General features: G+C 40.0%; 1 protein-coding gene and 1 long non-coding RNA gene across 3 annotated transcripts; one reads left to right on the top strand and one right to left on the bottom strand.

The window, feature by feature from the left end:
* The first annotated feature begins 1,942 nt into the window (after nt 1-1,942).
* Nucleotides 1,943-60,643, top strand: LOC133553612 (uncharacterized). 2 transcript variants are annotated; one of them, XR_009806960.1, is made up of 6 exons: nt 1,943-2,115; nt 5,689-5,794; nt 30,820-31,085; nt 33,280-33,410; nt 59,983-60,055; nt 60,131-60,643. It is a non-coding gene; the product is annotated as an uncharacterized LOC133553612 (long non-coding RNA). The 2 variants fall into 2 exon arrangements; XR_009806961.1 differs by lacking the exon at nt 33,280-33,410 and having other exon boundaries at nt 1,947-2,115.
* Nucleotides 8,953-51,526, bottom strand: LOC133553610 (proteolipid protein DM alpha-like). The gene is made up of 7 exons (XM_061901996.1): nt 51,269-51,526; nt 30,791-30,977; nt 26,794-26,950; nt 26,339-26,507; nt 19,759-19,832; nt 15,610-15,675; nt 8,953-9,345 (listed from the first exon to the last, which is right to left on the bottom strand). The coding sequence occupies exons 1-7, from the start codon at nt 51,270-51,272 to the stop codon at nt 9,193-9,195; spliced, it is 810 nt and encodes a 269-aa protein (XP_061757980.1). The 5' UTR covers nt 51,273-51,526; the 3' UTR covers nt 8,953-9,192.
* Nucleotides 60,644-60,941: the final 298 nt, after the last annotated feature.

The following is a 60,941-nucleotide window of genomic DNA, read 5'->3' as shown; positions in this document are numbered from 1 at the left end:
CATAAACAATGCAGTGGGAAAAGAATCGAATGTACTAAGTGAGAAACGGTGTTGCCAGACATACAATTATCGTATTTGTAGGATTATTTCACTCTGACATACAATCAATACTTCCAATAAACCCTTAATGAGGGATATTGGATCCCTTCAATACATGCCTATTAGCAGCAAACACATGTGCCTCTTTACAGCCAGGAGGGGGCGCTGTTCTGCTAGCTGCGGTTTTTTTCAAAAGGAGCTCTTAGTTTAGGTCAGACTGTATGTAACATAAAATCAACTGTTTTTAACTTTTTCCACCCCGAGGCCCAACTTTTTCACTACAAGGGCCCCGGCTCCCACCCAAATATTAACACTGAATTTATGGAAGTAGAAATGTCTCTCATCATCATCATATATATATATATATATATATATATATATTCCATCCATCCATTTCCTACCGCTTGTCCCTTTTGAGGTCGTGGGTGGTGCTTGAGCCTATCTCAGCCTCATTCGAGAGGAAGGCGGTGTACACCCTGGACAAGCTAACACATATAGACAGACAATATTCACAGTCACATTCACGGACGAGGGCCGATTTAGTGTTGCCAATCAACCTATGCATATATTAATAAAAATACAAATACAAATGTGATATACAAATAAAAAAAGAAATAATTTGTACAAACAAATGCATATTTGCTCATATATTTTTGAGATTTGAAAATATACACTAAATTTTTAAAATATGAAAATGTGACATACAAATAAATCAAGAATTTTTATAAATAAACATGTATTTGTAAATATATATTTTTGAGATATTAATATAAATATGATGGATTTTGTATTTGTATTGAATTTGCATATGTGGATCGCTTTTTTGCTTTTATTAATATTATATTGATATACAGTATATAAGTTGATGTGAGACAATCCCCACTTCCATATGAATTAGTCAACTAGATTTGTATATAAATGTAAATTACTTACAGCACACAACCTTGTATGAAACCATGTGTTAATTCCAAATTTTATGTATTTAATATTTACTTAAAAATAAAATGACCAAATATTGTGCATAATAAGGGACTCAATTTCTCAAATAACTGACATGAAATAAATCTACGTAAAATTATGTTGTGCTAAAAAAAAAATAAACCAAATTATTAATGAATATGTCTCCAAGTAAATTTTCCATAAATTTAAAGTATAAATAAAAATACAGCTTTGCCACTTTAGTCATATTTTTTTGCGCTAAAGCAACTCCTTTGATTTTAAGCTTCAGACTTCTTCTGTTTGTTTGAGATTGTCATTACTTCCACAAGTGGTGGAAATGTGTATTACAACTGAATACCGTTGCGGCCTATATAGACCACAAATGAGAAAATGTTTTATGCAGTCTTCTAGGGGGCGCTCACGGCCCAACTATGGCCCTATTGTTGAGAAATACTGGTATAAGGTATGCTATAAACATTTTGTTCTGTAATGTTTTTCTGTAATGTGTGGTACCATTGGAATTTATTTACATGGAACCCGACTTAAACAAGTTGAAAAATGTATTCGGGTGTTACCATTTAGTGGTCAATTGTACGGAATATGTAATGTACTGTGCAATCTACTAATAAAAGTTTCAATCAATCATTAAAAAGTCTTTAGAAACCACACAGTTACGTACAATACTTGTTCTTCATGCGATACTTTCCATGAACATATATATATATATATATATATATATATATATATATATATATATATATATATATATATATATGCATGCAGCTCTTTAGCGCTGTCCTAGTGGCTCTCTGGAGCTTTTTCAAAAATGTCTGAAAAATGGAGAAAGATGAAAGGAAAAATATATTTTTTTGTTTTAATATGGTTTCTGTAGGAGGACAAACATGACACAAACCTCCCTAATTGTTATAAAACACACTGTTTGCATTAAACATGCTTCACTGATTCCAGTATTTGGCGAGCGCCGTTTTGTCCTACTAATTTTGGTGGTCTTTGAACTCACCGTGGTTTGTTTACATGTACAACTTTCTCCGACTTTCTAGGGCGTGTTTTATGCCACTTCTTTTTCTGTCTCGTTCTGTCAACCAAACTTTTAATGTTGTACGTGAATGCACAAAGGTGAGTTTTGTTGACGTTATTGACTTGTGTGGAATGCTAATCGGGCACATTTGGTCCCTGCATGACTGCAAGCTAATCGATGCTAACATGCTATTCAGGCTAGCTATATGTACACATTGCATCATTATGCCTCATTTGTTGCTATATTTCAGCTCATTTAGTTCCCTTTAAGTCCTCTTCATTCAATTTAAATCTCATGACATACTATCTGTATGTAATATGGCTTTTGAATGTGTTTTGCGGCTCCGGACAGATTTGTTTTTGTATTTTTGGGCCAATATGGCTCTTTCAACATTTTGGGTTGCCGACCCCTGCTATACGACAACACTGATTTAAAAAATATTTCTGAAAATTTAAAAACAGTAACTACTGTGTTGACCCAAATATAAGACAACTGGCCTTTTTTTTTTTAAAGGAATTTTAGTAAACAACCAGTATATTGCAACAAAAAGGTTGTTTCTTGACTGTGGCATCATACTCTTCTGTTCGTGTGTGTGTGTGTGTGTGTGTGTGTGTGTGTGTGTGTGTGTGTGTGTGTGTGTGTGTGAGACAGGACCAGAGGTGGGTAGAGTAGCCAGAAATTGTACTCAAGAGTACTGTTACTTTAGAGATTCATTACTCAAGTAAAAGTAAGGAGTAGTCATCCAAATATTTACTTGAGTAAAAGTAAAAAGTATGTTGTGAAAAAGCTACTCAAGTACTGAGTAACTGATTAGTAACCTGTTTGTTTAATGATTACGGCAACAAATAATGCACAAAAACGTGAAAATAGCAATGAGCAAATTCATAGCCAGAAATATCTCTTAAGCAATTAAAACAATAATATATATTAAGGCAATTGAGCCACAATAACTTAACAGCACCATAGCCTCAGTAGGCATTCGTCGATTGAATGATTGATTGAAACTTTTATTAGTAGATTGCACAGTACAGTACATATTCCGTACAATTGACCACTAAATGGTAACACCCCAATAAGTTTTTCAACGTTAATCAATTACTTAATAAATGACCAAGTCGAGGTGATCTACATCATATATACATACACACATATCATTTATATATATATATATATATATATATATATATATATATATATATATATATATATATATGTATGTAACTGTTGCTACTAGTAATTATTATAATTTGTTTTATTTCTCTAAAAACAGAATAAGTCAAGTTCATAAAAGGGAATTTAAATCAAAATGTATAAAAGTTCATAAGAAAGCTTTATTTAAGTTACTACGGTTAAAAATGTAATTTCATGCCTTTTTGTTGGGTTTGTGGGCATGCGTTTGTTTTGTTGTGTCTCAATTGGTCTGTGAACGGATATAGGGAAGCTACTTCCGGGTATGAGTGAACATCTGTTTGATGCAATGAGAAGGGATAAAGAGAGCGACTGATGGTAACAAGGACTAAAAAGTGTCACAAGGACTTTCAGCGTTTGGGCTATGACAGCCAGAAGATCACAATTTCCTCCTAAAGGAAGCATGCAGGCCAACGAGGTATTTGTAATTTTGTAACGTGCTTTATTTTATTAACAGTTTTCATGGTGAATTGAAGGGAAAGAAAGCCTTCAATAAATCAGTCAAAGAAAGCCATTGTGTCAGTGCTATGTGGAGGGAGTTACAATATATATATATATCTGTGTGTGTGTATATATATATATATATATATATATAGTATATAATTTTGTTATTTATTTTGCCGTTTTTGTTGACATGTTAAAGGTGTTTTAATGAATATACATGCATGTTTAACATATAGATTCCTATCTTTCATGAAGACAAGAATATAAGTTGGTGTATTACCTGATTCTGATGACTTGCATTGATTGGAATCAGACGTCCACATTTTCAAATGGAGGAGAAAAAAAGTTCCTCTTTTCTGTCTAATACCACATGAAAGTCGTTGGTTTTTGGCATCTTATTCGTCCAGCTTCCATATTTGTTTTTATACACTTTACAAGAAATACATTGGCGGCAAACTCCGTAGCTTGCTAGTTTGTTTGCTAGGGCTTTCGGAGACTCTTATTTTGTTAGCGCAGGCGCGATGGAGCGGCACTTTTATTGTGAAGACAGGAACTGTGCGATCAGTCTTTAGGCTTTTGACGGGAAGTACGGTTGAAATAAAAAGTGTCTTTTTTGCTTTACACTTTTGATTGAAACTTGTATTAGTAGATTGCACAGTACAGTACATATTCCGTACAATCGACCACTAAATGTTGACACCCCAATAAGTTTTTCAACTTTTTGAGGTTGGATTCGACGTGTGACGGTCACGTGACCGCCTGGTTTTGTTTGATTGGTCCAACGTCACCAGTGACTGCATGTGATTGGTGAAAAGCAGGCATGCGTAGATTCTACTTTGAATGCGTGTCTGACAAAATCAAAACAAACAAAGCGTGCATTAACAGATCGATAAAAAAAAGTAGCGAGTAACGAGCTGATTGTAGATAAATGGAGCGGAGTAAAAGTAGCGTTTCTTCTCTATAAATATACTCAAGTAAAAGTAAAAGTATGTTGCATAAAAACTACTCTTAGAAGTACAATATCCCAAAAGTTACTCAAGTAGATGTAACGGAGTAAATGTAGCGCGTTACTACCCACCTCTGGACAGGACAAAAAGCTCTGATTTGCCTGTGGAGAAGTAGTTTGGCGCCATCGGTTGGTTTGCATGCATACACCTCGAGATGACCGATACAAGACCGAGGGTCTCTTATTCGAAGGGAAAAAGACTATATCTGGGCCAGTACATTTTTAGCAAATAATTTAATGTGACGGGATCATCTCTTTGCATGTGCTGGATTCCTGTTTTGATGTTGGTGTTGTATTGAACAGAATATTCGTGCCCAGATGTAGTCCAATATGTGTGATGTCATGTTAGGCAAGTTTTATGTTCTTGTTCGATAACAATCAATTGAACACAACGGGCATCCTCCTTCATTAGCACTTTCATACATTTTGTACACAAAGGATATTAAAACCAAGGCGATGTAGGTCAATATATGCTAATATCCGCACAAAACATCAGTATTTTAGCTTTGTGTAAGAGCTAACAAAGCAAATTAGATTACATTTATTCAACTTCTAGTGATTTTTTTCATCTGGAACGCACTTTATATTAAATTGCCTTATATAACCCTCTTGTGATATTAAATGTATTATTATTCTTGGCTATTACAATAATTCTACCAACTAAAACTTTTTGAGGGCTTTAGCAAACTTCAAAACTTACCATAGCTCATATTATATGTTCATCATGACAGGATGCACGGAAATCATCAAAGACCAGTAGTTTTCAGGTCCCAGTTTGGGGGAGAACTTGGGGACTCCTGTATTGGACTCTTTACCTTATCTTGGTTGTTCTTTTTTGTACTTTGTAAACACTTTCAGTTTGAAGAGTTTCTTGAAGTGGATCATACTAGTACATTGTTTAATTGCTTTGCTTAATCCATTCCATGATTTAATTCCACATACTGATATACTGAAGGTCTTAAGTGTTGTACGTGCATACAAATGTTTTGAATTAGATTTTTCTCTAAGATTATATTTCTCCTCTTTTGTTGAGAAAAATTGTATGTATAGTACCTGAAAGTCGGAGGGGTGTGGTGACCACCAGTGTCTGAGGGAAGCCACGCAGCTGCAGAAGGACGCAAGCTCCGCTGATGTCTACGGTAAGAGCCGACTTATTACCACAATTTTCTCACCTAAACCTGCCGGTTGACATGTTGTCAGGAACCATGTTCGCTTGACCACTCTGTTCCATAGTAAAGTTTCACCTTCGGGAATTTTAAACAAGGAAACACTGGCTGTGTTTGTGATGCTGAAGGCAGCTGCAATACAGCGCTTCCCACCTCCATCTTTCTACTTTGAGTTCTCCATTATTAATTGAACAATTTGCAAAAGATTCCGTAACACAGATGTCCAGAATACTGTGTAATTATGCGATTGAACAGACTACTTCTAGCTTGGATCGGGCTTGAAAAAAATGTCCGCTACAACCCGAGACGTCACGCGCACGCAACATCATACGCGTCATCATTCCACGACGTTTTCAACAGGATACTTCGCGGGAAATTTAAAATTGCAATTTAGTAAACCAAACCCGCCGTATCGGCATGTGTTGCAATGTTAATATTTCATGATTGATATACAGAGGTGGGTAGTAACGCGCTACATTTACTCCGCTACATCTACTTGAGTAACTTTTGGGATAAATTGTACTTCTAAGAGTAGTTTTTATGCAACGTACTTTTACTTGAGTATATTTATAGGGAAGAAACGCTACTTTTACTCCGCTCCATTTATCTACAATCAGCTCGTTACTCGCTACTTTTTTTTTATCGATTTGTTAATGCACATTTTGTTTGTTTTGATTTTGACAGACACGCATTCTAAGTAGGATCCACGCATGCCTGCGTTTCACCAATCACATGCAGTCACTGGTGACGTTGGACCAATCAAACAAAACCAGGCGGTCACGTGACCGTCACACGTCGAATCCGACCTAAAAAGTTGAAAAACTTATTGGGGTGTTACCATTTAGTGGTCAATTATGCAGAATATGTACTGTACTGTGCAATCTACTAATAAAAGTTTCAATCAATCAATCAAAAGTGTAAAGGAAAAAAGACACTTTTTATTTCAACCGTACTTCCCGTCAAATGCCTAAAGACTGCTCGCACAGTTCCTGTCTTCACAATAAAAGCGCCGCTCCATCGTGCCTGTGTTAACAAAATAAGAGTCTCCGAAAGCCAGAGCAAACAAGCCAGCAAGCTACGGAGTTTGCCGCCAATGTATTTCTTGTAAAGTGTATAAAAACAAATATGGAAGCTGGACGAATAAGATGCCAAAAACCAACGACTTTCATGTGGTATTAGACAGAAAAGAGGAACTTTTTTTCTCCTCCATTTGAAAATGTGGACATCATGTTAGACCCGCTCGACATCCATTGCTTTCGGTCCCCTAGGGGGGGGGGGTTGCCCACATCTGAGGTCCTCTCCAAGGTTTCTCATAGTCAGCATTGTCACTGGCGTCCCACTGAATGTGAATTCTCCCTGCCCACTGGGTGTGAGTTTTCCTTGCCCTTTTGTGGGTTCTTCCGAGGATGTTGTAGTCGTAATGATTTGTGCAGTCCTTTGAGACATTTGTGATTTGGGGCTATATAAATAAACATTGATTGATTGATTGACATTATCAGCACTATACTGTCTGATTCCAATCAATGCAAGTCATCAGAATCAGGTAATACACCAACTTATATTCTTGTCTTCATGAAAGATAGGAATCTATATGTTAAACATGCATGTATATTCATTAAAACACCTTTAACATGTCAACAAAAACGGCAAAATAAAAAACTATAAATAATATACTGTATATATATATATGATATGTGTGTGTATGTATATATGAGGTAGATCACCTCGACTTGGTCATTTATTAAGTAATTGATTAACGTTGAAAAACGTAGTGGGGTGTTACCATTTAGTGGTCAATTGTATGGAATATGTACTGTACTGTGCAATCTACTAATACAAGTTTCAATCAATCAATCAATCAATCAATCAATGCCTACTGAGCCTATGGTGCTGTTAAGTTATTGTGGCTCAATTTGCCTTAATTTTTTTATTTTAATGTACTATTATTTAATATATATTATTGTTTTAGTTGCTTAAGAGAAATTCCTGGCTCTGAATTTGCTCATTGCTATTTTAATGTTTTCGTGCATTATCTGTTGCCGTAATCATTAAACAAACAGGTTACTCATCAGTTACTCAGTACTTGAGTAGTTTTTTCACAACATACTTTTTACTTTTACTCAAGTAAATATTTGGATGACTACTCCTTACTTTTACTTGAGTAATAAATCTCTAAAATAACAGTACTCTTACTTGAGTACAATTTCTGGCTACTCTACCCACCTCTGTTGATATATAAACTATCAGACTGCGTGGTCGGTAGTAGTGGGTTTCAGTAGGCCTTTAAATCTACTGTCTATAGCCTGCCCCGCCGTTGAGGTCTTCAACGATCGCGGATACAAGCGGCCAAAATGAGTTTCCTCAGAAGGACAGGCTGGCATCTCCCTTAAGATATAGGAAGACATAGGGTGATAAGTTCAGTCACCCGAGAGAAACTCGGAGTAGAAATGTGAAAAAAAGACATCTCTCCAAAAGGTTTTAAATTATGCATGATGAGTTGAGCATATGGCAGCATGTGGCCCCACTTTCAACTCTTTTCTTCAAACGCTTATTTACAGTAAGTCATTCATTTGACTTTGTCATAATTGTGTCTTAGTAAGTCAATATTTACTAAGTCAAAATAATGACATTTGTATCTCTTTGGAAGGAGCCAGCTTAGGTGGTTCGGGCATCTCGTGCGGATGCCTAGGGACTGGAAGGAGACCCCGCGGCAGGCCACGGACCAGATGGGGGGGATTACATCTCCTCTCTGGCTTGGGAACGCTTCGGGATCCCCCAGGGGGAAGTTGCTAATGTTGCTCTGGAGAGGGAAGTCTGGGGGTTTCTGCAAGAGCTGTTGTCCCGATCATGGATATGCGGTTAAAGATGGATGGTTTGGCTTCTCCAAATCAGGAGTCCGTCATTTTGGACCTGACCTCCTCCAGGAACTGCAGTCCTGTTTTAACGATGCTAGCTCGTCATAAAGCAACTTTTTGTTTAGCAAAGCCTCGCCGACGTCTCTTTTGATCCGGCCGCGCTGCCGTGGTCACACTTCTGTCCGGACGAGGATGACGAGACCAGAAATACACATCAGTAGCATCCCTCGTGTTAGGCCATAGAAAGGTGTCCAATATTGACACAATACAGGGCTGTTTTGCTTGCTATGTAATTGCAAATGTATTCTCCCTTTATTACAAAGCATATCACAAATACAACAAACCCACTCTTATATGCATATGTGAGGGATCAACTAAATATGGATAAGAAATCGGCACTACATACTCTTACAGGAAAAAAAACTACAAAATGAGCGGGATCCTTCTGCAAACACAAAATTGCCAACTTCTTCCCGACAACGTAACAGTTATGAAGGCGGTCTCAATTGTAACAAATTAAGAGCTGTCGGATATAATTGCAGGGTAGGGAGAACACACCACCCCGCCTCTATCCCGCAGCAGCTGGCCATATAGGTCATAGCCTCCCTTGTTGTTCCTGCACCTCCTCAGGTTCTCCTGGTTTACTGCCAACTGCACGGAGGAGTGCACCTGCAAACAAAATAGGAGAGAATACAAAACGCCTGGGGGAAAAAAAAAAAAAAAAAAAGATACCCCGCGTACCCCCTCCCTCCTCCAATGTGTCAGGAGAATTTTAAGCAGTACAATTACATTTTTCAGGGCCTCTGCACAGAAACAATAATATTGGTTTTTATTATCAAATATCACCAAAAAGGGGAATGAAATATAAAAGAAGCGCATTACTCACAGCCATACAACGCTTTCAACAAACAGATGAACTATGTTGTTTGTTAAAAAAAAAAAAAAAGGCTAAAAACAACTCATCTACAGTATATGTTAGGTCTGTAAGTCAAAAATGTTATACAATAACTACAACACAATTCCTTAAGAATGACAGACAAAAAGCCCCGCCTGTTAAAGAACCTCACTCATGCAATTGAGAAAAACTTGTAACATTTACGCCCCTTTACTAAGCCCAAAAGCAGAGAAGTTGGCACTTTTTGTAAACCGTAAATAAAAAACAGAATACAATGATATGCAAATCCTTTTCAACCTATATTTAATGTAATAGACTGCAAAGACAAGATACTTAACCTTCAAACTGGAAAACTTTGTTTTGTTTTTTGCAAGCAATAGCTCATTTGGAATTGGATGCCTGCAAAGTGTTTCAAAAAAGCTGGCACAAGTGGCAAAAAAAGACATATAAAGTTGAGAAATGCTCATCAATCACTTATTTGGAACATCCCATGGGTGAACAGGCTAATTGGGAACAGGTGGGTGCCATGATTGGGTATCAAAGGAGCTTCCATGAAATGCTTAGTCATCCACAAACAAGGATGGGGCAAGGGTCACCACTTTGTGAACAAATGCGTGAGCAAATTGTCCAGCAGTTTAAGAACAATATTTCTCAACAAGCTATTGCAAGGAATTTAGGGATTTCACAATTTACGGTTCGTAATATCATCAAAAGGTTTAGAGAATATGGAGAAATCACTGCACGTAAGCAATATCACGGACCTTGGGTCCCTCAGACGGTACAGCATCAAAAAGCGACATCAGTGTGTAAAAAATATCACCACATGGGCTTAGGAACACTTCAAAGAACCACTGTCAGTACCTACAGTTTGTCGCTACATCTGTAAGTGCAAGTTAAAACTCTACTAAGCAAAGCCAAAACCATTTATCAACAACACCCAGAAATGCTAATGGCTTCGCTGGGCTCGAGCTCATCTAAGATGGACTGACGCAAAGTGTTAAAGTGTTCTGTGGTCTGATGAGTACACATTTCGAATTGTTTTAGGAAACTGTAGACGTCACGTCCTCCGGAACAAAGATAAAGAACCATCTGGACTGTTTTAGGCGCAAAGTTCAAAAGCCAGCATCTGTGATTGTATGGGGGCGTATTAGTGCCCAAAGCATGGGTAACTTCTGCGATGAGGTAGCGACTTGTCCAGGGTGTACACACCTTCCGCCCGATTGCAGCTGAGATACGCACCAGCGCCCCCTGGGACCCCAAAAAAAGGGGATAAGCGGTAGGAAATGGATGGATGGGCAACTTACACATCTGTGAAGGCACCATTATTGCTAAAAGGTTCATACAGGTTTTCGAGCAACATATGTTGCCATCATGGACGCCCCTGCTTATTTCAGCAAGACAATGCCAAGCCCTATGTTACAACAGCGTGGCTTCATAGTAAAAGAGTGCGGGTACTAGACTAGCCTGCCTGTAGTCCAGACTTGTCTCCCATTTAAAATGTGTGGCACATTATGAAGCCTAAAATACCACAACGGAGACCCCGGACTGTTGAACAACTTAAGCTGTACAACAAGCAAGAATGGGAAATAATTCCATCTGAAAAGCTTCAAAAATTGGTCTCCTCAGTTCCCAAACGTTAACTGAGTGTTGTTAAAAGGAAAGGCCATGTAACACAGTGGTAAAAAGGCCCATGTGCAGACTTTTTTGCAATGTGTTGCTGCCATTAAATTCTAAGTTAATAATTATTTGCATAAAAAAAAAAGTTTTTCAGTTCGAATATTAAATATCTTGTCTTTGCAGTCTATTCAATTGAATATAAGTTGAAAAGGATTTGCAAATCATTGTATTCTGTATTTTACGAGTTACACATTGTGCCAACTACACTGGTTTTGGGTTTTGTACATCCATTACATAGGTTACATTATATTGCAATAACTTAGCAATAATAGCAATTAAAAATACGTCGCGAAGGCTTATAAATACCGCTCTTGCCTCAGATTTCATTAGAATATTAAAGAGTATCCTTTAAAGTGGCCGCTAAGTGAAAATTCTCTCCCTTTGCTTTAAAGCAGTGGTCCCCAACCACCGGGCCGCGGTACCGGGCCGTGGCCCGATTGGTACCGGGCCGCAGAATAATTTATTCATTTAAAAAATAAATAAAAAAATAAAAATAAAAATGTTTTTTTTTTTTTTTTTATTAAATCCACGTAAATAACACAATATAAACTTACAATTAGTGCAACAACCACAAAAACCTCCCTTTTTTATGACAAAAACGTCCCTTTTTCTTGACAAAGGAAAAAAAAAAAAAAGGACCCCCCCAACACCCCCCACCCGGGCCACGGGACAAAATTATTTAGCGTTGACCGGTCCGCGGATACAAAAAGGTTGGGGACCACTATTTTAAAGACCTACTGAAATGAGATTTTCTTATTTAAACGGGGATAGCAGGTCCATTCTATGTGTCATACTTGATCATTTCGCGATATTGCCATATTTTTGCTGAAAGGATTTAGTAGAGAACATCCACGATAAAGTTTGCAACTTTCGGCGCTAAGAGAAAAGCCCTGCCTCTACCGGAAGTCGCAGACGATGTCGTCACCCGTGTGATGGCTCCTCACATATTCACATTGTTTTTAATGGGAGCCTCCAACAAAAACCGCTATTTGGACCGAGAAAACGACAATTTCCCCATTAATTTGAGCGAGGATGAAAGATTCGTGTTTGAGGATATTGATAGCGATGGACTAGAAGAAAAAAAAAACGCTATTGCATTAGGACGGATTCCGATGTTTTTAGACACATTTACTAGGTTAATTCTGGGAAATCCCTTATCTTTCTATTGTGTTGCTAGTGTTTCAGTGAGTTAAATAGTACCTGATAGTCGGAGGGGTGTGTCCACGGGTGTCTTGACGCCAGTGTCTCAGGGGAGTCGACGGCAGCTATGGACGGCACAAGCTCAGCTTTTCTCCGGTAAGAACTGACTTTTTAACCGCAATTTTCTCACCGAAACCTGCTGGTTGACATTCCGTCTTGATTCATGCTTGCTTGACCGCGCTCTGATCCATAGGAAAGTTTCACCTCCAGGAATTTTAAACGAGGAATCACCGTGTGTTTGTGTGGCTAAAGGCTAAAGCTTCCCAACTCCATCTTTCTACTGTGACTTCTCCAATATTAATTGAAGGAATTGCAAAATATTCAGCAACACAGATGTCCAAAATACTGTGTAATTATGCCGTTAAAGCAGACGACTTTTAGCTGTGTGTGTGTGCAGCGCTCATATTTCCTAAAAACCCGTGACGTCTTGCGTACACGTCATCATTACACGACGTTTCCAAGACGAAACTCCCGGGAAATTTAAAATTGTAATTTAGTAAACTAAAAAGGCCGTATTGGCATGTGTTGCAATGTTAATATTTCATCATTGATATATAAACTATCAGACTGCATGGTGGGTAGTAGTGGCTTTCAGTAGGCCTTTAAGAGCTAAGCATAGGCGACTTGATAAGCAAGCACCTTTGTCATCTCACAAGCATGACAAACAATTCCAGACCGTACTCGATCCAACTTAAGGAGGGGAAAAAAAAGTCCCTTTTTAGCTAAAAAGAAACAATAATCAAATCTAAAATTCCTTGAGCCCTCCCTTTTGCTCACAATCCATCATTTCCACTATTCAGGAGGCAGGGTTGTGGTCCCAGAAGAGCACCATTGATCCTTTAAAGAGGTCGTATTTGTCTTTGTCTGCCGGGCCCTTTCCCTTGACATGTCACATGACCCCCGGCCGAGCGGTCTCGTGCGGGTACCCCTCCCCCCAAGACACGGGAAAAAAAAGCACGGCACAATTGTTGCCCGTGAGAAAAGTCCAGGGGTCAGCTATGAGGCTGCAAATGCGTGCTTGTCTGCCACCATGGCAACCAGATGTGATGAACGGTAGCCGTGGTTACCTATAATCCCTATTGTGAGTTGCGCATGTGGTTATTAGTTCATGTTAATTACTGCTTTTCGAGCAATGTGGGAAGTGAAAATACATTTTTAAATACTGACCTCCAGCACTGGAATGAAAGGTGATTGAAAAAAAATAAACATTTGTTACTACCCCTACATACAGTGGGGCAAAAAAGTATTTAGTCCGCCACCGATTGTGCAAGTTCTCCCACTTAAAATGATGAAAGAGGTTTGTAGTTTTCATCATAGGTACACTTCAACTGTGAGAGACAGAATGTGAAAAAAAAAATCCAGGAATTTATATTGTAGGAATTTTAAATAATTTATTTGTAAATTATGGTGGAAAATGGGTATTTGGTAAAGCTCTCACTGATGGAAGGAGGTTTTGGCTCAAAATCTCACGATACATGGCCCCATTCATTCTTTCCTTAACACGGATCAATCGTCCTGTCCCCTTAGCAGAAAAACAGCCCCAAAGCATGATGTTTCCACCCCCATGCTTCACAGTAGGTGTGGTGTTCTTGGGATGCAACTCAGTATTCTTCTTCCTCCAAACACGACGAGTTGAGTTTATACCAAAAATTTCTATTTTGGTTTCATCTGACCACATGACATTCTCCCAATCCTCTGCTGTATCATCCATGTATCCATTTTGGTATAAACTCAACTCGTCGTGTTTGGAGGAAGAAGAATAGTCAATCAATCAATCAATGTTTACTTATATAGCCCTAAATCACTAGTGTCTCAAAGGGCTGCACAAACCACTACGACATCCTCGGTAGGCCCACATAAGGGCAAGGAAAACTCACACCCAGTGGGACATCGGTGACAATGATGACTATGAGAACCTTGGAGAGGAGGAAAGCAATGGATGTCGAGCGGGTCTAACATGATACTGTGAGAGTTCAATCCATAATGGATCCAACACAGTCACGAGAGTCCAGTCCAAAGCGGATCCAACACAGCAGCGAGAGTCCCGTTCACAGCGGAGCCAGCAGGAAACCATCCCAAACGGAGGCGGATCAGCAGCGCAGAGATGTCCCCAGCCGATACACAGGCAAGCAGTACATGGCCACTGGATCGGACCGGACCCCCTCCACAAGGGAGAGTGGGACATAGGAGAAAAAGAAAAGAAACGGCAGATCAACTGGTCTAAAAAGTGAGTTGCATCCCAAGAACACCACACCTACTGTGAAGCATAGGGGTGGAAACATCATGCTTTGGGGCTGTTTTTCTGCTAAGGGGCCATGTATCGTGAGATTTTGAGCCAAAACCTCCTTCCATCAGTGAGAGCTTTGAATGGTTGACCAAATACTTATTTTCCAATATAATTTACAAATAAATTCTTTAAAATTCCTACAATGTGAATTCCTGGATTTTTTTTCCACATTCTGTCTCTCACAGTTGAAGTGTACCTATGATGAAAATTACAGACCTCTGTCATTATTTTAAATTGGAGAACTTGCCCAATCAGTGGCTGACTAAATACTTTTTTCCCCACTGTTTATATATATATATATGTATGTATGTTAAAAAAAAAAAAAGTAAACCAACAATAAATTTTCCAACAAAAGAAAAAAGGAAGAGGAGAGTCCGTGTCAGGCACCAGTGATGAAAAGGAAGAAAAAAACGTCTGCCGTCCCTTTAAATCTCAGGAAGCAGGCCAGCCTAACACCGTGCACCTATGCCCTTCCTCCCCAGATTGCGCAGGACGGCAAAGTTATAGGTGGTCGACGCGGTATAGGTCAGCTGGAAGAAGAGAACAGCAGACACAGGAGTCATTAGACGGCAAAACAAAAAGACACGATGATTAACTGCCGGGGACGTTAATTGGATCCCGCCCGTGTAATAGCCTATGTAATGGGGCATGGGAGGATAATGGCCGCGCCATCTGCCTGGCCGGGGGACGGCGGCGGCAGACATTACAGCGACTGCCATGATGTTTGTGTCAGCTGAGAATAAGGAACAGAGAGTGACAGTCTAAAAAGTCATCAGTCATGCGGGCCTGAGATGCCTCGGCCGCCTCCGCTCGGAGCGTCACATGAGCCATAAATGCTTTCAAAATGACCCCGATGGAGGGTGTAATCACTCACCAGAGCCATGAGGGTGATGCCCGCGCCGACGAAGGCAGCGATGTAGAGGTTGTAGGTCATTCGGTACTGATAGGAGAGGATTTGAATGAGTGGCTGTAAACCATGTCCCTTTATGCCAGGGGTGTCCAAAGTGCAGCCCGGGGGCCATTTGAGTCATGTAGCCCTTTGAGACACTCGTGATTTGGGGCTATATAAATAAACTTTGATTGTTTTGGGGCCAGCAGCTAATTGTTTACCGACCCGGAAGTTCTATTGCAAAAATAAAAAAATAAAAAAAACATTAAAAAAAAGTGGAATGAGGTGAAATCTAACTCGAAATAGTTGCAATGTTGACACAAAGCTGTCATGCAGGCTGGTTTTTTTTTTCTCTCTCTTTTGTCTATCTTTATTTTTCTTTTTTTGCCATTGCTCAAAAAAAATAAAATAAAAAGAATTCCATGTTAGAATGAATTATTGACCTATGAAAGGCTACAATTATTTAAAAAATTTCACTTTAAAATGTTTTATGTGGAACATACCGTATTTCCTTGAATTGCCGCCGGGGCGCTAATTATTTTAAAACCTCTTTTCACTCCGGCGCTTACCAAAAGGCATGCGGTAAATTTAGGCCTGCGCTTATAAATTTGAGTGTGATGTAAGGATACCATCCTGAAAAGCACATTTAATAAAAAAAAAAACATTATTATAGTCTTACCTTTACTTATAAATGAAGTCCATGCCAGCTCCTTCTGATCAAAAGCATCGATAACTTGTTTATATAAGTCTTCCTTATCTTTCTTCAGTTTTAAAAGTCTCTGTTGTCTTGATGGAGATCTTCCTATATTACCTCCTGCTTCGATTGAAAGTCCAGTTTCGAAAACTGTTTTAATTTAGATATGTAATCCTCCATGTTAAAAGTGCAAGCGAGAGGAAAAAACAAACGATCGTGCTTGTTGTCACTTCTTTTGAAGCCGAGTAGTCGCAAGAAGGATCACTAGCGCCCTCTACCACCAGGAGGCGGGAGTCATTTAATGACTCATATTTGACACACGCAGCTACGGTATATTAATAAAACATAGCTGCTTACTGTTCTTTTTAGCATATTCAATGGCTTGGCCCTTAAATCCTACTGAATAGCTCTTCATCTTCTTCCCTTAATGCGATTTATCCTCCTTTATTTTAAAAATTATGACAGATGAAGTGTCACTCGTGACGTGACGAGTTTGACCCGGCGGAAATTTTAGGCATATGCTAATTATTTTGCGAAACGAGTTTGACCCGGCGGAAATTCTAGACATGCGCTAATATAAAAAATATTTTGCGAATGAGTTTGACCCGGCGTTACTCCTGAGCCAGCGGTAATACTAAGCATGCGCTAATTATTTTGCAAAACGAGATTGACCCTGCAGTAATTCTAGGCAGGCGCATACTATATACCCGCCGGCAATTCAAGGAAATACAGTATTCAAGGCCGCCTTAACAACAGAGCCACCGCCTAAACTACAGTCTTTTAAAAAAAAATATATATATATATATACATATATATATATATATATATATATATGAAAATATATATATATGTATATATATATATTTTTCCGTCCTGTCTGGCTTCTCAGCAGTAAAAAAAGGACATCATGTTAAATGAATTTTTTCAGCTACAGTTACATTAATCTTTAGTAATGTAGCAGCCTAGTTTTGAATGGCAGGGTCCCTGCTATCACTTGTTGATAAAAATATAAATTTTACATAATAAAATTAACTACAGGTTTCTAAAATGCTGTTTTAAATAAAGCATTATAAGTTGAGCATAATTCAGCATGTGGACCCACTTTCAACAATTTTTTTGAAACGCTTATTTACAGTAAGTCATTCATTTGACTTAGTCATAACTTTGTCTTAGTAAATCAATATTTACTAAGTCAAAACAATGACATACTTAGTATATCAGGTAGCTAGGACTGTTTTGTGTTTTGTTTTAACTTTACAGAAAAAATATCGAGATATATATATTTTATATTGCCATTCAGCATACTGAGCGGAAAACACAACCAAAAATTGAAAAATTGTAGGCTACTTCACGCAACAAAGCCGTCCTATTTCACCACGATCTGTAGTCTATTGCCCCCCCGGCAGCGATGAGATGGAGACCTGAGGGTGGTGACAGGCCAAATTACACTAATCCTGAGTGGCACCATTTTAACTAATAAATATTCTGGGGGAAACACTGATATTTCATATATTGTATGGTTGCCATACAAAAACAGTTTTCTTTGACCAAAGAGCATAAAACACACCAAATAATAGTTCAAAAAGTACAATCGACGGACATATTTGAAGTTGATCTCATAACTTAAGTGTTGAAAGTAAAGAAAAACTAATACAATTTTATCACTTTATGAGTGGGGCTCCTTTTGGATCGCAAATACACTGCAAAACTGAAATCTAAGTAAGATGAAATATCTCAAATAAGGGTGATATTTGCTTATTTTCTGTCTGATAAGATAATTCTTCTCACTAAGCAGATTTATGTTAGAGTTGTACTTGTTTTAAGTGTTTTCGTCCTAAAATATCTTAGTAAGATATTACAGCTTGTTGCTGAGATTTGATGACCTATATTGAGTAAAACATGCTTGAAACTAGAATATCAAGTGTTGCAAAGCTGTGTCATCAACAGTCAAGTATAAAACTACTTTTTTTTTCTCAAAGTAATCATTTCTTACTTCAAGCTTGTGAAAAAAAATCATGATTGAATTGATGACATGAATTGATTAACATGGACCCCGACTTAAACAAGTTGAAAAACTTATTGGGGTGTTACCATTTAGTGGTCAATTGTACGGAATATGTACTGTACTGTGCAATCTACTAATAAAAGTATCTATCAATCAATCAATCAATCAATGCCGAGCGCATATCATTATGTCGAGATAATAGCACTAGCATTTACTTAAATTAAGAATATTTTTCAACAATTTGAGCAAAAATGTCAATTTTTTTTTCTACACGTTATTAGCGAGAATATACTTATTTTAAGATATTTTTGGGTTCATTGAGGTTAGCTAATTTTACTTGTTTTGGAAAGTCTTGACTAGCCAAATTTTCTTGTTCTATTGGCAGATAATTTTGCTTAGTTCAAATAAAATACCCCTCATTTTTGTCTTTTTTTTCCGTTCTTGTTTTTGAACATTGACTTTTTGCAGTGTATATTTAGCGGGATTGTATTGATCTTTTTTCCCTGTGATTACTCAAAAATAATAATTAATTAAAATCAATGGTGTCCTAGATTATTGATCTTTTTAAGGCTCTAATTACTTCACTTTCTGAATGTTTTGAGCAGTTGGGGAAAATACTGCATTTTTCAGTTTTATTATAAAAAACAAAGTTGTCTTTGACAGAAAAGGCAGAAAACCTTTTTTTTTTTTTTTTTAACTTTATATCAACTAAAAGTTGATATATTGTAGAGATTTACTGTAAGCGTTAAATAATAAAAAACTATAATAATTGGACATGTTTTTATGGTCCCTGGGAGCCCTAAAGGTAAAAAAACCCCAAATTCATATACCGTATTTCCTTGAATTGCTGCCGGGGCGCTAATTAATTTAAAACCTGTTCTCACTCCTGCGCTTACCAAAGACATGCGGTAAAAGTAAGCATGGGCTAAATATTTTAAAACCTCTTCTCACTCCTGCGCTTACCAAAGACATGCGGTAAAAGTAAACGTGCGCTAATTATTTTAAAACCTCTTCTCACTCCGGCACTTACCAAAGGCATGCAGTAAAAATTTGAGTGTGATGTAAGCTTGGACCTTAAATCCTACTGATTAGCTCTTAATCTTCTTCCCTTTATGCGATTTCAAATTACCGGTATTGAAATCAGTCTCCTCCATTTTGAAAATGATGACAGGGGAAGTGTCACTCGTGACTTCACTAGTTTGACCAAGCGGTAATACTAAGCATGCGCTAATTATTTTGCGAAGAGAGTTTGACCCGGCAGTAATTCAAGGCAGGCGCATACTATTTCCCCTGCGGCAATTCAAAGAAATATGGTATGTTATGGTTTGAAAATGAAAAATATCAAATGGGCCCCCGCATGCTTTAATTTTTCCGTGTGCGGCCCTCGGTGGAGAAAGTTTGGACACCCCTGCTTTATGCGGACGCTTCTTCTCACCTCTGGAGTCTTGCAGATGGAGGACAAAGTTATCCCGCAAGCTTTTCCTGGCACCGCGTTCCACGGCAGCAGCCCTGTTGACGTCAAGTCGGATCTAATCAATCGGATGCATTCATCACAGATCAAATTGAAGAGTCCCAATCCTGTTATCACACCGCAGACTCCATAAATTACCCGCCCGGAACAGCACCCTGGCCTCGGACCAAAGTCTAATGATGTGTGTGTGTGTGTGTGTGTGGAAGAAAACAACACCAGGATTGGGATTTTTACATTTTTTTTGCTTCCTGTTCATTAGATAGCAAAGGTAGGCTGGGAAAAGTCACCAGAGCAGGGCTCACCAACCTTTTTGAAACCAAGAGCTACTTCTTGGGTACTGATTAATGCGAAGGGCTACCAGTTGGATACACACTTAAATAAATTGCCAGAAATAACCAATTTGCTCAATTTACCTTTAATAAGTAAATCTATATATATATAAAAAATGGGCATTTCTGTCTTTCATTCCGTCGTACATTTTTTTTCCTTTTACGGTTTTTTGTAGCGAATAAATGATGAAAAAACACTTAATTGAACGGTTTAAAAGAGGAGAAAACATGAAAAAAATTAAAATTTTATTTTGAAACATAGTTTATCTTCAATTTCGACTCTTTAAAATTCCAAATTCAACGGAAAAAAAAATAAAGAGAAAAACTAGCTAATTCGAATCTTTTTGAAAAAAATAAAACAATTATTTATGGAACATCATTAGTCATTTGTCCTGATTAAGACTAATTTTAGAATTTTGATGACATGTTTTAAATAGGTTAAAATACAATCTGCACTTTGTTAGAATATATAACAAATTGGACCAAGCTATATTTGTAACAAAAACAAATCATTTTTTCTTCTAGATTTTCAAGAACAAAAATTTTAAAAGAAATTCAAAAGACTTTGAAATAAGATTTACATTTGATTCTACAGATTTTCTAGATTTTCCAGAATAATTTTTGGGAATTTTAATCATAATAAGTTTGAATAAATATTTCACAAATATTCTTCGTCGAAAAAACAGAAGCTAAAATGAAGAATTAAATTAATGTATTTATTATTCTTTACAATAAAAAAAAAAAAACAATTACTTGAACATTGATTTAAATTGTCAGGAAAGAAGAGTAAGGAATTTAAAAGGTAAAAAGGTATATGTGTTTAAAAATCCTAAAATCATTTTTAAGGTTGTATTTTTTTCTCTAGAATCGTCTTTCTAAAAGTTATAAGAAGCAAAGTAAAAAAATAAATGAATTTATTTAAACAAGTGAAGACCAAGTCTTTAAAATATTTTCTTGGATTATCAAATTCTATTTGAGTTTTGTCTCTCTTAGAATTAAAAATGTCGAGCAAAGCGAGACCAGCTTGCTAGTAAATAAATAAATCTGGAGAAATAGAGGCAGCTCACTGGTAAGTGCTGCTATATGAGCTATTTTTAGAACAGGCCAGCGGGCGACTCATCTGGTCCTCACGGGCTACCTGGTGCCCGCGGGCACCGCGTTGGTGACCCCTGCACTAGAGTGAAAAGGTAGAATTCAATGTAGTGTTTTTTCCAACTTTTCTCCTCCAAAATAAACGAGTGAAAAACAAAGTTAGATCGTAATATCATGCATATCCACAATTTCGTCTGGAACCGAGAGAAAAAAGTTTATTGAAACACTAATTTCAATCAAATCTAATGAGATTTTTTTTAAGAGCAAACTTTGTTATTGTTTGCAAATATTAGCTAATTTTTCGCCTGCAGCATGTTCCAAAAAAGCTGGCACAGGTGTCAAAAAAGACTGAGAAAGTTGAGGGATGCTCATCAAACACTTATTTGGAACATCCCTCAGGTGAACAGGCTCATTGGCAACAAGTGGGTGTCGTGATTGGGTATAAAAGCAGCTTCCATGAAATGCTGAGTCATTTACAAACAAGGATAGGGCGAGGGTCACCATTTTGCGTGACCAAATTTTCCCAAATTTTAAGTACAACAATCCTCAACAAGCTTTTACAAGGCATTTAGGGATTTTCCCATCAAAAGGTCCGTAATATCATCAAAAGGTTCACAGAGTCTGGAGAAATCACTGCATGTAAGCGATGATATTACGGACCTTCGATTCCTTTAGGCGGTACTGCATCAAAAAGTGACTTCTGTATGTGAAGGATATCACCATATGGGCTCAGGAACACTTTGGAAAACCACCGTCAGTAACTACAGTTGGTCGCTACATCTGTAAGTGCAAGTTAAAACTCTGCTATGCAAAGTGAAAGCCATTTATCAACAACACCCAGAAACGCCGCCGGCTTTGCTGGGCCCGAGCTTATCTAAAATAGACCGATGCAAAGTGGAAAAGTGTTCTGTGGTCTCACGAGTCCACACTACTTCCATGTTGTGGTTTTTGAAGCTTTTCTCCTCCAAAATCAATGAGTGAAAAACAAAGTTAGGTCATAATTTCACGGAAATCCACAATTTTGTCTGGATCCGAGAGAATAAAGAACACTAATTTCTGATGAGATTTGACAGAGTTACAGGTGACTAAAAATGTTAAAGGGGAAATGCATTTTTTTTTAATTATTGACAATAATTCACAAGCCTTATGCGAGATAAGAAAATATTTTTTCTTATATTAATGCATTCTAAATAATAAATAAATGCAATCAAAAATTCGCTTTCAATGGAGCTACTCTATTCTGTCAAACACCTCCATTAAGGTTTTATATACATGCTGTAAGTATAAGTGTGTAAATATGTGTTTAGTTGCTAAAGTTCAATTGTCTAATGATCAAAAATGTACATCAATGAAGGAGATAAATAAAAATAAATAAAATGTAATATTTACGTATTTTTCTCATTTCAAGCAAATTATTTTCAAAATTGCACCACGATGTTTGCTTTATTTTTGCATCCACATCACTGATTTCTACTCACTGCAGACTTCATGAGAGCCAACAAACATAATAAAACATCACTTACTGTACAATGTCTGTTGTCATTAGGACGACGACTGATAGGATTTTTTTATATTCCCGTTTAGACGAAAAATGACTCATAGTACTAGCAAAGAAAAGGGAGGTGGAGCAAAGTGTTACTGTGTCGTTCTCGCCATTTCCGGGTTTGAATTGGCTGTCAAAGTGTACCAACTTGTCAGAATACATCCTCATCCTTCTACTATCCAGGTGAGAGGCATTTTTTATGATCTACAATAAACTTCCATGGGTAGGGAAGCAAGGAAATAGCTGACTAGTTGATACAGACAACATTGGCGCACACAGTACTGATCACGATGCCGTCATAAATAGTTTGTCTGCGTTAGCGCTTATAATAACAATATCACTAATACTTGGTTAATACTTAAGTCACAAAATGTAAATGGAGTATTGTTGGCGTTTTTTTATTTAGTTTTATGGGCGGAATAGAGGACCTCCTACTGACTTTGTTGTAAGCAGACTTTTATTTACGTTAATTTTACGAGTTTAAAAAAACTCACCTGTCGCCATGTCTTTCATAATGATTGTGAATGATGGACAAAATGTATTAAAAAAAGTGCAGTTACCCTTTAAACTAATAAATTGAAACAAACACACTCCAGCATATAAAATGTTTCTTTTAACTTAATTTCTCTTAAATTTTTCGGATGGAAAAAATATACAAAAACTTAAAAACTATAATATAAAAGATATCTTAGTTGAAATAGTCGTTCCTTGCCACGTCACGGTTCAAATATTGCGCCTTCACCACATCGTATATTTTTTTTCCAGATATAATCACATTTAAATATATATATTTTTTTTGTTACAATTTTTTGGTCTTAAATTAAGCATTTTTAAGCATATATATGGCTAAATCAATTTAAAATAACAATACTACAATATTTATCGGCCATTAGAGGAGACTACACCAATCAAAACATGCTGTTCAGTATCGTGGCCACTGATTGGCTCAGCCTCAGAAAGCATTATTATATTGGATTAAAAGTGTGTAAAAGTGAGTAAAGTGTTTTATTTCTTGTCTAGAGGACTCTCATAAGGCTAGACATTTTTTTTTATTGTCTAGGTATGAAAATATTTCCTAATGTAAAGTGTGAGAAAGCATTATTCAAGGTATAATTATTTCATTCATAATTAATATCAGAGAAAGAAAGAAATGTAATTGCTTTTTGTAATTCCTTCTAGTAGGTTCCTTATCATCAAAAGGGTGCTTCTCTACCAAATATTTAGGTATCATTCTTTTTCCGGAATAAATTGTCAACTCAACCAATCCTTTCCATGCTGGTTTTCCTTCAAATAAAATAGGAGTTATTTTCTCCACTGTCAACATAAACAATTTTTCTAAATAAACAAATATTCATTAGTTTTTCCAATTGTACCAATCTTAAAGACTTGAACAGGTGAATTACGGAATTAAAGGTGTTTACATATGCATATTGGGGAAATAAGGGCGTGTTTATATGCAAATTATGATACGCGCTAACCATTTGGCATTCAGCAACTTAAAGGCCTACTGAAATGAGATGTTCTTATTTAAACGGGGATAGCAGGTCCATTCTATGTGTCATACTTGATCATTTCGCGATATTGCCATATTTTTGCTGAAAGGATTTAGTAGAGAACATCCACGATAAAATTAGCAAAATTTGGTCGCTAATAAAAAAGCCTTGCCTGTACCGGAAGTAGCAGACGCTGTGTGCGTGACGTCACGGGTTGTAGGGCTCCTCCCATCTGAACATTGTTTACAATCATGGCCACCAGCAGCGAGAGCGATTCGGACCGAGAAAGCAACAATTTCCCCATTAATTTGAGCGAGGATGCAAGGATGAGGAAAGTGAGAGTGAAAGACTAGGAAAAAAAAACTAGACGGCAGAGCGATTCAGATGTTATTATAAATGATAAATTGGTTGTACTTGTAAATGATAAATTGGTTGTACTTGTGGGCTTCACGGTGGCAGAGGGGTTAGTGCGTCTGCCTCACAATACGAAGTTCCTGCAGTCCTGGGTTCAAATCCAGGCTCGGGATCTTTCTGTGTGGAGTTTGCATGTTCTCCCCGTGAATGCGTGGGTTCCCTCCGGGTACTCCGGCTTCCTCCCACTTCCAAAGACATGCACCTGGGGATAGGTTGATTGGCAACACTAAATTGGCCCTAGTGTGTGAATGTGAGTGTGAATGTTGTCTGTCTATCTGTGTTGGCCCTGCGATGAGGTGGCGAATTGTCCAGGGTGTACCCTGCCTTCCGCCCGATTGTAGCTGAGATAGGCGCCAGCGCCCCCCGCGACCCCGAAAGGGAATAAGCGGTAGAAAATGGATGGATGGGATGGTTGTACTTGTATAGCGCTTTTCTACCTTCAAGGTACTCAAAGCGCTTTGACACTACTTCCACATTCACACACACATTCACACACTGATGGAGGGAGCTGCCATGCAAGGCGCTAACCAGCACCCATCAGGAGCAAGGGTGAAGTGTCTTGCTCAGGACACAAGGGACGTGACGGGGTTGGTACTAGGTGGGAATTGAACCAGGGACGCTCGGGTTGCGCACGGCCACTCTCCCCACTGCGCCACACCGTCCCAAGACAATTTTACTAGGATTATTCTGGAAAATCCCTTATCTGCTTATTGTGTTACTAGTGTTTTAGTGAGATTATATGGTCGTACCTGTACAGCCTGAAAGTCGGAGGGGTGTGGCCACGGGTGTATTGACCGCCAGTGTCTCCGAGGGAAGCCACTTTTCTCGACTAGGCGAAAGCAGCCGTTGGGGCCGGGCTGAGATTATTTTTTTTTTTCCCTCCTCCACGGTGGAAGCATCCGACAGTCGAGGGTGGCCAGTGGAAGGAGGCAAGAGATTCCACAGCTGCAGGAGGAAAGACGCAAGCTCTTCGCTCAGGTCTACCGTAAGAGCCGACGTATTACCAGGATTTTCTCACCGAAACCTGCCGGCTGACGTAATAGGGAACCATGTTCGCTTGACCGCTCTGTTCCATAGTAAAGCTTCATTGTCATCTTTCGGGAATGTAAACAAAGAAACACCGGCTGTGTTTGTGTTGCTAAAGGCGGCCGCAATACACCGCGTCCCACCTACATCTTTCTTCTTTGACGTCTCCATTATTAATTGAACAAATTGCAAAAGATTCAGCAACACAGATGTCCTTAATACTGTGGGATTATGCGATGAAAAGAGACAACTTATAGCTGTGAACGGTGCTGGACCAACATGTCCTCTACAATGCGTGACGTCACGCGCACGCGTCATCATACCACGACGTTTTAGCAGGATACTTCTGCGCAAAATTTTAAATTGCGATTTGATAAAATAAACCGGCCGTATTGGCATGTGTTGCAATGTTAAGATTTCATCATTGATATATAAACTATCAGACTGCGTGGTCGGTAGTAGTGGGTTTCAGTAGGCCTTTAAGAACAGCAGGTGGGAACAATTTGCCGGTTTAAGAACACGTCATGAATTTGAATGGACTCCACTTAGGAAGAAAGATAAAAGGAAAAATGAGGAACTTATTGCTGAATGGCGCCCAGTTAGCGGAACGAGATACAGCAGCGGCTACAAACTGACTCGTTTCGTACCGTATTGCCGTGCGTCGACACACAGCTGGTTGATGCTCGCCGGCGTCTCAGTCAGAACGTCGATGGTGTGGCAGGTGGCGGCCATGTTGTAGAAGAAGTAGACCGGCAGCGCCGACAGAGCCAACACCAACAGCCACAGCAGAGCCAGCACGTACGTCAGCACAATAAACTAGACGAGAAAGCAGGCTGTGTCATATTAATCGTTCTTAGTGTTTTTATGTGCATCATTTGGTGACCACTATTACCTCTCCCCTGATTAATTTCCTTTAATATGCCTTTGTGTCGTCTCCTCCCTCGACACCATCACACACCCACACACTTTGTACGCTCATCATCCCCAAAAGGGTTTTTAGAGGCTTGCGGATTTTCCACCCAGGCACCCACCGGGACCGATGTGTATTAATCCACATCCAATCCCCCATTACCCGTCCCCACCGTGGGGGCCCCGCGCTCACCGTGGAGCTGAGGCAGCGGCCACACATGGTGCTCCGGAACTCTCCAAAGGTTTGCTTGGCAGCGCTGGTGGTGTAGAAGCCCTCTGCCAACAGCATGATGCAGTAGAGGAAGAAAAAGGAGGCCAAACCGTAGATGAAATACTGGAAATACTGAATGCTAAAAAGGAAGAAGAGAGACACTTGTAAAATGCAGGCTTTAGAAAAAAAAAATACATGTAATCAGGGAGGGGAAAGTGTGTGAAATTGATTGCGCATTAAAGGCCTACTGAAATGAGATTTTCTTATTCAAACGGGGATAGCAGGTCCATTCTATGTGTCATACTTGATCATTTTGCGATATTGCCATATTTTTGCTGAAAGGATTTAGTAGAGAACATCAACGATAAAGTTTGCAACTTTTGGTGCTGATAAAAAAGCCTTGCCTGTACCGGAAGTCACAGATGATGACATCACAAGTGTGAGGGCTCCTCACGTCCTCACATTGTTTATAAAGGGAGCCTCCAGCAGCAAGACCGAAAAAAACGAAAATTTCCCCATCAATTTGAGCGAGGTTGAAAGATTCGTGGATGATGATATTCACTGCAAAAAGTCAGTGTTCAAAAACAAGAAAAAAAAATTGAATAATGAGGGGTATTTTACTTGAACTAAGCAAAATTATCTGCCAATAGAACAAGAAAATTCGGCTTGTCAAGACTTTCCAAAACAAGTAAAATTAGCTAACCTCAATGAACCCAAAAATACCTTAAAATAATATATTCTCATTAATAACAAGTGCACTTTTCTTGGTAGAAAAAAAAGAAACCTTTTTGCTCAATATGTTGAAAAATATTTTTTTTAATTAATTAAATGCTAGTGCCATTATCTTGACGTAATATGTGCTCAGCGTCATGATTTTTTTTTCAGGCTTGAAATAAGAAATGATTACTTTAAAAAAGTAGTTTTATACGTGTGAGTGTTGATGACACAGCTTTGCAACAGTTGATATTCTAGTTTCAAGCATGTTTCACTTAATATAGGTCAAAAAATTTTAGCAACAAGCTGTAATATCTTACTGATATCATTTTGGACCAAAACCCTAGAAACAAGTAAAAGACTAACATAAAATCTGCTTAGTGAGAAGAATTATCTTATCAGACAGAAAATAGGCAAATATCACCCTTATTTGAGATATTTAATCTTACTTAGATTTCAGTTTTTGCAGTGTTAATAGGGAAGGACTAGAAAAAAATAAAGTTAAAAAAAATAAAAGGCGATTGCATTGGGACGGATTCAGATGTATTTAGACACATTTACTAGGATAATTCTGGGAAATCCCTTATCATTCTATTGTGTTGCTTGTGTTTTAGTGAGATTAAATAGTACCCGATAGTCGGAGGGGTGTGTCCACTGGTGTCTTGAGGCCAGTGTCTGAGGGAAGTCGACGGCAGATACAAGGACGGCGCAAACTCCACAGATCTCCGGTAAGAGGCGACTTTTTAACACAATTTTCTCACCGAAACCTGCCTGTTGAAAAGTGGTCGGGATCCATGTTCGCTTGACCGCTCTGATCCATAGTGAAGCTTCACCTCCGGGAATTTTAAACAAGGAATCACCGTGTGTTAGTGTGGCTAAAGGCTAAAGCTTCCCACCTCCATCTTTCTACTTTAACTTCTCCATTAAAACACAGAAAAAACTGCTCCTAGGAAGAAAACAGAGAAATCTGCTTGTAACTTCCGGTAGGAATGTCGGAGGTACATGAAACCTCTATGTAGGTCTCACTTAGACCTAAATTTTAATAATTGACATTCTTCAGCAAAAATCAACAGGAAGTTGGCAATTACCCCTTTAAAACAAAAGATTTGTAAAAACCCGTCACCTTTTTTCAAACATTATCTCCTCTGAGCGCGTTTGTAATGTCGGCTTCCAACTTGCACAGGAGAGAGATTGAACCCTTTTGATTAAAAGTTATTCACAGAATTGTAATAACTGCTCCGGTTTTGATTTTACGCGCCTTCAAAGAACCCTTGCGCAAAGTTTCCTACAAAATGTAATTTTTGCCTCTTTGAGCTGTAATTTAACCCCCTTAAAATGCTTCAAAGTGCAAGTTAAAGCTCTACTGTGCAAAGCGAAAGCCATTTATCAACAACATCCAGAAACGCCGAGCCGTAATTTGACCCCCTTAACATGCTCCGAAACTCACCAAATTTTACACACACATCAGATAAATAAAAAAAAAAACTCGGAAATCAAAATTGCGCTCTAGCGCCCTCTAGGAAAAAACACAGACAAAACTGCTTGTAACTTCTGTTAGGAATGTCGTAGAGACATGAAAAAAAAAAAACTCTATGTAGGTCTGACTAAAACCAGGGCTTGGGTCGCAGGGGCAGCAGCCAAAGCGGGCCCGACCAACGCTGCTTGCAGCTTTAATTAGGGTCCGCCTGTGGAGTCCTTTGCCATGGGCCAAGGACCCTATTGAAACTGCTGTGTTTTATTATTATTCCGCACCTACGCGCTGTAATTTGACCCCCTTAACATGCTTCAAAACTCACCAAATTTGACACAAACGTCGGTATAGCAAACCTTCCCAACATATTAAGCAACCAATCCCCCAAAATGAAAATTGCGCTCTAGCGCCCCCTAGGAAAAAATTACAGACAAAACTGCATGTAACTTCTGTTAGGAATGTCATAGCGACATGAAACAAAAACTCCTATGTAGGTCTGACTTAGACCCAATTTTCATACACTCACTTCTTTCAGCAGAAATCTACAGGAAGTTGGCAAAAACCCCTTCAAAATAAAATGTTTGCAAAAAAATGCAATTTTTGCCTCTTTGCGCTGTAATTTGACCCCTTTAAAATGCTTCAAAAGTCACCAAACTTGGCGCACACATAAGGACTGGCGAATATTGTGATCTAATGAAAAAACCAAACCCCAAAACTCAAAATTGCGCTGTAGCGCTATTTTTGAATAAAACACTGAAAAAACTGTTCCTAGGAAGAAAACTCAGACAAAACTGCTTGTAACTTCCGGTAAGAATGTCGGAGAGACATGAAACAAAAACCTCTATGTAGGTCACGCTTAGACCTACATTTCATAGATTGACAACCCCCAAGAAAAATCAACAGGAAGTTTGCAATCCCCCCTTGCAAACAAAAGTTTTGTAAAAACCGGTCACCTTTCTTCAAACATTATCTCCTCTTAGTGCGTTTGTTGTTTTGGCTTCAAACTCGCATAGGAGAGAGATTGAACCATTCTGATTAAAAGTATAAAACAGAGTTTTGATAAGTTCTCAGGTTTTGATTTTACGCGCCTTCAAAGAACTCCTGTGCCACGTCTCATAAAAATGTCATTTTTGCCTCTTTGAGCTGTTATTTGACCCCCTTAAAATGCTTCTAAACTCACCAAACTTGACACACACGTCAGGTCTGGCAAAAATTGCGATCTGATTAAAAAACCTAACCTCAAAACTCAAAATTGCGCTCTACCGCCCCTCCTAGGAATACAACACGGACAAACTGCTCCTAGGAAGAAAACACAGACAAAACTGCCTGTAACTTCCGGTAGGAATGTCAGAGAGACATGAAATAAAAAAACACTATGTAGGTCTCACTTAGACCTACATTTTAATAATTAACATACTTTAGCAAAAATCAACAGGATGTTTGATATTTTCACTTCAATACAACAACTGCATTACTTTCACAATGCATTAGATTCTCAAAATATTGGCTTCAAGGCGTCTTCTAACGCTTATCCGGCCGTGGGTCTCGGGGGCAGCAGCCAAAGGCGGACCCGACCAACGTTGCTTGCAGCTTTAATTTGTTCTTGTTTTTGAACACTTGACTTTTTGCAGTGTACTGGAAACTCCTGCTGGCAATACTTGCACTGGCATTGAAACAGGAGTAAAGAACTTTCATAGAAGGTCACACATTCTTTTAAAACTTATATTTAAAAAGGAAAGGGTGATGATTAATTTTACCTAGCTGTTACATTTAACAGTCGACATGACCACCTACACGTAAGCGAGGGTGATGTAATCCTGCAGGTTACGGGCGAAGTAAATCTCGATGAGTCTTTCGCTCTCTGTGAGCGCCTGGTGTCCGCATCCGCAGAAGAGGGCGATGCCGGAGAAGCACAGCAGCGTGGCGAGCAGTGAGCAGTAGGGGATCCCGCCCAGGCAACGCATACAGCACTCATAGCAACCTGCAAGCACCGACGCAGAACACATTATTGACGGACACAATCGGCGTGGAACAAAAGGCATGCACCCACTTCCCTACCTGGACCGCCAAATAAACGCCAAACGGCAAGGTAAGCTCTTACAGCTTTTCTTGAATAGATAAATACTTTCAATTTTTCCTTTTTCAAGTATACAGTAGAGTTGTCCAATGCTATTTTGCACTTTACATATCATGGCTTCACTACAAAACAAACAAAAAATGGTAACACTTTAGTATGGGGCACATATTCACTAGGGCTGCAAATCTTTGGGTGTCCCACGATTCGATTCAATATCGATTCTTGGGGTCACGATTCGATTCAAAAACCATTTTTTCCCCGATTTAAAATTATTCTCTAGTGGTTCAATACATAGATTTCAGCAGGATCAACCCCAGTCTGCTGACATGCAAGCTGAGTAGTAGATTTTTGTAAAAAGCTTTTATAATTGCAAAGGACAATGTTCTATCAACTGATTGCAATAATGTAAATTTGTTTTAACAAGTGGAGGAGTTCAAGTACCTAGGAGTCTTGTTCACGAGTGGGGGAAGAGTGGATCGTGAGATCGACAGGCGGATCGGTGCGGCGTCTTCAATAATGCGGACGTTGTACCGATCCGTTGTGGTGAAGAAGGAGCTGAGCCGGAAGGCAAAGCTCTCAATTTACCGGTCGATCTACGTTCCCATCCTCACCTATGGTCATGAGCTTTGGGTCATGACCGAAAGGATAAGATCACGGGTACAAGCGGCCCAAATGAGTTTGGGTCTCTCCCTTAGAGATAGGGTGAGAAGCTCTGCCATCCGGGAGGAACTCAAAGTAAAGCCGCTGCTCCTTCACATTGAGAGGAGCCAGATGAGGTGGTTCGGGCATCTGGTCAGGATGCCACCCGAACGCCTCCCGAGGGAGGTGTTTAGGGCACGTCCAACCGGTAGGAGGCCACGGGGAAGACCCAGGACACGTTGGGAAGACTATGTCTCCCGGCTGGCCTGGGAACGCCTCTGGAAGAGCTAGACGAAGTGGCTGGGGAGAGGGAAGTCTGGGTTTCCCTGCTTAGGCTGTTGCCCCCGCGACCCGACCTCGGATAAGCGGAAGATGATGGATGGATGGATGGATGGATGTTTTAACTATTAAACAAACCAAAAATAGGACATTTTATAATTGTGAAAACATTGGACACAGTGTGTTGTCAAGCTTATGAGATGCGATGCAAGTGTAAGCCACTGTGACACTATTGTTCTTTTTTATTTTTATTTTTATTTTTTTTTAAATGTCTAATGATAATGTCAGTGAGAGATTTTTAATCACTGCTATGCTGAAATTATAACTAATATTGATACTGTTGTCGATAATTTTCATTTTTGTTTCACTACTTTTGGTTTGTTCTGTGTCGTGTTTGTGTCTCCTCGATTGCTCTGTTTATTGCAGTTCTGAGTGTTGCTGGGTCAGGTTTGGTTTTGGAATTGGATTGCATTGTTATGGTATTGCTGTGTATTGTTTTGTTGGATTGGTTAAAAAAATAAAATAAAATTCGAATACATTTTTTCCCCACACCCCTAATATTCACCATTAATTAGTTGCTTATTAACATGCAAATTAGTAACATATTGGCTCTTAATTAGTCATTGTTAAATACTTATTAATGCCTTATTCTGCAACCAGTAAGCCGTTAACTAAGAGTCTTCCCTCAATAACCTCAGAATTATTGCTCATTGGTAGAAATGTCCGATAATGGCAATTTTGCCGATATTGTCCAACTCTTAATTACCGACTCCGATATCAACCGATACCGATACATACAGTCGTGGAATTAACAGATTATTATCCCTAATTTTGTTGTGATGCCCCGCTGGATGCATTAAACAATGTAACAAGGTTTTCCAAAATAAATCAACTCAAGTTATGAAAAAAAAATGCCAACATGACACTGCCATATTTATTATTGAAGTCACAAAGTGCATTATTTTTTTAACACATGCCTCAAAACAGCAGCTTGGAATTTGGGACATGCTCTCTGGAGGTTGAGGTGGGCAGGGTACGGGGTGGCGGGCTGACTTGTCCTGGGTGTATACTGCCTTCCGCCCGAATTCAGCTGAGATAGGCTCCAGCAGCCCCCGCCACCCCAAAAAGGGGCAAGCGGTAGAAAATGGATGGATGGATAGTTACATTTTTTATATTACTGACTCTTTGAGTATGTATGTCTTAACTTTGCGCTTTGAGTACCTTGAAGGTAGAAAAGCGCTATACAAGTACAACCCATTTATCATTTATTTATTTAACTTCTGTGCAGCACTTGGTGAAACTTCTAATGTTGAAATTGTCAAAGTGGATTGGATTGGAAGTATTTCAACGTTGTGGCCATGTTGTAGTGGCCGGATGACTGCCATGGTAATGACGCTTGGAGCATCATCCGGGCTACAGGTGAGTAATGTAATCCACAGTACAACACACTCTAGACTACTATCGTATTTTTCTGACCTTAGGGGACATGGGATTATAAAACGCTCTGCCAATGAGCAGGTCCATTCAGGTCTACAGTAATACACAAGGGATCATATTATGATTTATTCTTCAAACATCTAAAACCCTTGCTTGTGGTCCACATAACATGTAATGGTGGCTTTTTGGTCAAAATGTTGAATGGATTACGTTTTACAGATCATCTTCAAGCCGCTTTCTAGATAAGCTGTTTTTTTGGGCGATCTTATTGACGTGCCTCCACTTCGAGAATGTCTTCTCCACGTCATCTTTGTTGTACCTTGAGTTTTTAGCGCTTCCAGAGCGAGTCTACTGACGGATATGAGTTAGAACTGCATGCTATTTTATATTAGAAATGGCAACAGCGTAGGATAAATTATTAAAAGAAGGATATTATTGACAACGACACAGACTACAATGGCGGACGTGCACAAATTTGCTGGTTTATGCAGATTCTAAATACACATTCAGCAGGTACAAACAGGTAAGATAAGTTGGTTTTGCATAATATTGCAAAACAAAACGGCAGATACTATGTCTCTTAATAGGTGCTATTTTGGGTCTTTATACACACACCATAATAATACCCGTATGTTGAAGCACAGTACATCTGACTTAGGTAGCAGTAATGATCCAACAATCCAAACGGTGCGGCTTTGTAGCTTACCAAAGTCGTTTTGAGCGCTGGGTGTAACGTTCTATATTCTCAATGAAACCAACGTTATGGTGTTGCTTGCAAAAATTATTGAACAGGCATCAACTTGCAGTCCACAAGTATCTCTCAGAGTTGTGTATAAAGAGAGTACGGCCAACTAAAAAACTAACAAAACAAAACAAAATAATACATCTATAAATAGTTCTAAACATACTCCAGCTCATAAACTTAGAATGCTTTTATTTTGTGAAAATATAATTTGGAGGCCGTATTCGACACATTCTGCTGCTACATTCCTGCAATATTTTGTGACCAATGGGCACCTTACCACGCATCCGTAAAAAATACACAGAAAAGACCAAAAAATGACTTATAGACCTCATTTTGCCAATACCTTCATTAACTTTGGACCAACAATTACAGAGAAATTGTGACTTGTGAGTTAAGTACGTCAAGTTTATACTTCTTACCATTACCCTTTTGAGATAGGTTGAATTAAATGTTCTTACCTTGATTCAAATGTATTTTCTTTTTGTGAAATAATATTGCCATTGAGCACAAGACTGTTCTTTGGAGATATGTACAGTATGTGTATTACGTACTTACATGTATGATATGGAACTGACTATGATATACAAACCCCGTTTCCATATGAGCTGGGAAATTGTGTTAGATGTAAATATAAACAGAATACAATGATTTGCAAATCATTTTCAAGCCATATTCAGTTGAATATGCTACAAAGACAACATATTTGATGTTCAAACTGATAAAATAATCATTAACTTTAGAATTTGATGCCAGCAACACGTGACAAAGAAGTTGGGAAAGGTGCCAATAAATACTGATAAAGTTGAGGAATGCTCATCAAACACTTATTTGGAACATCCCACAGGTGAACAGGCTAATTGTGCACAGGTGGGTGCCATGATTGGGTATAAAAACAGCTTCCCAAAATATGCTCAGTCTTTCACAAGAAAGGATGGGGCGAGGTACACCCCTTTGTCCACAACTGTGTGAGCAAATAGTCAAACAGTTTAAGAACAACGTTTCTCAAAGTGCAATTTTAAGAAATTTAGGGATTTCAACATCTACAGTCCAAAATATCATCAAAAGGTTCAGAGAATCTGGAGAAATCACTCGCGTAAGCGGCATGGCCGGAAACCAACATTGAATGACCGTGACCTTCGATCCCTCAGACGGCACTGTATCAAAAACCGACATCAATCTCTAAAGGATATCACCACACGGGCTCAGGAACACTTCAGAAATCCACTGTCACTAAATACAGTTTGTCGCTACATCTGTAAGTGCAAGTTAAAGCTTTACTATGCAAAGCGAAAGCCATTTATCAACAACATCCAGAAACACCGCCGGCTTCTCTGGGCCCGAGATCATCTAAGATGGACTGATGCAAAGTGGAAAAGTGTTCTGTGGTCTGACGAATTCACATTTCAAATTGTTTTTGGAAATATTCGACATTGTGTCATCTGGACCAAAGGGGAAGCGAACCATCCAGACTGTTATTGACGCAAAGTTTAAAAGCCAGCATCTGTGATGGTATGGGCGTGCATTAGTGCCCAAGGCATGGGTAGCTTACACATTTGTGAAGGCACCATTAATGCTGAAAAGTACATACCGGTTTCGGAACAACATATGCTGCCTCTTAAGCGCCGTCTTTTCCATGGACGCCCCTGCTTATTTCAGCAAGACAATGCCAAGCCACATTCAGCACGTGTTACAACAGCGTGGCTTCGTAAAAAAAGAGTGCGGGTACTTTCCTGGCCTGCCTGCAGTCCAGACCTGTCTCCCATCGAAAATGTGTGGCGCATTATGAAGCGTAAAATACGACAGCGGAGACCCCGGACTGTTGAACGACTGAAGCTCTACATAAAACAAGAATGGGAAAGAATTACACTTTCAAAGCTTCAACAATTAGTTTCCTCAGTTCCCAAACGTTTATTGAGTGTTGTTAAAAGAAAAGGTGATGTAACACAGTGGTGAACATGCCCTTTCCCAACTACTTTGGCACGTGTTGCAACCATGAAATTCTAAGTTAATTATTATTTGCAAAAAAAAAAAAAAAAAAGTTCATGAGTTTGAACATCAAATATCTTGTCCTTGTAGTGCATTCAACTGAATATGGGTTGAAAATGATTTGCAAATAATTGTGTTCCATTCATATTTACATCTAACACAATTTACTCTAGCCTTTAAATGGACTCCCTTTTTAGACCAGTTGATCTGCCGTTTCTTTTCTTTTTCTTCTATGTCCCACTCTCCTTTGTGGAGGGAGTCCGGTCCGATCCGGTGGCCATGTACTGCTCGCCTGTGTATCGGCTGGGGACATCTCTGCGCTGCTGATCAGCCTCCGCTTGGGATGGTTTCCTGCTGGCTCCGCTGTGAACGGGACTCTCGCTGCTGTGTTGGATCCATTATGGATTGATCTTTCACAGTATCATGTTCTCATATGTTCTCATAGTCATCAGTATCATCAGTATCACAGTATCATGTTCTCATAGTCATCATTGTCACCGGTGTCCCACTGGGTGTGAGTTTTCCTTGCCCTTATGTGGGCCTACCGAGGATGTCGTAGTGGTTTGTGCAGCCCTTTGAGACACTAGTGATTTAGGGCTATATAAGTAAACATTGATTGATTGATTGAATTTCCCAACTCATATGGAAAGGGGGTTTGTACATACTCAAATAACTACAACTAATGTGCCTGCCTCCAATGTATTTTGTTTTTTGCAACATACTAAGTCAATAAGTGCACTTCAGTAATTATTTCCTCATATTTCTGCACAATACCCCAGAAATTGTAACACTTGCGAGCAGTAGAGAATATGAAGGGATTTTTGGTCCAGAACATTCTTTGCTTTATTCATTATTGACATATTTCTTGCCACTTTATGTTGTATATATTTTTTTTTATTACATGTCCGATTTCATTTTTCAACTTTTACACCCAAAACTTATTTTTCTTGTCTTCTTTCTGGGTTGTGGGGAAAGCGATGTAACAACTTCCCACAATTTCCGCACTGCACAACGAAAAACTAACCAGGAAACCCTGCAAACACATAGCATCAGCTCAAAGTTAGTAGCAGTCATGGCGCCCTGTGGTCACGTGACTGCCTATTGACCAATCATTGAGGAGATCGCCGAGAAACGAAGTTGGCCATACTCTCTTTATACACGACTCTGGCATATCTTATGTGTTACTGCCATCTACTAGTCACACTCATCATTACACCTTGTTCCGAATAAAATTGCTTCGAGGTCGGCAAGCACGACCAGAACTAGACACACCGAGCTTTAAGGCGCACCTTTGACTTTTGAGAAAATGAAAGGACTTTATGTATATTGGTGGAGACTTGTCCAGGGTGTACGCTGCCTTCTGCCCGAATGGAACTGAGATAGGCTCCAGCACCCCCTGTGACCCCAAAAGGGACAAGCGGTAGAAAATGGATGGATGGATGGATGGGTGAGAGAAGTGTAAATGTGACTAAATGGCTATTAATGTTTAGAGCAGTGGTTCTCAAATGGGGGTACGCGTACCCCTGGGGGTACTTGAAGGTATGCCAAGGGGTACGTGAGATTTTTCAAAAATATTCTAAAAATAGCCACAATTCCAAAATCATTTATAAATATATTTATTTAAAAATACTTAAAATATGAATGTAAGTTCATAAAGTGTGAAAAGAAATGCAACAATGCAATATTCAGTGTTGACAGCTAGATTTTTTTGTGGACATGTTCCATAAATATTGATGTTTTTGTGCAAAAATGTTTAGAATTAATTTGATGAATCCAGATGGATCTCTATTACAATCCCCAAAGAGTTGATAATTACTTCTATGTGGAAAACTCTTTATTTATAATTGAATCACTTGTTTATTATTCAACAAGTTTTTAGTTATTTGTATATCTTTTTTTTCCAAATAGCTCAAGAAAGACCACTACAAATTAGCAATATTTTGTTATACAATTTAATAAATCAGAAAATTATGACATAGTGCTGTATTCTACTTCTTTATCTCTTTTTCCATCCATCCATCCATTTCCTACCGCTTGTACCCTTTTTTTTCAACCAAAAATGCTTTGCCCTGATTAGGGGGTACTTGAATTAAAATAATGTTCACAGGGGGTACATCACTTAAAAAAGGTTGAGAACCACTGGTTTAGAGTGCTCTGATCATGAATAAAAAACATATTTAAAAGTTGCTAAAAATAATGCTTCGTGGTTATGTCCTTTACCGATTAAGAATTAACCGCCAGTTTATTGTTTTTTGAGGATCCCCATTTGCCAACGCACAAATGCCAGGCTAGTCTTCTTGGGGTCCCTTTCGAAAGGTCAAAGTAAAATAACACAGAAATCCAGTTATAAAAAAAGAAATGAAAAAGGAAAATAAAAATATAATCATCTATATAATAATATAAAATAAAAGTACACAGATACAGTTACAGAACATCCACAAATCCAGTTACAATAAAAGAAAGGAACACATCCGTGCCTACTCGAGTAAAACTTACCAGGCATTTTTTTTTCTAGACACGATACTAATGGCCTAGTGTGAGCACCACAAAGCAAAGCCTTTTGGGATTGCATGAACACAACATTTACTTCGTGGACTTTCTTGATGCCTTTCATATAAAACCTTATGACTATGGAACCATCTGCTGCCAACGATCCTGCACTTTCTAAAGCTGCATACGTGCTGTCTGAATGGAGGCCGTGGTCAAGGCCGTGCGTCTCCATTCATGCAGGCAGACTGTGAGAAAAGGGGCGAGGTTGCGGAGGAGAGACGTTGCTTTTGTGACTGCAAAGACAACAGCCTTTGTCCCCCCCGCTGCCTTGTGGACTGGGGTCACACAGGCCACCAATGTCCCACAAACAAAAGCCAGTGGCACCTCGATGCTTGGAACTTAGATGCACACATTCATTGACTTCCTTCAGAGGAGAAAGTGCGATGGTGGTGAGGATAGAGAAGCAGTGTGAATGTATTCCAGTGCAAGATAACTGTATGTACACACACATGACAGACTGTGATTGGTACCGTTACCATGCGGCCAAGTCTATACAATAAGGCTCTTAGAGGCCTACTGAAATTAGATTTTTTTATGCAAACGGGGCTAGCAGGTTCATTCTATGTGTCATACTTGATCATTTCGCCATATTTTGCTGAAAGGATTTAGTAGAGAACATCGACGGTAAAGTTTGCAACTTTTGGTGCTGATAAAAAAGCCTTGCCTGTACCAGAAGTAGCAGACGATAAGCGCGTGACATCACGGGTTGTGGAGCTCCTCACATCTGAACATTGTTTACAATCATGGCCACCAGCAGCGAGAGCGATTCGGACCAAGAAAGCGACGATTTCCCCATTAATTTGAGCGAGAATGAAAGATTTGTGGATGAGGAAAGTGAGAGTGAAGGACTAGAAAAAAAAAAGACTTAACAGTGGGAGCGATTCAGATGTTATTAGACAAATTTACTAGGATAATTCTGGAAAATCCCTTATCTGCTTATTGTGTTACTAGTTTTCTTATTTAAACAGGGATAGCATGTCCATTCTATGTGTCATACTTGATCATTTCGCCATATTTTGCTGAAAGGATTTAGAAGAGAACATCGACGGTAAAGTTTGCAACTTTTGGTACTGATAAAAAAGCCTTACCTGTACCAGAAGTAGCAGACGATAAGCGCGTGACATCACGGGTTGTGGAGCTTCTCACATCTTGAACATTGTTTACAATCATGGCCACCAGCAGCGAGAGCGATACGGACCGAGAAATCGACGATTTCCCCATTAATTTGAGCGAGAATGAAAGATTTGTGGATGAGGAAAGTGAGAGTGAAGGACTACAAAAAAAAAAGACTTAACAGTGGGAGCGATTCAGATGTTATTAGACAAATTTACTAGGATAATTCTGGAAAATCCCTTATCTGCTTATTGTGTTACTAGTTTTCTTATTCAAACAGGGATAGCAGGTCCATTCTATGTGTCATACTTGATCATTTCGCCATATTTTGCTGAAAGGATTTAGTAGAGAACATCGACGGTAAAGTTTGCAACTTTTGGTGCTGATAAAAAAGCCTTGCCTGTACCAGAAGTAGCAGACGATAAGCGCGTGACATCACGGGTTGTGGAGCTCCTCACATCTGAACATTGTTTACAATCATGGCCACCAGCAGCGAGAGTGATTCGGACCGAGAAAGCGACGATTTCCCCATTAATTTGAGAGAGGATGAAAGATTTGTGGATGAGGAAAGTGAGAGTGAAGGACTTGAAAAAAAAAAAAGACTATACAGTGGGAGCGATTCGGATGTTATTAGACAAATTTACTAGGATAATTCTGGAAAATCCCTTATCTGCTTATTGTGTTACTAGTTTTCTTATTTAAACGGGGATAGCAGGTCCATTCTATGTGTCATACTTGATCATTTCGCCAAATTTTGATGAAAGGATTTAGTAGAGAACATCGACGGTAAAGTTCGCAACTTGTGCTGATAAAAAAGCCTTGCCTGTACCGGAAGTAGCAGACGATAAGCGCGTGACATCACGGGTTGTGGAGCTTCTCACATCTGAACATTGTTTACAATCATGGCCACCAGCAGCGAGAGTGATTCGGACCGAGAAAGCGACGATTTCCCCAATTAATTTGAGCGAGGATGAAAGATTTGTGGATGAGGAAAGTGAGAGTGAAGGACTAGAAAAAAAAACAGACTATATAGTGGGAGCGATTCAGATGTTATTAGACAAATTTACTCGGATAATTCTGGAAAATCCCTTATCTGCTTATTGTGTTACTAGTTTTCTTATTTAAACGTGGATAGCAGGTCCATTCTATGTGTCATACTTGATCATTTCGGCATATTGCCATATTTTTGCTGAAAGGATTTAATAAACAACATCGACGATAAAGTTCGCAACATTTGGTGCTAAAAAAAAAGCCCTGCCTGTACCGGAAGTGGAAGACGATATGCGCGTGACGTCACTGGTTGTGGAGCTCCTCACATCTGAACATTGTTTACAATCATGGCCACCAGCAGCGAGAGCGATTCGGACCGAGAAAGCGACGATTTCCCCATTAATTTGAGCGAGGATGAAAGATTTGTGGATGAGGAAAGTGAGAGTGAAGGACTAGAAAAAAAGTGTGAGCGATTCAGATGTTATTAGACAAATTTACTAGGATAATTCTGGAAAATCCCTTATCTGTTTATTGTCAGGGTCAAATACCATGAGACATTATAAAGACACAAAAACAGAGAATAGAACACAAACCAGTGATTACCTTTCACGTACGAGGAGAGAAACTGGAGCGAGTTGTCAGTTACAGGCTCCCAATTTACTCAGAAACTTTCTCCAGCCTCCTCGCCTTTTTAATTCATTTGGGGAAACCCTTTCAGTACAAACACGCACACACAGCTGCACTCAGGGAGGGGGATTTACAGCTGTGTGGGATACCTAACCCCTGTGCTGATAAGTAAACACAGGCAAATACATAGCAATAAAAGGATTAGCAACTTCCTGCATTGCTCTGGCCCATCTGCAAATTCCTCCTTTAAGTGGGTAGCTCAACCTAAGTTCAATCTAACACCAAGTTTATTTTCTACTTGTCTACTCAATGCACAAAACAATCATATTTGAATAAAATGAGATAACTTATTTACAATTAATCCAACACTTATTGTGTTACTAGTGTTTTAGTGAGATTATATGGTCGTACCTGTACAACCTGTAGGTCGGCCTTGCACCTTTCTTTAGCACCAATCGACAGGTAGTGGAGATGGCCATATCTGCCCTTCGGAAGGGACCCTCTTCGAAACACGATCTTTCGAAATGATCGCTGCATAATACACTGTACTTTGCGTGTGTGGTCCAATCCGACAGTCTTCACTTGACCGCTCTGTTCCATAGTAAAGCTTCACCGTCATCTTTCGGGAATGTAAACAATGAAACACCGGCTGTGTTTGTGTTACAAAAGGCGGCCGCAATACACCGCTTCCCACCTACAGCTTTCTTCTTTGACGTCTCCATTATTCATTGAACAAAATGCAAAAGATTCAGTAACACAGATTAGAATTATGCGATGAAAGCAGACGACTTATAGCTGGGAACGGTGCTGGAACAAAATGTCCTCTACAATGCGTGACGTCACGTTAACGGGTCATCATAACGTGACGTTTTATCAGGATACTTCTGCGCGAAATTTAAAATTGCAATTTAGTAAACTAACCCGGCTTTATTGGCATGTGTTGCAATGTTAATATTTCATCATTGATGTATAAACTATCAGACTGCGTGGTCGGTACTAGTGGCTTTCAGTAGGCCTTTAGGCTTAAGCACAAGAGCATTTCTGTTCGGGCCTAAGTGTGTGCTTTGCTCATTGAGGCCCACTTTACAAAGTGACTACAATAGGGAAATAAACAATTTATATTTTCCAAAGAAAGCAGCACTCAACCATCCGTTCAACTTCACTGCTATTGAGTGTCACCCTGGAAGAGTTGAAAGCAAAATATCCCAGAAAACCAGACAGGAAGAGATTGCATTCACAGTTATTTCACACCTTTGCAAGCAAAACACCCAACATGGCCACCAGCCACCCGTTGGGAGGCAGGTGAGAACAAACAAGCTCAGTATTTACAATTTGGGAGAGGCACAAGATTGTAACTTCAGGTAATATTGCTCATATTTTGTTCACACCATGGAGACCTGTGAGGATTTGAATCTACAAACCCCAAAATCAGTGAAGTTGGCACATTGTGTAAATCGGAAATAAAAACAGAATACAATTTTCAACCTATATTCGATTGAATAGACTCTAAAGATAATATACTTTGAAATCCAAACTGGAAAACTTTGTTATTTTTTGCTAATATTAATTGATTTGGAATTTGATGCCTGCAACATGTTTCAAAAAATCTGGCACAAGTGGCAAAAAAGACTGAGAATAATGAGGAACGCTCATCAAACACTTATGTGCAACATCCCACAGGTGAACAGGCTAATTGGGAACAGGTGGGTGCCATGATTGGGTATGAAAGCAGCTTCTATGAAATGCTCAGTCATTCACAAACAAGGATAGGGCGAGGGTCACCACTTTGTGAACAAATACGTGAGGAAATCGTCCAACAGTTTAAAAACAACGTTTATCAACGAGCTATTGTGAGGAACTTAGGGTTCAGAGAATCTGGAGAAATCACTGTACCTAACATTGTATGCCTGTGACCTTGGATCCCTCAGGCGGTACTGCACCAAAAAGTGACATCACTGTGTAAAGGATATCACCACATGGGCTAAGGAACACTTTAGAAAACCACTGTCAGTAATTACAGTTGGTCGCTACGTCTGTAAGTGCAAGTTAAAACTCTACTATACTGAGCGAAAGCCATTTATCAACAACACCCAGATTCGCCGCCGGCTTCGATGGGCCCGAGTTCATCTAAGATGGACTAGTGTAAAAGTTTTCTGTCAATTTTTTGGGGAAACTGGACGTTGTGTCTTCCGAACAAAGACAAAAAAAAGCATCCAGATTTTTTTAGGCAAGAATGGAGACCCCGGAAAACTTAAGCTGTACATCAAGCAAGAATGGGAAATAATTCCACCTGAAAGGCTTCAAAAATTGGTCACCTCAGTTCCCAAACGTTTACTGAGTGTTGTTTAAAGGAAAGGCCATGTAACACAGTGGTAAAAATGCCCCTGTGCCAACTTATTTGCAATATGTTGCTGCCATTAAATCCTAAGTTAATGATTATTTGCGAAACAAATTAAGTTTCTCCGTTCACACATTAACTATCTCGTCTTTGCAGTGTATTCTATTGAATACAAGTTAAAAAGGGATTTGCAAATCATTGTAATCTGTTTTTATTTATTAATTACACAACGTGCAAACTTCACTGGTTTTGAGTTGTGTACATTTAAAACTTGTGCGCCAGTTAATACATGTTAAATATATTTTGGTGTGAATTTTGTGGAAATCTTGTTCCACAGTCACTTTCATAACCCGTTTTTTGAGTCCTTGTGCAAGATGTTCAATTGTGCAGCCCTTCCATGTAGATAGCAAATAAAACCAAGCCTCACTCTCTACAAAAGTATCAGTATCAGAATGTTTGTAAAAAAAAAAAAAATAGTACCACGCGGGCTGCATCTAGTAGTACGCCAAAAAATCACTTGATTAAAGTACATTGTTTTATTTTTCTACATCTACTAAACACAGTGTAACTGTCCAAAAATAATAAATATACTTTTTAAATAAAACATCTGCATTGTTTTAATGAACACTTAGGCCTACAATGCTACTTTATTTTATTATTGGTCTTTATGGTGGTACTTGGAGAGCTAAGTTTTTTTCTGAGATGGTACTCAGTGAAAAAGGTATCATATATAGTCACTTGGTCACAATATAAGACACACCTGCACACTCGTCGATCCATTCAGACTGCATCAAAAGAGATGCTTTTATGATAAGCATTCATGTCACATGATGCGTTAGATAATACAAACCCTGTTTCCATATGAGTTGGGAAATTGTGTTAGATGTAAATATAAACGGAATACAATGATTAGCAAATCCTTTTCAACCCATATTCAGTTGAACGCACTACAAAGACAACATATTTGATGTTCAAACTCATAAACTTTATTTTTTTTTTGCAAATAATAATTAACTTAGAATTTCATGGCTGCAACACGTGCCAAAGTAGTTGGGAAAGGGCATGTTCACCACTGTGTTACATCACCTTTTCTTTTAACAACACTCAATAAACGTTTGGGAACTGAGGAAACTAATTGTTGAAGCTTTGAAAGTGGAATTCTTTCCCATTCTTGTTTAATGTAGAGCTTCAGTCCTTCAACAGTCCGGGGTCTCCGCTGTCGTATTTTACGCTTCATAATGCGCCACACATTTTCCATGGAAGACAGGTCTGGACTGCGGGCGGGCCAGGAAAGTACCCATGCTCTTTTACTACGAAACCACGCTGTTGTAACACGTGGCTTGCTGAAATAAGCAGGGGCGTCCATGATAACGTTGCTTGGATGACAACATATGTTGCTCCAAAACCTGTATGGACCTTTCAGCATTAATGGTGCCTTCACAGATGTGTAAGTTACCCATGTCTTGGGCACTAACACACCCCCATACCATCACAGATGCTGGCTTTTCAACTTTGCGCCTATAACAATCCGGATGGTTATTTTCCTCTTTGTTCCGGAGGACACCACGTCCACAGTTTCCAAATATAATTTCAAATGTGGACTCGTCAGACCACAAAACACCTATCAACTTTGCATCAGTCCATCTTAGATGAGCTCGGGCCCAGTTAAGCCGGCGGCGTTTCAGGATATTGTTGATAAATGCCTTTGACTTTGCATAGTAGAGTTTTAACTTGCACTTACAGATGTAGCAACCAACTATAGTTACTGACAGTGGTTTTATGAAGTGTTCCTGAGCCCATGTGGTGATACCCTTTACACACTGATGTCTGTTTTTGATGCAGTACCGCCTAAGGGATCAACAGTCCGTAATATCATCGCTTACGTGCAGTGATTTCTTCAGATTCTCTGAACCTTTTGATGATTTTACGGGCCGTAGATGGTAAAATCCCTAAATTCCTTGCAATAGTTAGTTGAGAAATGTTCTAAAACTGTCAGACAATTTGCCCCATCCTTGTTTGTGAATTATTTAGCATTTCATGTAAGCTGCTTTTACACCTGATCATTGCACCCACCTGTTCCCAATTAGCCTGCACACCTGTGGGATGTTCCAAATAAGTGTTTGTTGAGAACTTCTCAACTTTATCAGTATTTATTGCCACCTTTCCCAACTTCTTTGTCACTTGTTGCTGGCATCAAATTCAAAAGTTAATGATTATTTGGGGAAAAAAAAAGGTTTATCAGTTTGAACATCAAATATGTTGTCTTTGTAGCATATTCAACTGAATATGGCTTGAAAATGATTTGCAAATCATTGTATTCCGTTTATATTTACATAAAACACAATTTCCCAACTCATGCAAACAGGTTTTGTAATAGATTTATTACAATCTTTGGCAAGCTAGATAATGTTTGCTGTGGTCTGGAACAAAATGGCACACAAACAATTATTTGAAATGCAGGTAATGTGTCATGAGACATGCAAATATAAATTCTACACAAGGAGGATAAAAGTAAAGGATATTAAAAGAGCTCCAATATAGCTACAAATGAGGCATAATGATGCAATATGTACATACAGCTAGCCTAAATAGCACATTAGCCTTGATTAGCTTGCACTCCAACAAGTCAGTGACATCAACAAAGTGCACCAGTGTGCATTTACACACAGCATAAAACGTTTGGTGGGCAAAATGAGACAAAGGAGTGGACGATTTTACATGTAAACAAACTGTATAGACTGCGGCGAGTTCAAGAACCGCCAAAATTAGTAGGACAAAACAATATTCGGTGAAGAATACACACAAACATATTAAATAGAGGGCTTTTCTAACAATAGGGAAGGTTTGTGACATGTTTCTCCTCAAACAAAAAAAATAATAAAACTGAGTTATTTTCTCCTTATCTTTTTCCATTTTGAATCTTTTTTTTTTTTTTTTTTTTTTTTTTAACCCTCCAGGCAGCCACTAGGGCGGCACTAAAGAGCCTGGGTTAGGCGAAATAAGTGAATTATATTTATATAGCGCTTTTCTCTAGTGACTAAAAGCACTTTTACATAGTGAAATCCAATATCCAAGTTACATTTAAACTAGTGTGGGTGGCACTGGGAGCAGGTGGGTAAAGTGTCTTGCTCAAGGACACAATGGCAGTGACTAGGAGAGCGGAAGCTGGGATCGAACCTGGAACCCTCAAGTTGCTGGCACGGCCACTCTACCAACCCAGCTATACCGTGTATAGGTGCACTGAATTTTTCATTAGGTACCCAACTGCTCAACATGCTCAACTTCAGCCTAAACCAGGGGTCAGCAACCTAAAATGTTGAAAGAGCCATATTGGTCCAAAAGTACAAAAACAAATCTGTCTGGAGCCGCAAAAAAATTAAAAGCCATATTACATACAGATAGTGTGTCATGAGATATTTATTGAATTAAGAGGACTTAAAGAAAACTAAATGAGCTCAAATATAGCTACAAATGATGCATAATGATGCAATATGTACATATAGCTAGCCTAAATAGCATGTTAGCATCGATTAGCTTGCAGTGACCAAATGTGTCTGACTAGCACTCCACACAAGTCAATAACATCAACAAAACTCACCTTTGTGCATTCATGCACAGTGTTAAAAGTTTGGTGGACAAAATGAGACAGAAAAAGAAGTGGCATGAAACACTACTAGAAAGTCGGAGGGAGTTGTACATGTAAACCAGGGGTCACTAACCTTTTTGAAAGCAAGAGCTACTTCTTGGGTACTAATAAATGCAAAGGGCTACCAGTTTGATACACACTTAAATAAATTGCCAGAAATAGCTAATTTGCTCAGTTTACCTTTAATAAATAAATCTATATATATAAAAAAAATGGGTATTTCTGTCTGTCATTCCAGCGTACATTTTTTTTCCTTTTACGGAAGGTTTTTTGTAGAGAATAAATGATTAAAAAACACTTAATTGAACGGTTTAAAAGACGACAAAACAGGAAAAAAAAAAATTAAAATTTAATTTTGAAACATAGTTTATCTTCAATTTCGACTCTTTCAAATTCAAAATTCAACCGAAAAAAAGAAGAGAAAAACTAGCTAATTGGAATTTTTTTGAAAAAAACAAAAAAAATAATTTATGGAACATCATTAGTCATTTTTCCTGATTAAGATTAATTTTAGAATTTTGATGACACGTTTTAAATAGGTTAAAATTCAATCTGCACTTTGTTATAATATATAACAAATTGGACCAAGCTATATTTGTAACAGAAACAAATCATTATTTCTACTAGATTTTGCAGAACAAAAATTTGAAAAGAAATTCAAAAGACTTTGAAATAAGATTTAAAATTGATTCTACAGATTTTCTAGATTTGCCAGAATAATTGTTTTGAATTTTAATCATAATAAGTTTGAAGAAATATTTCACAGATATTCTTCGTCGAAAAAACAGAAGCTAAAATGAAGCGTTTAATTTAAATTTATTTTTATTCTTTACAATTAAAAAAAAATACTTGAACATTGATTTAAATTGTCAGGAAAGAAGAGGAAATAATTTAAAAGGTAAAAATGTATATGTGTTTAAAAATCCTAAAAATTATTTTTAAGGTTGTATTTTTTTCTGTAAAATTGTCTTTCTGAAAGTTATGAGAAGCAAAGTAATAGAAAATAAATGAATTTATTTAAACAAGTGAAGACCAATTCTTAAGAATATTTTCTTGGATTTTCTAATTCTATTTGGAGTTTTTTCTCTCTTAGAATTAAAAATGTCGAGCAAAGCGAGACCAGACGTCTAGTAAATAAATACAATTTAAAAAAATAGAGGCAGCTCACTGGTAAGTGCTGCTATTTGAGCTATTTTTAGAACAGGCCAACGGGCGACTCATCTGGTCCTTACGGGCCACCTGGAGCCTGCGGGCACCGTGTCGGTGACCCCTGCTCTAGATCAACATTAGGAAAAAAAATTGAAAAAAAAACACAAAATATGCAATATTTTCACCCAATAACATTTTTTTTAGGTGGAATATTTCAGATTATATAATAATTGGAGCCTTAATTTTGGATTTTGATTCATTATTATTTTTTGAGCAATGACACTTAAAAACAAATCACACTAAAATAATTGTCCTACTCATTAAAGTGTTAAAAAATCAATATGTTTTTTTTACCGTTTACTTTTAGCACAATTATCTCCAGATAAACTTCAGATCTATCCGTCAATTATTAGTTGTGTTGTTGTTTATGTTTTTTGTTTATTTTAGACCCTTCTTGAAAAAAAAAAAAAAACAGCTAAAGTTTTTTACAGTCTTGTGCAGCCCTTTGAGACATTTGTGATTTAGGGCTATCTAAATAAACATTGATTGATTGATTTTTTTATAAGGCAAAACACAGAATATATGCAAAATTTTTCCCCAAAAATATCTCAAAGTGGAATATCTAATGTGACGAAATTGGAGCCTTGAATAGGTCAATAATTCAAAATGACATTGATTTTGATTCATTATTTTTCTTAAAGAAAGAAACAGCTTTGGCAGCTTTGTGTTATAAGACTAAGCATCACAACAATTTCTTGTTACATTTCACCTGTTTGCTCTTTTACACCACTTTTTATGTTTTAACATTTTTTCAACCGTGTTCTTAAAATGTGCCGTAGGGCCGTTAAAAAATAACCCGCAGGCCACACTTTGATGTAAACCAGGGGGGCCCATTACGTCGATCGCGAGCTACCAGTCGACCGCGGGGGGTGTGTCAGTCGATCTCCAGCCAGGCTTTTAAAAAAAATAGACCTAAAAATGAGTGATCATCAATCTTCACCAAGACGTCACTTAAATGACATTCACGGTACCGGAGGGTCTTGTGAGATGACGCTGGCTGCTGCAAGATCATTATTATGAAAATATGACCGAGAGGAAGGCGAGAAACACTTTTTATTTCAACAGACTCTCGCGCCGTACCTTCCGTCAAAACTCTAAAGGCCGACTGCACATTTCCTATCTTCACAATAAAAGCCCTGCTTCATGCTGCCTGCGCTAACTAAATACAGAGTCTCGGAAAACTGGCGTGCACAAGCGATCCCTCAGAAAGCTGGCGTGCACATCACTTGTGCACGCCAGCTTTCCGAGACTCTTATTTTGTTAGCGCAGGCAGCATGAAGCAGGGCTTTTATTGTGAAGATAGGAAATGTGCAGTCGGCCTTTAGAGTTTTGACGGAAGGGACGGCGCGAAAGTCTGTTGAAATAAAAAGTGTTTCTCGCCTTCCTCTCTGTCATTTTTTCATAATAATGAACTGGCAGCAGCCAGCGTCATCTCACAAGACCCTCGGGTGCCGTGAATGTCAATCAAGCAAGCTACGGAATTTGCCGCCAATGTTTTTCTTGTAAAGTGTATGGAAGCTGGATGAATTAGATGCCAAAAACCAACCACTTTCATGTGGTATTGTACAGAAAGGACAACTTTTTTTCTCCTCCATTTGAAAATGTGGGCGTTATCATCATTACTGTCTGATTCCAATCAATGCAAGTCATCAGAATCAGGTAATACACCAACTTATATTCTTGTCTTTGTGAAAGAAAGACATCTATATGTGTTACACATGCTTGTATTATCATTAAACACATTTAACTTGTTTACAAAAATGTCTCTTTCATAAATAAATAAATATAAATGATATATATCATATATATATATATCATTTATATTTCGTCTGTATATCATTTATATTTCGTCTAGCTCTTCCCCCGGGAAGAGCTAGACGAAGTGGCTGGGGGGAGGGAAGTCTGGGTTTCCCTGCTTAGGCTGTTGCCCCCGCGACCCGACCTCGGATAAGCGGAAGATGATGGATGGATATATAAATGAGGAAGATCCCCTCGAGTTGGTCAATTGAAAAGTAGCTCGCCTGCAGAAAAAGTGTGGGCACCCTTGATGTAAACAAACTACGGTGAGTTCAAGGACTGCCAAATTTAGTAGGACAAAACGGCGCTCACCAAATACTCGAATCAGTGAAGCATGTGTGATGTAAACAGTGTGCTTTATAACAATTAGGGAGGTTTGTGTCATGTTTGTCCTCCTACAGAAACCATATTAAAAGCAAAAAAATACATTTTTTGTATCTTTTTCCATTTTTCATACATTTTTGAAAATGTATTAAAACCCCTGTCGGTCTGTAAAGTTGTCAATTTACGATTGTAAAACTGTTGACTGAATAAATAATCAACTTGGAGAGCCAAGTAGTTTAGTTGACATGTAACTTGGTAAAAAAAAAATTGAAAACCACTTGTTGATAAGGCTGTGCAGGCGTACCTAATATTGTGACCTTTAGTGAGGGCCCCAATAGTGGTGAACAGACTTAACAACCCGCACCTTCTTCCAATTAACCAATTACACTTAAATCATCCTGACTGCATCCAATATGTTGGATTTCGGGTTATCTACGTGGAAAAAAAATGGTCCAAACACACAAGTGACTAAAAAAGGAGCAACTGAGAACAAATGAAGTGAATGGAAAGCTCACCCATGTCTGCAAGGACGCGTTGAAGGACGTGCAGCTTCTGTGCACCGCTGATGATATGCAGCCAGTCGGCCCCCGCGGGATCGATCCAACTCACGCCGACAATAGACAGAGCCCTCGGCGATTGTTGCAACAATCTTAAAGCAACAATGTCGCCTTTCAGCGCGCTCCAGAGGCGGGGAATAATGAAGCCTGCTGGAGTTTTAATCGCGGACGTGTTGCGTCGAACATGCGCACACTTGGAGCGTGTGTGCAAATAACACCTTGCATACAAGAAATAAACAAGAAAAAAAAACTCACTTAAAATATGTATTTATTTATTTATTTTTAATTTTAATTTATTTGATTTTAATTTTTTTGTCCTTGTTTACTATTTTTTTTTTTTTTTTTTACAAGTTAAACTCCACTCATGAAAGTCCATAACTAATTCAACTGAACAGTTTTGACTGGTTTTAAGCTCAATGGAGCAAAGGTGTCAACTGCCAAAATCGTTTTAATCATCCATCCATTTTCCTACCGCTTGTCCCTTTCGGGGTTGCAGGGTGGGGGTGGGGTGCTGGAGCCTATCCCAACTGAGCTAAGGCGGAAGGCCAGGTACACCCTAGACAAGTCGCCACCTCATCTTATCCATCCATTTTTTACGGCTTGTTCCTTACGGGGTCGCGGGGTGGTGCTGGAGCCTATCCCAGCTGCACTTGGGCGTAAGGTGGTGTACACCCTGTACAAGTCGCCACCTCATCTTATCCATCCATCAATCCACTTTTTACCGCTTGTCCCTTTCGCGGTAGCTGGAGGTGCTTGAGCCTATCCCAGCTGCACTCGGGCGTAAGGCGGTGTACACCCTGTACAAGTCGCCACCTCATCTTATCCATCCATCCATCCATTTTTTTACCGCTTGTCCCTTTCGGGGTTGCGGGGGTGCTGGAGCCTATCCCAGATGCACTCGGGTGAAAGTCCTGGTACACCCTAGACAAGTCGCCACCTCATCTTATCCATCCATCCATCCATTTTTTTACCGCTTGTCCCTTTCGGGGTTGCGGGGTTGTTGGAGCCTATCCCAGCTGCACTCGGGTGAAAGTCCTGGTACACCCCAGACAAGTCGCCACCTCATCTTATCCATCCATCCATCCATTTTTTTTTATTGCTTGTCCCTTTCGAGGTTGCGGGGTGTGCTGGAGCCTATTTCAGCTGCACTCGGGGGTAAAGCCTGGTACAACCTGGACAAGTCGCCATCTCATCTTATCCATCCATCCATCCATTTATTTCTACCGCTTGTCCATTTCGGGGTTGCGGGGGTGCTGGAGCCTGTCCCAACTGCACTCGGGTGAAAGTCCTGGTACACCCTGGACAAGTCGCCACCTCATCTTATCCATCCATCCATCCATTTTTTTACCGCGTGTCCCTTTCGAGGTCGCGGGTATTGCTGGAGCCTATCCCAGCTGCACTCGGGCGTAAGGCGGTGTACACCCTGTACAAGTCACCACCTCATCTTATCCATCCATCAATCAATTTTTTACCGCTTGTCCCTTTCGCGGTAGCTGGGGGTGCTGGAGCCTATCCCAGCTGCCCTCAGGCGGAAGGCCTCGTACACCCTGGACAAGTCGCTACCTCATCTTATCCATCCATTCATCCATCCATTTTCTACCCGCTTGTCCCTCTGTGGGTTGCAGGGTGGTGCTGGAGCCGATCCCAGCTGCACTCGGAGCGGAAGGCGGGGTACACCCCTGGACAAGTCGCCACCTCATCTTATCCATCCATCCATCCATTTTTTTACCGCGTGTCCCTTTCGAGGTCGCGGGGATTGCTGGAGCCTATCCCAGCTGCACTCGGGCGTAAGGCGGTGTACACCCTGTACAAGTCACCACCTCATCTTATCCATCCATCAATCAATTTTTTACCGCTTGTCCCTTTCGCGGTAGCTGGGGGTGCTGGAGCCTATCCCAGCTGCCCTCAGGCGGAAGGCCTCGTACACCCTGGACAAGTCGCTACCTCATCTTATCCATCCATTCATCCATCCATTTTCTACCCGCTTGTCCCTCTGTGGGTTGCAGGGTGGTGCTGGAGCCGATCCCAGCTGCACTCGGAGCGGAAGGCGGGGTACACCCCTGGACAAGTCGCCACCTCATCTTATCCATCCATCTATTCATTTTTTTACTGCTTGTCCCTTTCGAGGTCGCGGGGTATGCTGGAGCCTATTTCAGGTGCACCGGGGGGGAAGGCAGGGTACACCCTGGACAAGTTGCCACCTCGTCTTATCTATCCATCCATCAGTTTGTTACTGCTTGTCCCTTTCGAGGTCACAGGGTGTGCTGGAGCCTATTTCAGCTGCACTCGGAGGGAAGGCCGGGTACGCCTGGGACAAGTCGCCACCTCATCTCATCCATCCATTTTCTATCGCTTCTCCCTTTCGAGGTCGCGGGTGTGCTGGATCCTATCTCAGCTGAACTTGGGCGTAAGGCCAAGTACACCCTGGACAAGTCGCCACTTCATCTTATCCATCCATCCATTCATCCATTTTTTTTACTGCTTGTTCCTTTCGGGGTGGCGGGGGCGTGCTGGAGCCTATTTCAGCTGCACTCAGAGGGAAGGCCTTGTACACCCTGGACAAGTCGCCATTTCATCTTATCCATCCATCCATTTTCTACCCGCTTGTCCCTCTTAGGGTCGCTGGGTGGTGCTGGAGCCTATCCCAGCTGCACTCGGGTGAAAGTCCTGGTACACCCTGGACAAGTCGTCACCTCATCTTATCCATCCATCCATCCATTTTTTTCCGCTTGTCCCTTTCAAGGTCGCGGAATGTGCTGGAGCCTATCCCAGCTGCACTCGGGCGGAAGGCCTGGTACGCCCTGGACAAGTCGCCACCTCATCTTATCAATCCATCCATTTTCTACCCACTTGTCCCTCTCGGGGTCACGAGGTGGTGCTGGGGCCTATCCCAGCTGCACTCAGACGAAAGGCAGGGTACACCCTGGATAAGTCGCCACCTCATCTTATCCATCCATCTTTCCTTTTTGTACTGCTTGTCGCTTTCGGGGTCGCTGTGGGTGCTGGAGCCTATCCCAGCTGGACTCGGGCGGGAGGCCTGGTACACACTGGACAAGTTGCCACCTCATCTTATCCATCCATTTTATACCGCTTGTCCCTATCAGGGTGGCGGGGGTGCTGGAACCTATCCCAGCCGCACTCGGGAAGAAGGCCTGTACACTCCGGACAAATCTCCACCTCATCTTATCCATCCATCCATCGATTTTTTTGTGTTGCTTTTCCCTTTCGGGGTGGTGTTCTGGGGGGGTGCTGGAGCCCATCCTAGGTTTTGATTTTATCCAATCAGAATTCAGCTAACTTATGTTGCCTTGCTATATGAAATTTGCCAGATGCCTTCAAAATCAACAATGCAGGCGTCTTTGCACTGTCAGTGAACGGGCACATACAGTTGATAGACAATTGCGATAGCCAATCAGATCACGAGTTGTTGTCAGTAAGGCATTCTCGAAGGCCTTACATTGAACGTGATATTTACGCGTCCTGTGATTGGATACTCACCAGGACCGTTCCCGGATGAATCTGAGAACACACACAGTTAATAGACATTTGCGAGAGCCAATCAGATCACAAGTTGTTGGCAGTGATGTTAACCAGACTCTGTTTGGATACTCATTTGTGATTCCAAAGTGAGTATCCAATCACAAGTTGCAACTTAGCAAGAAGCAGGAAGTGTTGATCCACAGAGAAGGAGAACAATATGTTGATAAATATTTGCAAGGCCATTTTCAAGAAGGATATTTATAGGGGAAAGTACATCTTGTGAGACGATATCGGCGATGAAATGGGGAAATGCCTGCCATTTCCACTTAAATCACCCGACTACTAGCGGTACTGGCTTATACGGTGTCGAATGGGTGCTACAAATTGCGAGTTCAAATATTTTTCACGTTTAATGTTTTTTTTTTTTGCAATTTTAATTTTGACAGTACCACATAAGATATGTTTTAATTGCCAATGCGGGTTTATTGATTTTTAAAATGCGCCAGAAAAGAACATGTTTTGTACACTGTTGATGTGCTTTAATGTCCAGTAGTGCGTAAATGTGTTTGTATATTGGATTACTTCAGCCATGGTCATGTGGTGACATAAATCAGTGGTTCTCAAATGGGGGTACTTGAAGGTATGCCAAGGGGTACGTGAGATTTTTTTTAAAATATTCTAAAAATAGCAACAATTCAAAAATCCTTTATAAATATATTTATTGAATAATACTTCAACAAAATATGAATGTAAGTTCATAAAGTGTGAAAAGAAATGCAACAAAACAATATTCAGTGTTGACAGCTAGATTTTTTTGTGTACATGTTCCATAAATATTGATGTTTGAGAAAAAATGTTTAGAATTAAGTTCATCAATCCAGATGCATTATTACAATCCCCGAAGACGGCAATTTAAGTTGATGATTACTTCTATGTGTATAAATCTTTATTTATAATCGAATCACTTGTTTATTTTTCAACAAGTTTTTAGTTATTTTCATATATTTTTTTCCAAATAGTTCAAGAAAGACCACTTGAAATGAGCAATATTTTGCGCTGTTATACAGTTTAATAAATCAGAAACTGATGACATAGTGCTGTATTTTACTTTATCTCTTTTTTTCTAGCAAAAATGCTTTGCTCTGACTAGGGTGTACTTGAATTAAAAAAATGTTCACAGGGGGTACATCACTGAAAAAAGTTTGAGAACCAACTGACATAAATGATGGTGTTTTGAGAGGTAATCATTGAAGTCGGACATCACTGAAGGCCTAGGTGGGAAACGCACGCTCCTCCACTGCGTTCATCCATCCATCCATTTTCTACCGCTTATTCCCTTTCGGGGTCGCGGGGGGCGCTGGCGCCTATCTCAGCTACTATCGGGCAGAAGGCGGGGTACACCCTGGACAAGTCGCCACCTCATCGCAGGGCCAACACAGATAGACAGACAACATTCACACTCACATTCACACCATCCATCCATCCATTTTCTACCGCTTATTCCCTTTCGGGGTCGCGGGGGGCGCTGGCGGCTATCTCAGCTACAATCGGGCGGAAGGCAGGGTACACCCTGGACAAGTCGCCACTTCATCGCAGGGCCAACACAGATAGACAGACAACATTCACACTCACATTCACACCATCCATCCATCCATTTTCTACCGCTTATTCCCTTTCGGGGTCGCGGGGGGCGCTGGCGGCTATCTCAGCTACAATCGGGCGGAAGGCAGGGTACACCCTGGACAAGTCGCCACTTCATCGCAGGGCCAACACAGATAGACAGACAACATTCATACTCACATTCACACCATCCATCCATCCATTTTCTACCGCTTATTCCCTTTCGGGGTCGCGGGGGGCGCTGGCGGCTATCTCAGCTACAATCGGGCGGAAGGCAGGGTACACCCTGGACAAGTCGCCACCTCATCACAGGGCCAACACAGATAGACAGACAACATTCATACTCACATTCACACCATCCATCCATCCATTTTCTACCGCTTATTCCCTTTCGGGGTCGCGGGGGGCGCTGGCGCCTATCTCAGCTACAATCGGGCGGAAGGCAGGGTACACCCTGGACAAGTCGCCATCTCATCGCAGGGCCAACACAGATAGACAGACAACATTCATACTCACATTCACACCATCCATCCATCCATCCATTTTCTACCGCTTATTCCCTTTCGGGGTCGCGGGGGGCGCTGGCGCCTATCTCAGCTACAATCGGGCGGAAGGCGGGGTACACCCTGGACAAGTCGCCACCTCATCACAGGGCCAACACAGATAGACAGACAACATTCACACTCACATTCACACACTAGGGCCAATTTAGTGTTGCCAATCAACCTATCCCCAGGTGCATGTCTTTGGAGGTGGGAGGAAGCCGGAGTAATGGACTTCAAAAGTACGAGAGCACAAAAAAAATGAAGATTGTTATATTTCCGATCCACCTCTCGTAATGAATATAATTTGACCTGGAGTTGCAGCTAAAGTCGTGTGTGTATTTATAACGCACAATACACACTCCAATCACATGTGTATTTTCTCTCACAGTAGGTAAAATGTGCATGACTGACCTGACTAGGAAGGAAAATGCCTCTTGAGATTCTACTCAACATTGCCGTCGAGAAGTTATCCGAACAGATTTTTCAATATCGTATTTCAGAATGTAGTTTTTTTAAATTATTTTTTTGCTTTGCATTGTTATGCCAGAAATAATCCTCTGAGAGTTTAGGCGAGAGCCAAAGCATTTTTCCACCAGGGCTCCTATGCAGCATCATGACCTACCATCAAATGTTTTGGATAAAAATGGATGTGTGGGGAAGGGCTTCACGGTGGCAGAGGGGTTAGTGCGTCTGCCTCACAATACGAAGTTCCTGCAGTCCTGGGTTCAAATCCAGGCTCGGGATCTTTCTGTGTGGAGTTTGCATGTTCTCCCCGTGAATGCGTGGGTTCCCTCCGGGTACTCCGGCTTCCTCCCACCTCCAAAGACATGCACCTGGGGATAGGTTGATTGGCAACACTAAATTGGCCCTAGTGTGTGAATGTTGTCTATCTGTGTTGGCCCTGCGATGAGGTGGCGACTTGTCCAGGGTGTACCCCGCCTTCCGCCCGATTGTAGCTGAGATAGGCGCCAGCGCCCCCCGCGACCCCGAAAGGGAATAAGCGGTAGAAAATGGATGGATGGATGGATGTGTGGGGGAAAAAAAAACCCAACCAGAATTAAAAAAAAGCCAAAAGCCTGAACTTGGTTTCATCCTCACCACTAGGTGGCAGCTTCCCCCCTCATGTTATCCTTTGCATCTTTCAACATGCACTTTATAAACATGTTGGCTACTACCAGTTCCTGTAATATATCTTTTCCTAAACCTGTTTTAATTTAGACCCCCACGTGAGCACCTTTAATGGAATCTATCATTTTCAAATTGTGGATATGTCATTTTGTCACAGAGCTTTAGATTTCCCCTCCAAATTAATCGACTTACTCTCACAGCACAGCCCCCATTAGATAATTTATTTTTGTGCTACCAGCTCTGAAATCCTCTGAGAGACAGCCATGTTTTACAAGGTTTGTTCTCCTCTAACCAGGCTGTTACATCATGTCGTACTACCTCTTTTTTCAGGGTTTTTTTCCCTCCTCGTCTCATGTTAAATTCATTACTTTCGCCCAACGAGGCGAGCGGTATTGTTTTCATCCGTTAGTTGGTTAGTTAAATTACGCTCAAGTTCCACCACTGATTTCCATGAATCGGCACTGAACACCCGTTTGGTTTTCTTTTAACGGAACTCGAATGCGGGCAGCACGGAGGAAGAGGGGTTAGTTTAGTTCAGGGGTCTCAAACACGCGGCCCGCACCTTAATGTGAAAATTCAACGTTGGTGCGGCCTGCAAGTTTTATATGAATGGCGCTTTACAGCATCATACTTGTATAACCCCGATTTTTCCGGGATACTCCCAATTTTCAGAGCCCCTCCGGGGGTAATCAATGTCCCGAATTTCACCCGCACGACAATATTCAATCAATCAATCAATGTTTATTTATATAGCCCCAAATCACAAATGTCTCAAAGGACTGCACAAATCATTACGACTACAACATCCTCGGAAGAACCCGCAAAAGGGCAAGAAAAACTCACACCCAGTGGGCAGGGAGAATTCACATCCAGTGGGACGCCAGTGACAATGCTGACTATGAGAAACCTTGGAGAGGACCTCAGATGTGGGCAACCTCCCCCCCTCTAGGGGACCGAAAGCAATGGATGTCGAGCGGGTCCAACATGATACTGTGAAAGTTCAATCCATAGTGGCTCCAACACAGCCGCGAGAGTTCAGTTCAAAGCGGATCCAAGACAGCAGCGAGAGTCCAGTCCACAGGAAACCATCTCAAGCGGAGGCGGATCAGCAGCGTAGAGATGTCCCCAACCGATACAGGCGAGCGGTCCATCCTGGGTCCCGACGAGCGGTCCATCCTGGGTCTCGACTCTGGACAGCCAGTACTTCATCCATGGTCATCGGACCGGACCCCCTCCACAAGGGAGGGGGGGGACATAGGAGAGAGGACATATTAAGGGGACACCTTGGAGACACTGCCTTTAACATTCTCTACGACCATCCACATGTTGTATTTGGCTTCTGCAGACGCAGAAGACATAGTTGATCAACAGCCATGCAGGTCACACTGAGGGTGACCGTATAAATAACTGTAACACTGTTACAAATATGCGCCACACTGTGAACCCACACCAAACAAGATTGACAAACACATTTTGGGAGGACATCCGCTTCGTAACACAACAGAACAAATTCCCAGAATCCAATGCAGCCCTAACTCTTCCACTCAAAGACGAGAGAAATAGAGGGTAAAACCCTAGTATTCTATTTTGTGTCCGCTTCTACTGATGTTTTCCTGGAGATGTATGAAGAAATGCTAAAAGAATATGAGGAAACACAGGCTATGGTGTCTACGAAAGAGGAGATGTAGCTTACTGTTTTTGTTCCCTGCCCCCAAGTTTGTTTTCATATTACAGGGGCGGTATGGCGTAGTGGGTAGAGCGGCCGTGCCAGAAACCTGAGGGTTGCTGGTACGCTTCCCACCTATGGACATCAAAGTCGCTGCCGTTGTGTCCTTGGGCACTTGGCCACACCTGGTGTCAATCAGCCCGAAACCTATTTGTACCTGCTTTTTCTTCCAGTCAGTGCTGGATTATTGTCTTGTCGATGCCACTTCTTGTCGCTCTTGTCGTGTCGTATCTTTGCTGCTTAAAGGTAAGTTTTATTTAGTTAGATGTTTGTAGCTTACTGTTTTTGTTCCCTGCCCCCAAGTTTGTTTTCATATTACAGGGGCAGTATGGCGTAGTGGGTAGAGCGGCCGTGCCAGAAACCTGAGGGTTGCAGGTTCGCTTCCCACCTATGGACATCAAAGTCACTGCCGTTGTGTCCTTGGGCAGGACACTTCACCCTTTGCCCCCGGTGCCGCTCACACTGGTGAATGAAAGATGAATGAATGATTGGTGGTGGTCGGAGGGGCCGTAGGCACAAACTGGCAGCCACGCTTCCGTCAGTCTACCTCAGGGCAGCTGTGGCTACTGATGTAGCTTACCACCACCAGGTGTGAATGAATAATGGGTTCCCACTTCTCTGTGAGCGCTTTGAGTATCTAACAATACAAAAGCGCGATATAAATCCAATCCATTATTATTATTATCATTACATGTACGACTTCTGTTTCCTGCTCGATACCTGCTTGCTTCCACGCTAAGCCTTTTGGTTTGTTATCCGCCCACGTGCGCGCTTTTTGTTGTACCCCTTTTGTTTGGTTTTGTCTTAGTATTTTGATTAAATCATGTTTACTTACTTCTCTGCATGTTGGGGTTCGTCACAAACAAACTTTGACATGTATATTAAAATTGATGGATGGATTACATTGTATTAGGCCAGGGGTCGGCAATCCAAAATGTTGAAAGAGCCAAATTGGACCAAAAATACAAAAACAAATCCGCCTGGGGCCGCAGAAAATTAAAAGCCATATTACATACAGATAGTGTGTCATGAGATATAAAGTGAATTATGAGGACTTAAAGGAACTAAATGAGCTCAAATATAGCTAGAAATGAGGCACAATGATGCAATATGCACATACAGCTAGCCTAAA

The sequence above is a fragment of the Nerophis ophidion genome, linkage group LG05, assembly GCF_033978795.1.
Source record: "Nerophis ophidion isolate RoL-2023_Sa linkage group LG05, RoL_Noph_v1.0, whole genome shotgun sequence".
NCBI classification, from domain to species: Eukaryota; Metazoa; Chordata; class Actinopteri; order Syngnathiformes; family Syngnathidae; genus Nerophis; species Nerophis ophidion.
Note: the sequence above shows the minus strand (reverse complement) of the source record. Positions and strands in the feature narration are given on the sequence as shown.

What these genes read in the sequence shown, in the direction of transcription:
- LOC133553610 (XM_061901996.1), bottom strand. An exon ending in TGTCGACGCACGGCAATACG is followed by an intron (nt 19,833 to 26,338) that starts GTACGAAACGAG and finishes TGACGTCAACAG; the next exon opens with GGCTGCTGCCGTGGAACGCG. An exon ending in CCATCTGCAAGACTCCAGAG is followed by an intron (nt 15,676 to 19,758) that starts GTGAGAAGAAGC and finishes CTCTCCTATCAG; the next exon opens with TACCGAATGACCTACAACCT.